This window comes from Triticum urartu, chromosome 6 (genome assembly GCF_003073215.2).
Source record: "Triticum urartu cultivar G1812 chromosome 6, Tu2.1, whole genome shotgun sequence".
Taxonomy (NCBI): domain Eukaryota; kingdom Viridiplantae; phylum Streptophyta; class Magnoliopsida; order Poales; family Poaceae; genus Triticum; species Triticum urartu.
The window spans coordinates 5,205,607-5,276,744 of NC_053027.1; the positions used below are offsets into that span (position 1 = coordinate 5,205,607).

The 71,138-nt window shown below is 45.7% G+C and overlaps 4 protein-coding genes across 8 annotated transcripts; 3 read left to right on the forward strand and 1 right to left on the reverse strand.

Moving 5' to 3' along the window:
• Positions 1-15,786: 15,786 nt before the first annotated feature.
• On the forward strand, positions 15,787-21,726 carry LOC125512101 (WAT1-related protein At3g30340-like). Of its 2 annotated transcripts, XM_048677169.1 has the most exons (9): positions 15,787-16,735; positions 17,270-17,349; positions 18,360-18,435; positions 19,193-19,379; positions 19,681-19,743; positions 19,888-20,004; positions 20,077-20,482; positions 20,859-21,010; positions 21,461-21,726. In XM_048677169.1, exons 4-9 carry the CDS (start codon positions 19,198-19,200, stop codon positions 21,591-21,593), a joined length of 1,053 nt encoding a protein of 350 aa, XP_048533126.1. In that variant the 5' UTR covers positions 15,787-16,735; positions 17,270-17,349; positions 18,360-18,435; positions 19,193-19,197; the 3' UTR covers positions 21,594-21,726. The 2 variants fall into 2 exon arrangements, with proteins under 2 accessions (XP_048533126.1, XP_048533127.1); XM_048677170.1 differs by lacking the exons at positions 15,787-16,735; positions 17,270-17,349; positions 18,360-18,435 and having other exon boundaries at positions 18,480-19,379.
• LOC125512099 (WAT1-related protein At3g30340-like) lies at positions 21,506-24,555 on the forward strand. Of its 3 annotated transcripts, none has more exons than XM_048677167.1 (5): positions 21,506-21,680; positions 22,508-22,674; positions 22,752-23,343; positions 23,630-23,781; positions 23,995-24,555. In XM_048677167.1, the coding sequence occupies exons 1-5, from the start codon at positions 21,672-21,674 to the stop codon at positions 24,125-24,127; spliced, it is 1,053 nt and encodes a 350-aa protein (XP_048533124.1). In that variant the 5' UTR covers positions 21,506-21,671; the 3' UTR covers positions 24,128-24,555. The 3 variants fall into 3 exon arrangements, with proteins under 3 accessions (XP_048533124.1, XP_048533125.1, XP_048533123.1); XM_048677168.1 differs by lacking the exon at positions 21,506-21,680 and adding an exon at positions 21,742-22,192; XM_048677166.1 differs by lacking the exon at positions 21,506-21,680 and having other exon boundaries at positions 21,742-22,674.
• A 13,455-nt stretch (positions 24,556-38,010) lies between these two features.
• LOC125516333 lies at positions 38,011-39,237 on the forward strand. Its single transcript, XM_048681809.1, has one exon. It carries the CDS (start codon positions 38,011-38,013, stop codon positions 39,235-39,237), a length of 1,227 nt encoding a protein of 408 aa, XP_048537766.1.
• Positions 39,238-48,927: 9,690 nt separating this feature from the next.
• Positions 48,928-51,115, reverse strand: LOC125515806 (bidirectional sugar transporter SWEET14-like). 2 transcript variants are annotated; one of them, XM_048681310.1, is made up of 6 exons: positions 50,863-51,115; positions 50,390-50,426; positions 50,092-50,302; positions 49,822-49,983; positions 49,616-49,735; positions 48,928-49,535 (listed from the first exon to the last, which is right to left on the reverse strand). In XM_048681310.1, exons 1-6 carry the CDS (start codon positions 50,912-50,914, stop codon positions 49,278-49,280), a joined length of 840 nt encoding a protein of 279 aa, XP_048537267.1. In that variant the 5' UTR covers positions 50,915-51,115; the 3' UTR covers positions 48,928-49,277. The 2 variants fall into 2 exon arrangements, with proteins under 2 accessions (XP_048537267.1, XP_048537266.1); XM_048681309.1 differs by having other exon boundaries at positions 50,851-51,115.
• Between the last annotated feature and the right edge of the window lie 20,023 nt (positions 51,116-71,138).

The window sequence follows — 71,138 nt, forward strand, 5'->3', positions numbered from 1 at the left end:
TGTTGTTAGATGAGAACTATGTATGCACTTTGGTTTTAATGTGATGATGAACTTCTATTAATTTGGACACTTAATTATATATAATGCACGCAGATGAACCGGCAATGGATGTACGGTGACAGACACACCCGCGAGTACATTAAGGGCGTGCATGAGTTTCTCGATGCGGCTGAGGCAAACAAGCAGAATGGTTTTATGTGTTGTCCATGCACTGAATGTGGGAATACGAGGTCTTACTCTAACCGAAAAATCCTTCACTCCCACCTGCTTTACAAGGGTTTCATGCCACACTATAATGTTTGTACGAGGTACGGAGAAATAGGGGTTATGATGGAAGACGGCGAAGAAGAGTACAATGACAACTATGTGTCCCCTGAATACGGTGATGCTGCAACGGGGGGAGTTGGTGAAGATAGAGGAACCAGACGATGTGCCCAATGATGCTGCAACGGGTGAAGCTGCTGAAGATCAAGAGGACCAGACGATGTGCCCAATGATGATGATCTCCGCCAGGTCATTGTCGATGCAAGGACGCAATGCGAAAGTCAAAAAGAGAAGCTGAAGTTCGATCGCATGTTAGAGGATCACAAAAAAGGGTTATACCCCAATTGCGAAGATGGCAACACAAGCTCGGTACCGTACTGGAATTGCTGCAGTGGAAGGCAGAGAATGCTGTGGCTGACAAGGATTTGAGAAGCTACTGAAAATATTGAAGAAGAAGCTTCCAAAGATAATGAATTGCCCGACAGTACATACGCAGCAAAGAAGGTCGTATGCCCTCTAGGATTGGAGTGGAGAAGATACATGCATGCCCTAATGACTGCATCCTCTACCGCGGTGCATACAAGGATCTGAACGCATGCCCGGTATGCGGTGCGTTGCGTATAAGATCAGCGAGATGACCCTGGTGATGTTGACGGCGAGCCCTCAGGAAGAGGGTTCCTGCGAAGGTGATGTGGTATGCTCCTATAATACCACGGTTGAAACGTTTGTTCAAAAACGGAGAGCATGCCAAGTTGATGCGATGGCAAAGTGAGGACCGTAAGAAAGACGGGAAGTTGAGAGCACCCGCTGACGGGTCGCAGTGGAGAAAAATCGAGAGAAAGTACTGGGATGAGTTTGCAAAGGACCCAAGGAATGTATGGTTTGCTTTAAGCGCGGATGGCATTAATCCTTTCGGGGAGCAGAGCAGCAATCACAGCACCTGGCCCGTGACTCTATGTATGTATAACCTTCCTCCTTGGATGTGCATGAAGCGGAAGTTCATTATGATGCCAGTTCTCATCCAAGGCCCTAAGCAACCCGGCAACGAATTGATGTGTACCTAAGGCCATTAGTTGAAGAACTTTTACAGCTGTGGAATGGAAACGGTGTACGTATGTGGGATGAGCACAAGACAGGAGGAATTTAACCTTAGGCGTTGCTGTTCGTGACATCAACGATTGGCCCGCTCTCGGTAACCTTTCAGGACAGACAAACAAGGATACCACGCATGCACGCACTGTTTAGATGAACTGAAAGTATATACCTGGACAAATGCAGGAAGAATGTGTACCTGGCCATCGTCGATTTCTTCCGACCAACCATCAATGTCGAAAGAAAGGCAAGCATTTCAAAGGCGAGGCAGATCACCGAAGAAGCCCGCCATGCGCACCGGTGATCACGTGCTTGCTATGGTCAATGATTTACACTACGTAATCTTTGGAAAGGGTCCCGGTGGACTAGCTGTTCCGAATGACGCTGAGGGACACGCACCCATGTGGAAGAAGAAATCTATATTTTGGGACCTACCCTACTGGAAAGACCTAGAGGTCCGCTCCTCAATCGACGTGATGCACGTGACGAAGAACCTTTGCGTGAACCTGCTAGGCTTCTTGGGCGTGTATGGGAAGACAAAAGATACACCTGAGGCACGAGAGGACCTGCAACGTTTGCACGAAAAAGACGGCATGCCTCCGAAGCAGTATAAAGGTCCTGCCAGCTACGCTCTTACGAAAGAAGAGAAAGAAATCTTCTTTGAATGCCTGCTCAGTATGAAGGTCACGACTGGCTTCTCGTCGAATATAAAGGGAATAATAAATATGCCAGAGAAAAAGTTTCAGAACCTAAAGTCTCATGACTGCCACGTGATTATGACAACTGCTTCCGGTTGCATTGAGGGGGCTTCTACCGGAAAACGTCGATTAGCCATTGTGAAGCTATGTGCATTCCTCAATGCAATCTCTCAGAAGGTGATCGATCCAGAAATCGTACCAAGGCTAAGGAGTGATGTGGCGCAATGTCTTGTCGTTTCGAGCTGGTGTTCCCACCATCCTTCTTCAATATCATGACGCACGTCCTAGTTCATCTAGTCGACGAGATTGTCATCCTGGGGCCCGTATTTCTACACAATATGTTCCCCTTTGAGAGGTTCATGTGAGTCCTAAAGAAATATGTCCGTAACCGCGCTAGGCCAGAAGGAAGCATCTCCATGGGCCATCAAACAGAGGATGTTATCGGGTTTTGTGTTGACTTCATTCCTGGCCTTAACAAGATAGGTCTCCCTAAATCGCGGTATGAGGGGAGACTGACTGAAGGCACTCTTGGAAGAGACTCAATAATATGCAGGGACGGATATTCTTGGTCTCAAGCACACTACACAGTTCTACAGAACTCTACCTTGGTGACCCCGTATGTCGATGAACACAAGAACAGTCTGCGCTCCAAACACCCGGAGCAGTGCGACGACTGGATTACATGTGAACACATCAGGACTTTCAGCAGTTGGTTGGAAACACGTCTCAGAGGTGACAACACTGTTTGTGATGAGTTGTACTTGTTGTCCAGGGGACCATCTTTGACTGTATTGACTTACAAAGGATACGATAAATGGGAATACATTTTACACGTTCGCCCAAGATCAAAGAGCACCACCAAACAGCGGTGTCCGGTTGATGCAGCAACGAGAGCGGAAAGGACACATATATGTTACATAGTGGACATATGGGAACTTGAACTACGGACATGTTTAGGTCCTTTGTTTAAGTGCAAATGGTCAATCTATAGGAGGCGGGGTACAGTAGACCCACAGTACGGAATGACACAGTGGATCTGAAAACCTTGGGTACACTGACGAACCAGTTCGTCCTAGCAATGATGGGGACAGGTTATTCTATGTGAGGACATGTCTACAAACGAGAAAAAGAAAAGATAAGGGAAGCGAATACATCATACGATGAGCCAAAGCGCACATAGTTCTTTCAGGAAAAAGGGACATCCTGGGAGTGGAGCGCAAGACAGACATGTCTGAAGATTATGAAAAGTTTCATGAAATCCTCCTTCAAAGTCAAGCTGACCAAGCATCCTGATAACAATGAAGATATCCATGGTTACGGCGCATAAGCAAATGACACAAGCGAAGAAAAAGTGAAGACTTTCTCCCGCAATAAGCAAATGCTATGTGGGTGAAATTATGATACCATCCCAACTTTCAACTTTTTCAGAGTTCATTTGAAATGCTTTCATGTCTTATGGTTCGAAACTTTGATACTTCGAAAGTGATTGTCCATTTTGTACACGAAGTGCATCAAGTTTTTGTCGTAACCCTCTCTACTTTTTGGAACATGCTATGTGGGTGAAATGATGATACCATGCCAACTTTCAACCTTTTCAGAGTTCATTTTGAAATGCTTTCCAATTTCAGAGTCATTTAGCTCAAAGAATGAATTAATAGCAAACAGAATGAACTACAAAACTTTTATGAAAATAAAAACAATCAATTAAAATATTATGTTATGATCAACTAAAATAAAACTATAATATTCTTCAATAGCAAAAAGAATATAATTTGTGTGACCTAAAATCAAACTATAAGTATTTAATTGTAAGTATAAATAAAAAATAAATAGCAAAGAAGAAAAAAATTCTAATTTTATAGTAAAGTTATTCATAAACTAGTGATTCACACAAATTTTTAAAAATTCAAATTTAAACTATTTAAAATTTAAAACTAATGGCACTAACAGAAAGTTTATAATTTTTGTGACCTAAAAGCAAAAAGAAATCACTAAAAAACTGTAAGTATTTAGTTGTAAGTAGAAATAAAAAATAAATAGAAAAAAAATTCTAATTTTATAGTAAAGTTATTCATAAACTAGTGATTCACACAAATTTTTAAAAATTCAAATTTAAACTATTTAAAATTTAAACTATGGCCACTAACAGAAAAGATTTTATATTTTGGTGACCTAAAAGCAAAAAAAATCACTAAAAATATTTAGGTTTTAAGTAGAAATAAAAAAAAAAAAACAAAAAAATATAGAAATAAAAAATAAAAACCAAAAAAATGCCACCTACTGGGCCTCCACGGCCTGAATACGACTAGAAACCCTACATGGGCCAGGATTCAGGCCCGCAGAAGGCCCAATAGGCCCACAGGCAAAGCAGTGTCAAATTAGGCCCATAGGCCTGCAGTTCAGAGGAGTTCGAGAGGGAGGAGGCAGCAGAGCTTATAAACTGGTGTTGGGCGCTGTCAACTAGCGATGTGGGACTAAACTTTTGGGCGCGGGGCAGCACAAGGGTATTGGTCCCGGTTGGTGGCACCAACCGGGACTAAAGGGGCAATGTCACGGCTGGTGCGGGCCTTCGCTTCCCGCCCTTTGGGCTGCCGAAAAGAGGCCTTTGGTCCCGGTTGTGGCTCGAACCGGGACTAAAGGGGGCAATGGTCACGGTTGGTGCCACCAACCGGGACCAATGCTCCGTCTATATAAGCCACACTTGTGAAAATTTTGGTACAGTTTCTTCGATCGCCGCCAGGCTGCCCCTCTGCTCGCCTCGCCGTCGCCGCCGTTGCCCCTGCCCCGCCCCCGAGCGCGCCCTGCCTCGCCGTCGTCGCCGACCCCGAGCCGCCCGCCGTCGCCCTCGCCCTCGCCCTCGAGCTCCGCCGTCCCCGAGCCCCCGAGCTCCTGCCCCGCGCGCCCGGCCCGAGCTCCGCCGTCCGCCGCCGCCGAGCGCGCCCCGTCCTGCCCTCGCCGACCCCGAGCCCGTCCTCGTCGCCGTCGCCCCCGACGCCGGCCGCCCGCGTCTCCTCCCCGATCCCTCCGGGAGAGGTAGCCCATCCTCTCCTTCCTTCCCTGCTCCAAATTTGCAAAATATTGATATGATGTAGATGTATGTGTATGTATGTATGAGTTGGGGAGAAAGTTTATAATTTTTGTTCATATATACTGTAGATGCATGTATGTATGATGAATTTTGATATTTTTTTGTTCATATATAATGTAGATGTATATGTATGTATGGAATGATATCGATGGATGTATGTATATAGAACATTCGTAGAAAATATGACCAATGTCCCCCTCCGGTTCACTCGGGAACACTATTCGTAAGAAAGGAGAAGAAGAAGGAGAAGACGAGGAGAGGAAGAAAAGGAAGAGGAGAAGAAGAAAGGAATAGAGGAGAAGAAGAGAAAATTAGAATATATATTCTATTTTCTCTTTTCTCCTCTATTCCTTTCTTCTTCTCTTCTTTTTTTTCTTCGACACATGGGGGGGGGTCGAGAACATCGGACATTCATGAGAGAGGCGAGGAAGAAGGGGAAGAAGAGGGAGAAGAAGAGGAGAGGAAGAAGAAGGAAGTCTTCTCCTCTATTCTTTCTTTTCTTCTTTTTTCTTCTTCTTCGTCCTCTTTTTTTTATCGGGAATGAGGGTCGTCGAGAGGTCGAGGAGCGGTAGAGGAGAAACCCTAAATAGAAAGTATCGTCGGTGTGAGATACATGTACCGTCGGTGTCGGACACTACACCCACATCCCACAAGTGGCGCGGGCTTCGACGCCCACGTCACTTGTGGGACGTGGATGTAGTGTCCGACACCGAAGGCCACATGTATCTCACACCCACGATACTTGCTAGCTATTTAGGGTTTCCTCTACCGAAAAGAAGAGGAGAAATAAATAAGAAGAAGAAAAAAGAAGAAAAAGAAGAGGAGAAGAAGAAAGGAATAGTGGAGAAGAAGAGAAAATAGAATATATTCTATTTTCTCTTTTCTCCACTATTCCTTTCTTCTTCTCCTATTTTTTTCTTCTTTTCTTCTTCTTCTTCTTCTTCTTCTTCTTCTTCTTCTTCTTATTCTTCTTCTTATTAGCCAGAAGTAGAGAGATGTTTCCTAGTGTCAAAGTATTGAAGAAATCCATGCCTTCATCATTAAGCCGGAAGTACCAGGGCATTTTGGTAACGAAGTTCTGCAAAGTTGTTTGGAATGGATCCCGATAGAATAATCCGCCTTTTGGTACCAATTCAGCAAAGCCTTCCAATAGCGAATATTCAGAAGGCTCTTGCTGAACTTTGTTACCAAAAAGCGGATTATCCTATCTGGGACTCCGTTCCAGAACAACTTTGAAGCTTCGTACATCATGCACATGTTACTTTCGCCTAATGATGAAGAACATGGTTTTGTTGAATCCTGAGACACTACGCAACCTCCCGACCCCTCGGCGATCCTATCGAACATGAGAGGAAGAAGCCCTCGTTCCCGATAAAAAAAGAGGAAGAAGAAGAAAAATAAGAGGAGAAGAAAGAATAGAGGAGAAGATCTCCTCTATTCTTTCTTCTCCTCTTTTTTTTCTTCTTCTTCCTCTTTTTTTATCGGGAACGAGGGTCGTCGAGGGACATAGATGTAGTGTCGTCGTTGTCGATATATACCCCCTCCCGATAGCTTACTATGATTAGTAGCTAGTTCTACGTTTGGCACCAATATATCCAATCTGTCATGTTTGAAATAATAATTGCCATGTTGTAAATATTTGTAGAAAAAACTATGGACACTGCCCTAGACGAAGCAAACAAAAGAAGTCGTTGTTTGAGGGACATAATCACAGAAGGAAGTGATGCATCTCGTTGTTTCTCAACGAAACCGATGGTCTGGAAGGAGAGGGTGAACAAGCTGGCTACGGTGACCTAATGCCGGTGCAAGAAGAAGAACATGAGGACGGCTCCGGTGACCCAATGCCGGTGCAAGAAGGAGACCGTGATGACGGCTCCGGTGACCGAACTGAGTCCGGCCAGGTATATATATTAGTTAAGCCTATGCTGACTAGCTGATTGATGCATTCATTGTTTTGGTATGTACACATATTAATTAAGTCTTTGTTCTTTTTTCTAGCCCTCCGGATCGAGCACAACTTCGGTAAAGAGACGAGGCCCGAAGAAAAAGTTGAGCTCGGATGAAAAGTTTGAGATCATAGCAATCGCGCCCGACGGCCAACCTATTGAACCCCTCCGGACAAAGAGCGCATTTGTTGCTCAGTGCGGGGTTCTGGTTAGGGACAAGATCCCGATAAGCATCCAACAATGGTTTAAGCCGGCTACAGAAGACCCTGAGGTCTCTATGTCAATGATATGCAGAAAAATGATCTTTGGACTGAGCTGAAGTCAAATTTCACCCTACCGCCTGAGGATAATCCAGAGAACCCAGTTAAAGAGAAATTAATCAAGTCTTTTGCTCTGAAGAGGATGGCAGAACTATTCAGGAGGTGGAAGAAAGAGCTGAATAAGTTTGTCGAAAATAATGAGACACCAGAATTTAAGGGCAGATATGAGAATATCAGAGATCACTGGCCCGCATTTGTGGCCCACAAGACATCGGAAAAGAGTAAGAAGATGTCGGCGACAAACAAGCAAAATGCTGCGAAGAAGAAGCTTCACCATCGCACGGGGTCAGGTGGCTACCTCGTAGCCCGGCCTAAGTGGTCCAAGACTGAGAATGATCTGGTTCATAAAGGGATCGAACCAGAGACAATTAACTGGCCAGACCGTTGCCGGACTTGGTTCTTCGGGGCTGGCGGAACACTGGACCCTGTAACAGGGAAGTGCATTTGGACGAACGATCAAATGGACATACCAGTCAGTAAGCTTAAGCAGTATATCGAAGCAGCGCAGGAAGGGACGTTCTTTCCAGACAGAGAGAACGACGAGCTCACAATGGCCCTCGGGAATCCTGAGCACCCTGGACGGACACGAGGCACGCCAGGCTCCATTCCGTGGAAGGTTGGGTTTCCGGACGCAGGCGGTTACAAATCCCATGAGAGGAGGAAAAAAGTGCAGCAGACCCAAATGCAGGCGCTGCAAGCAAGGGTAGACGCGATAGAGGAACGAGAAGCAAATCGCAGCAAACGTACTGCCGAAGCCTCCCCCGAAGCTACCCCGCCATCTCAGCGCAGAAGCAGCGTGGCTTCCACCGAGCTGCTTCAGCCGGAGCATGCCTTGATGGCTCCTGCCAGCTATCCCGTGGATGCTATCACGGAGTCTCAAAATTGCCACCTTATGACGCAATGGATGAATTTGAAGGTCAAGGCGGCTGTTGGCTCTGTTTATCGTACTGAACCCGGCGCAACTTTTCACTGCCGGCCGATTCCAGAAGGATATGCTAGGGTGATGGTGGATGAAATAACGGAGGGATTTGAGGACCTCCAGCTTGACCACCCTACCGGTGAAGGGGAGACTCGGCTGGGGTCTGCTCTGAAGACTCCATGCCTATGGCGGAAGGAGCTCATCAACCTTCCGAACTGGACGCCTCTGCCTCCTCCTCCTCCTCCAGCGAGTCAGGGCACTCCGCCTCCTCCACCGCCTCCTCCTCCGGTGAGTGATGATCAGGGCCCTCGGCCAGCTCCTTCTCTGGCGCGTGGCGGCACTCCGCCTCCTTCTCCGCCTGCGCCGACGCGCCCGAGCAGCCAGCCTCCTCCTTCTCCGCCTCGTCAGCAAGGGCGGAAGAGACCTGCCGCCGCTCCAGCTGCTCCGGCGCGTCGTAGTCCTTCTCCTCCGCCTCTTAAGCAAGTAAAGAAGACAACCGCTACGTCTGCTCGGTCGGCGTCTAGCAGTACAACCAGAGGCGGGAGGACATACAGATTCGGTCCTTCTCTGAAGACTCCAGAGAAGTTACCATACGAGAGGACCCAGGAGGAGAACGCCGAGATCGCGCGAGAAGAAGTGAAGAAATTCTTTGAAGGGGTGAAAGCAAAGAAACATCCACCTCCGGAGGAGAAGGTAGATCGGGTGAAAGTGAAGCGCACTCTGGCTGCCCTGACAAAACCACCGAAGTCTGATTCGCCGAAAGGAAACTATGACCGCATTATTGGAAAGGAATTTGCCGAAGCGGAGCGGTCGGGAAGTACTGTCAGTGATCAAAGGCTGAAAGAACGACGAGCTGGGAAACAAATTGCCCAGCTCGGCGAACAAGCGAAGCAATCGTGCCCCCCGCTCAAGGTGCCTAGCCACAACGTCGATAATGATCCGAGGATGGTGCCCGGTTATAGCAATCTTGCAGATTACCTGCCCGACGAAGTACATTATGAACCCATGGACGTGCAGATACAAAGATACGAGTACGGGAAGCCTCTCGTCAAAGATGAAAGATCTCTATCAACGATGATGCGAAGATTGCATGATTGGTACTTGAAAATCTGCAGAGACTCTGGGGGGAGGAGTACTTTGTATGCGAGAGTTAAACCGGAGCATGACCTCGTTGGAATTGATCTGTTGCCTGTTCCATTTGAGGAGTTCTTCAGTTTTTCAATCAATTGGCCCTCGATAAAGCAACGGTCACCTGCTACTGTCTGTAAGTAGTACTACTTCTGTCATTAAGTCTCTCTATATAGCTCAGCTCTTTCATTGCATGTATTTATAATTATCCTCACTATATTATGCAGATTGAAGATCGTCGAATTGAAGAAAAGACAAATCGGTGATATTGGGTTCATTAACACAAATATCATAGATGCAACTCAGGTTAAATTTCATGCCGCAGATACCGAGGCCAACTTGCTACGATCGTTGGTAATAAATGAAAACAAAGATATAATACTCTTTCCTTACAACTTCAAGTGAGTGTTACTGTCTTGTGCATATTCGGTTTCCCTTATATATTAGTCAAGGTTATAGTAATGTAATTGATGAGTTATGCATGCGTGTGCAGTTTCCACTATATTCTCCTAGAGATTAAGCTTGAGCAGGGACTAGTAACCGTCTTAGACTCAAGACGAAAAGATCCCAAGGACTATGCAGAACATGACTCAAATGCTCGAGAAGTAAGTTAAATCGATCATTATCCACCATATCAGCAACTTTGTTCATTTTCTGATATATCAAGTAATTGTTTTCTTTGTCCGGCAGGGTTTGGAGAAAATTTACCAGAAAAGCTCCGGGACTGCCGAAGGAGCTGCAATTTAGACACCCGAAAGTAAGTACTAGCTATAGTAGCATTTTAAGCGCATCTACTAGTCATTCAAGCGCTAGTTTCATCAATACCATTTGGCATTCTTGCTTATCAGTTTGATTAACCTCTATTTCTTGTAAAGTGGTTGTGGCAGGAACAAGGGAATGATTTCTGTGGATACTATGTTTGCGAGTCCATCCGCCACACGACCTGTGAGCGGGGCTACACTGACGAACAATATGAAGTACGTAAATAACAACATTCACACTTTTATTTTATTACCATCATTTGTGTTGAGTTTCATTCATTCATATATATATATATATGTGTGTGTATTGACCCCCTTCTTTAAATTAGATGTTTCGGAAGCGGGATGAACTCCTAGCACCAGCTCGCATGCGAGGAATTCAAGAGGAATTGGCGGCATTCTTTCTTGACCACGTGATCCCTGAAGACGGAGAATTCTATGTGGACCCTGAGTCCGTATGATTATATTTGTAAGAGATAATTATTGTATATATGTAGCCGGTAGTGTCAGATAGATATACGAGAACTTGTTGTTCGACCAATCTCTCGGAGAAGGAGAGGTGGTCGATATCACTTCTCTCTGTATATATGCATATATGTTCATGACGATCTTCTGTTTCCTTCGTTTGCTTACTAGCTAGCTAGCGTGTCTAGTCCTCTCTATATACGTATATATGTATAGTATGTAGCATCGACCAAGCACGGACAAAACAGAGGACACTTCTCTCTATTAATTATAACTAGCTAACATAATATATGAAACACCTAAATTAACCCCCCAAAACCCCCAACCGCCCCCCCTTTCAAAAAAAAAACAAAAACCCCAGCCACAGAAGTGCTGACGCGTGGATGCCTATTGGTCCCGGTTGGTGCCACCAACCGAGACCAAAGGGTCTCCTGACTAGGCTCTGCGCACTGCCCACGTGGAGGGCCTTTAGTCCCGGTTCTGGATTGAACTGGGACTAAAGGGGGGAGGTATTAGTACCGACACTTTAGTCCCGGTTCCCGAACCGGGACTAAAGGCCCTTACGAACCGGGACTATAGGCCCTTTTTCTACCAGTGGAAAATGTCCCCATAATTCCCATTTAACCCCTCGGGTTATCCAAGCTTTACGGTCAGCCCCTCTGGCTTACTATATTTTACATTCCATTCTGTATTCCTCTGATATTTCCCCAGATACTACACTTGGGGCAAAACCATCTTTTCAAATCTAACATGACACAGTTAGTACCAAAAATTGGCGAAAGTTTCATAGTAGAAAAAAATAGACTGAGTGCCATATATGGAATACAAATTATTTGAGGGCCAAAAAGAGAACCATATTTCTATCCACAACCAAATAAGAAATTCTCTCTTCTGTTTATTTATATGTGCCCCCATCCCCCTCTTCTTGTCGTATGAACCCTAACTTCACGGATGGATGGATCTGGGTTGATGATGGATCCAACACCACGGATACTAGCGGGTGAGTCTCAATCGAAACCATGGATCTTGAATCTTGTGTTATTAATCAAGGGAGAATTTTTAATCCGTGCGCAGATCAAAGATGGTTAGCTTGGATGAACCGCCGCCAATCCTCATCGACGATGCATCCGCTCGAAGATGAGGACCTCCTCCAAGAGATCCTCCTCCGTCTCCCTCCCCAGCCATCCTCCCTCCCCCGTGCCTCCCTTGTCTACACACGCCGACACCGCATCCTCTCTGACCCCAAGTTCCCCCACCGCTTTCGCAAGCACCACCAGAAACCTCCTCTGCTCGGCTTCTTTCCGGTTGTGCACGTAGGCAGCCGCACCTTCACTCCCATCCTGGATAGACCTGACTGCATCCCAGCAACGCGATTTGCTCTTCCACAGGGCCACGACCTCCCCCAAGACCAATGGCACTTCATGGGATGTCGCCACGGCCTCACTGTCCTAATCAACGCATGGCAGCGCCAAATCGTCATGTGGAATCCCCTCACTGGCCAACTGCGGCATGTGACTTTCCCACAATCGATCAGGTACGAACATGAGATATTTTGTCATGCTATGGTGCTCTGCGTTGACCCCGAAGATGGGCATGTGCATGGCGATTGCTTCTTGAGCCTTTTTAAATTGGTTATGGTCAGTGTCAGAGACAGGGAAACATTTGCTTGTCTTTATGACTCAACATCTGGTGTATGGGGAAATATTTTATCGATTGTGACTATGGGTACAAATATTTTCATAAGGCACAACATCCTGGTCGAAAATGCATTTTACCTTCATGGAGGTGAGATCCTTGCCTTTGATCTGGAAAGGCAGAGTCTTGGTGTGATTGACATGCCAAGTGATGTGGACCTTCGTGACTTCGGGACTTCTCAGCTCTTACGGATGGAAGATGGTGGACTTGGACTTGCTGTTTTGTCATTTTTAACCATTCAATTATGGTAGAGGAAGTCAGATTGTGATGGAGTTGCCAGATGAGTGCTGCTAAGAAAACCATTGAATTGGAGGATCATCTCGTTCCATGCAGAATTGGTCATGATTGCATAATTGTAATGGTACTGATAGCGGGGTATGATGAGGAGAAAAATTTGATTGCACTATCTATGACGGGTGGCAACTTCATGCTCCAGGTTGGGTCAATGAAGATCAGAAATATTTGTAAAGGAGATCTCATAAGTGATGAGACCTTTTATCCCTACACAAATTTCTATACTACAGGTAATATCTGCATTGCACAAGCAACAAATATCCTATCGGGTTTCTTTGTCTGAGTATTGTATCAATTTCTTTAGGGTCATAAAGGGGCACATGATTGTTGTATTATTTTTCCCGTAGTTAAAAAATCAAATAGGCATATAAGTACAAAATTTAGTTGTTTTTTTTTGTCGGTCCAGTGATCTTACAATGATGGAATTAATTAGTTTACTACTAGGATGTGTTCATTATTTCAACTAAAAATTATCAATTTTAGCATATTTGTTTGCTACAAAAACTATATCAACACCACCCAGAGATAGAATGTACTAATACTACCAGTCCTACACCATAATTTTCGGGTGTTCACATACGTAGTATGAATTAATTGACACAACCACCTAAGGCTTATGTGCCACCAACATTAGAACCTTTAGTTAAACGAATAGAAGATAGTGTGACACATGTATCAAAAGTTTCCCTTTTCTCACATTTAACCCATGGACATTTCAGTTCAACTGATACCTTACAACATTTAATTTACAGTTTGAGGAATGGTATGCTGACGCTAGTTTCCTATCTACAGAATACGCCATCTCAGCTGGCTTCAGAGTCACAAAATGCACCATCAGGCAGGCAGACAACAAGGTGTTGGCAAATAAGCATGTAGGTACCTACCAAGAGTAAAAGACCTTGGAGAAGGATTCGGCTTGCAAAAGAATTTTTGGGAAGTTTACCATTGGTGCACAACTATGATAATGCTTTCTCACATCTCCTATCAGATTCATATAGAATTAATGCAGTGGAATGAGCTTTTAAAAGTGTCCTGATACTTCTTTTTTGTTTTGGGTGTGTATACATTGTGCCATATTATAGATGCGAGTATTTAATTCAAGAATTGATTTATACATTTTCAAGTCAGTCTAATTCTAGATCTACCATCGCAATTTTCTTGTTCTGAATTGCATTAAAATGTGCCCCTTGAGTTTACGATTACCATTTCCGACACTTGTGTTCAGTAAGTTTTTCAAGAAAGATCACCTTGCAGATATTATAGAAAAAACACCTTGCAAGTAAGATCTTCTCATGCATACCATTTTAACATCTTCCAGAAGAACACTTCAATTACAGGTGCATAACTTTCTTATTTAAGTTCAAAACTCCTTGACCTGGACATAAGCCAACACCGTCTGGTAGCGCTGGATAAGTTGGTGGGCAATGCATGACTAGTGTTTGTTTGCATGGGTTATGTGCAAAAGGTCATAACGATGTCTCCTCCAAGCTCGGTCACCTTGCCATGTGCAAAAGGCCTTATGCACCCTTCTTGATGGACATGGAATATTAAATAAAAATACAAATATATCGAGGCTTGTTGTTTCGGTTCAGGTGATCATTGGCTTCAATCCGATCAAAGCGAGAACCTCGTTACTACTGCAACGAAAGGAATGGCATTACGTAACCCACTTTGTTACTATTGAGGGTTCGGTTGCTTATCCCGATTTGTAGTGCATCAAAACTATTTATTTTGGAATCAAACACTGCTATAATAGGCACACAAGAATTGTAGTGTTCTTGAAAAGTATTGAGCTAGTCTGTATGTTCATCAAGTTCCTGTACTTGTGTAACTGTGCACAATTTGAATTATTCTAGGTACTACCCTTGATGTGCACCTCAAAGAGTTTTCTGGGTCGATAATAATATATAGAAAGACACTTACTGTCGAAAGATCTTACCTTGCCGTATGTATATATCTACAATTTATCTTTCCTTAAGAAAAACAATGGTTGAATCATTTGGTGCATTTCAACTTTCTCATGCATGGGCTAAAATCAAAGACCACACTTGACAAACCGTGGTTAGTATAAGTTCCAGAAAACAGTCCAATGTGTCAGAGTTGGAGTTTTGTGGTAATCATGCATGAGAAAGACACACTATTTGGAGATCTCACTGCTCAAGCCCGCTCTACCGGGGCTATTCAGCTAGCAAATGATTTGATATGCTTTATGAAAACACGCATCTTAATGATATTCTATGAAACTTTGTCTTGTGCCTTTAATTTGGAAATTATTTTTGTGTCTTCAAACCACCGAGTCAGAAAAAAAAACATTTTCAACCAGGCAAAATGCATTTGTAGTCTTGGACACACATGACGGGTTTCTGTCCTTTCAAAACTTTTGCTCATGCTGTAATATGTTTTGTAATGTCCACCAGCATGCCAAACATGGTTTTTGCGGTGCGGGGCATATAGGTGAAGGGAGAGCAGCTATGTTTCATTTATGATCTTTTCGTATCGATTGCAACTGCTATTGCGGAGGGCATGCTTGCGGGCACTGTCAAGAAGGATACTACAACTCGTACAATTTGATTTTTGTTTGTTCTTGCAATTGATTGATGTGAGTACTACTACTCATGCTGAGTTATAATTTGATAAGTGCGCTGATGGAGCTTTAGGTTTGAAAGAATTTCAGAAATACTTGATTTTTTTTTCGAGGACGCAAAGAGGGAGTGGATAGGAAACCTCATCTTATCTTTATCATTTCATTTTAGTCCTTTCATTCCTTTTTATCCCCAAAAATGTCTCCATAATTTCCATTTCAGCCCTTCGGTTATCTAAACTTTATTGTTCAACCCTCTAGCTCACTGCATTTTATATTTCTATGACGTTTTGGTCACACAAATGCACCAAGGGCAAAAATGTATTTCCAAGTCTCACTTAACACGGTTAGTATCCAAAATCGATGGAAGTGCCATAGTAGGAAACAAATAGCTGAGTGCCATGCATATGAAAGAAGAATAATTTGAGAAACACATTGGGAAACCTGAAAAAAAAGTGACACTCAAATCGCAAACAGAAAAGACCATTCTACCCCTGTGTGGCATTAGTATTCTTTACATTGGAAACGAAAAAAAAAGAAAAAGATAACCCCTCCCCGTCCCCCGCTGCCCGTAGGCGCCGGCGGCGGTCGCCCTCCTCGCCCCTGCCGGCGCCCGGCCGTCGTTCGCTCCGACCTCCGACCGCCCCACGCGCCTGCTCCCTCTGCCCCTCCCCCCGGCCTGCCTCGCGTCCGCCCTCTGCCCCAACTCCCGCGCGGGGCCGATCCCGCCGCCCGCAGGAGCGCTTCGGCGCTGCCCGCGCCGGTGGCCGCGCCGGGGAGGCCGCGTCCAGGAGCTGGTGTTGGGAGCAGTTCCGCGCCTGGATTCCCGCGGCCTTAGCTACTGTCAGACAGAGAAAAAGCTCCAGATTTTGCTCAGATGTGCCGCCGCCGCCGCCATTCCTCAGCCGGGCCGGCGCTCCCGCTGGAGGAGGAGGACCTCCGAAGCCTTCCGCCTTCCCCCGCGCATCCCTCGTCTGCAAGCGCTGGCGCGGCATTCCTTGGCCGCTACCGCAGGCACCACCGGAGGCGCCCGCTCCTCGGCTTCATGACAAGGTGGGAGTATGGCATGAGGCACGAATTCGTCCCTCTCCCGCACAAGAAGCCCGACCGCATCCCCCCGGTGCGCTTCGCCGTGCCCAGGAGCTGCACCATTCATGGGCGCTGGCAATTCCTCGGCTACCGCCACGGCCTTGCCGGCATGCTCAATGTGTGTGGGCGTGAGGTCGTCGTCTGGGATCCCCTCACGGGCTGGCAGCACCGCGTGCCTTTTCCACCGGGGATCCGCAACTCCGAGGGGGAGGGTTTGTGGATATGGCACACGCCGCGGTGCTGTGTGCTGATGCTGATGTCAAATGTGGTTGTTCTGGCTACGTTTTTTGGCGACTTCGTGCTCCTACTTGAGTCAATGCGGTTCAGAAGAATTTCTGAAAGAAATGGCTGGGATAATGCCATCCATTATGCCTACAGAATTTTCTATACTGCAGGTAGTACATCTGTACCTTGTGCGTAACAAGATTCATCCAAACACTATCAGCATGTGCTTCTCTATTAATGTCTATGCGATTAAGGGCCTACTAGATATTTAAGAATAACTTGAGTTGTTTGGGTTTTCATCAGTCTGGTGATCTTCTGGAAAACTGCCAATGTAAATCTTTATGTTATTACCAGGCTAAATTATGTCTAGAACAGAAATATAACTATATTTATTGCTGCCTGGTCATTGCTAAACTATGTTTCCGTGCTTGTTTTTACTTTTATATCATAAGTTCATTAAATTTGAATAGCACTAAGTAATGCTATTTTTGTGACAATGTTTTTGTTGGACCTATTGGACATAGCTGGTACGAATTATCTTCTGAATAATTATGGATGGATGCATTTTCTATGAACTATGTTAAAGGATTATTGCCATTCTTTCTTCCACTTGGCAATAGATTTGGCTTCATTTAGTGGCCTTGTCACAAAAACTGCAACGTTCCTTAATTTTCATTGGTTTATTTGCCTTATTTTGCTTGTAGGCAGGGGAGTTGGTTGGACGTGGTTGGATCTGAAACTCTGAGCACGTGAGATCCGCTAATGTGCTATGTTGGTTGACCAGGTGAGGTGAAAATTTATGTTTTTACCGTGTGTATTTTTTGTTGCTTGGTTACTTAATTTATAAAATGATGTAGTGCATGAATATGATTAATTTCTGAACTGTTTATTTCTTTACATTTCCAAAAAGCATACCTTTGAGTAACATACCAGATGTTTCTTTGTTGTATTCCTTGAGCCTCTCATGTGCACATGATACACCAAGTGAATCTCAAATAATTGGAAAATCTAGGAGGTTTAGTTTTTTGCCTCTGATCGCAGACATTTGAGTCACTGACTGCGATCATGTGTAGCCAAAAAAAAACTTGACAGAATGTCAGTGTTACATTGTGAAGGTGTGCCTGTAGAACTAATTGTTCTTCGATCGCTAGGATGATGTTTGTTTTGTGTTGTTTCAATAGAATTTTTTTATTTGACGAGAAACATTCATAATAGGGGTGTCCCCTGTGCATGAGTGTATGATCGGCAAGCTGTGGAGCATGGTGGGGGAATCGGCCTTTGAACTGGGCCCCTTAAGCTAATATACCTTAGAGTGTCAATCATTTGTATTTTCAGAATGCTGTTGTATAACGGAATCAATGTTTCATGGCAGTATGCTGAAGCACGCCGCCTATCGCATGAATCGTATGCTCATGGTTATGCATCCTTTTCAGCATACTGCCTCTCACATGATTCGTATGCTCGTGGTTATGAATGCTTTCTCATTCAGATATGTGTGAGTGAAGATTTTCCTCTTATATGACAAGTAGTGTATAACAAATCCAATCTGACAAAAAGTAAGGTACCTGGGTGAGGGACCCTCTAAGACGAGTTTGTATGTTTGGAGGGATATCAAGGCATTTATTATATATATATGTTCTGCATGAACTGTTCTATTATTTTTGCTTTTGGGTGCTGCATAGTGTTGCCTGCGTTGGACTTCCGTTTGTAAAACCACTTTTTAAAATCTATCCAGACCCTTGTTCGTGCTCAATTACGCCCATCCTGATCCTTGTTCTCTTTTGCTTGAAACAGGGACGCCATGTGAGGAACAGGGGATATTGGGAAGGTCTTTAGATCAGAGAACTTTCCTCGCACAGCCTATCTTAGAGTATGTGCGAACTTTTGTTTTGAGCCAGTCATAAGTTTGTTGGGTACTACTGGATTAGGATGTTAGGTGCTCCTCTGCCCTGCTTTTGAGAACCCTTGTATGCTTATGTTCGAAAAGGCCTATCTGTATGTTCAGAGTCTAATCTACCTGCGTTGCGACACGTCTTCTCCTTTTGGTAGTTGTGTTCTAGTTAGCAATCTGCAGCTCTTCGACTTGATGCCATGTATTTTGGAACATACAAACTGGTAGTGACGTTCTTCCTCAACACGCCAACTCTGCTCACCGTTCCTCATCCACAGACCACAGTGATTCCTCTGCCACACACATAAAGCTAGTAGGTGATCTGACTGCAGTGCAGTGACCCTGTATGTAGGCACCCAGCATCTAGTGCCCTCAACTATTCCTTGTTTATTCCAGGCACCATCTAAACCAGTAATCATGCATGCACTTTGTACCATTCCTCCACTCACCTTGCCTTTATGTATCCCCCCTGCCTGCTCCAGTTACCAATGCTTGGCATTAACATTAGTAGTAGAATTAGCATTGCTCTCTCACATATAAAGCTAGTGACAAGGCACCTGATAATGCTCTCTCACATCACTACATGCATAGGAATTGTCCCACATGCACCTGATAATGCTCTCACATGTAGTATATATTATGTATACTACAGGACAGATAGGATCAAGTCTGCTGCCTGGATAGTTAGAGCCCACCACCTAAGACCAGTGACAAGATACCTCTCTGGTTTGTGCAGAATCAATGGGGTGGATTGAGCTGCTGAAGCCGGTGGCGGCCATGATCGCCTTCGACACGCTCTTTGCGGTGATGACAGTGCTGGTGAAGAAAGCGCTCGATGACGGCCTGAACCCTGTCGTTCTTATCGCCCTTCGGCAGCTTGTCGGCGCAGCTTTCCTGGCGCCGATTGCCTACTTCAAAGAAAGGTTTGTGGAGAAGATCTTAGCCTTCAGAGTTCAGTTGCTGAATTGTTTTTGTATGATGTTTAGCACCTGGAAACTCATGCTGATGATATGCTGCTACTGCTACATGCATGATCCTGTCCTCTGCATGTTTATCTGAAAAGCTCCTGCTAAGCTGATGTTGCACTGTATGATGTTTTCAGAACCTTGAGAAGTATCTCTTCCTTGGTTTTCTAAATGTTTTGTTGTTGTATACTACTGTATATTTCCGTATCTAGAAAATTGCCGCTGAAAATTTCTCCTAATTATTTGTAGTTGATTTCAGGAATGCAAGACCAAGATTCACAAAGGAGATCTTTGCCTACTTGTTCATGAGTGCTCTACTTGGGTAATGTTTTTGTTCTTTTGGAGAATCCTAATTGGGTAATGGTACTTCTGTCTAGGTTCAATGGAGGAGACAATTCAAAAGAGTGCTGTAAATTAATAGTGTTTTCCTTTTTTTTTGTCTGAATGTGTGTATAACTGTATACAGGGCACTATTCGCTCAGTATCTGTTCTTCTTGGGCTTGAGCTACACCACTGCAACACTGGCTGCAACTGTCTCCAATATGACCCCAATCTTCACCTTCCTGATCGCCGTCCCTCTTCGGTCAGTTTCTTAATAATTGACATATTGCTTCAAGTCACAAACTGTTCATCCAGACTGAAACTAGTTACACAGGTCGGAAACAGTAGATGTGAGGAGCAAGGCGGGTCTGGCGAAGATCGCAGGAACACTAGCGTCTGTCAGTGGTGCGATACTGCTGAGCCTGTACAAGGGTGCTGCCCTGACTCACACAGCATCTTCGACCCAAGAACACGGTGAAAATAGCACAACGGGCAACAGTGGCAGCAAGGGAAGATGGTTGCTGGGCTCGGCGTTGCTGCTGCTGAACTGCATCACGTTCTCATTATGGATGCTGCTGCAAGGGAAGCTCACCAAGAAGTACCCTGCAGTCATCTCCAGCACTGCATTCATGGCCTTGATCAGCTCACTGCAAGCAGGGGCACTGGCAGTCACCACCCAAAGGCACCTCTCAGTTTGGCTGCTCCGAGGAAGTATACAGATTGCAACCGTTCTTTTCGCGGTACGTAAGATATGGCTCAAATACCACCAACCTGTAAAGAATCAATAAAATCTTCTGTTATCTATAAAAAGACCACCAAGTAATCTTTTCTTTTTCGAGTATAGCTATTTGATCCCACTTGTCTGGACAAAATGGTTTAACAGTCTAGCAGTCTTGCTTATATTATCCTATATGTTTGGGGTTGGATTTGGTAATGTAAGGAGACTTCACAATTCTTCATGGCTCTGATAGTTATGAACACATGGCCCCACGAGTTAGACACATGCCATGATCTGGGGCAAAAAATTGTAAATTCAGTTAGAACAGGAATTTTCGACACAAAGAATGGTTCAGGTTCAGCGTAAGTACACTGAAACTTTGCATTTTTGCTTTACAGGGAGTGGGAGTATCGGGGATAGGATATGTGCTGATGACCTGGTGCATCGAGAAGAGAGGGCCGGTGTTCACTGCAGGCTTCTTGCCTCTCATTCAGATCATTGCTGGAGTCCTTGATCTCCTCGTCCTTCATGAACAGCTTTACGTGGGAAGGTATTGGCCTTTACTAAAGTTTAGGAGAGAAACTGCATGACAGAGAAATGTGCAAAATAAGTATAAACTCTATTTAGTTGTTCAGTAGCACATCATGTGAAATATCATGCTTGTTAAGTTAGCTATTTACTTTCTCAAAGTCTAGTAGACTAGTACAGATCATGCGTCCTAATTAGATAGAAAAAATCTCTGAAATAAAATTCTGATCCAGATATCGTTGTACACTTGTACTATGACTTATCACCTACAAGGACTAAGAATTGACATGTTTCATAAATGTTGCAAGTGTAAAAATACCTATCAACATCGACTCTCAGCAACGGACTAACAATTGACATATTGCAAAGTTGCGTACAGAACTATCGGCCAAACAACAACTTTGCTTTAAGACATAGAACTTCGGCAAAACAACAGAAAGTCACACTTTTGTTTCTCTTTTTGTCCTTGAAGTGTGGTAGGTGCTGCTCTTGTCATTGGAGGCCTCTATCTTCTGCTCTGGGGGAAGAGCAAGGAAGCATTGTCAGCTGCCATTTTATCAGAGAAAGGACTGGAAGAAGATAAGGAGACACAGGAAAATTTGTGAAGTATTGAAAGGGCATTCCTAGTAGTTAGTGGGGATGTCAAGAATGACCATAAATGTTCCATCTATCTGCCCTGGCCCATGCTCTATGTACGTTGCTACAACTTTGAATAAGTCAGTGTCATATTTGTGCTCATTGTGCACTTTACTTTCTGGTAGTGTGGTGCCTGGTGAGGTTGCCTTCCTTGCCTGGTATTCAACAGTGTACCAAATGATTACAGAAAACACTCGTTGGTGGGTTTTACCGCCTTCATTGGAATGCAAAAACTAGCCCTAATTTGTCATTGAAAATGACAGTTGCGCAGGAGTAAAATCACACTAACAAGCACAAAGGTGAATGGTCAGTAGTGGTGTTTGAGTTGAGCAATTCACTGCATCTTGTCATAGTATTGCTGACTCAAGGATAGCATTGCTGGTTGACATATACCAGGTCACCTTTTTTACTAATGGCAAGTATTAGGTTCTTTTGGAAGTTTTCTTTATGTTAGGAAGTGAGGCGACTAGTCCACATACATAAAAAGGAGTTTCTGCAGTCTCAGTGCTTCCGTCCTTTCTCCACTTTCTTGGCATCTTATGTAATTTTGGTCGGGGCACCAGAAAAGGTAAGGGGCTGAATCAGGACATATATTTTACTTTCACGTTTGCACTACCAATTTGATTCCTACTGTCTACTGATATGCCATTTTATAGATTATTATTAAAAATCTTCAGTAGTACGAGTAAGTTGTCACAAGAGAGGCAAAGGAAATAATTTATTATGTTGATAGCATATTAACATTTACTTTTTTGCCCCCCTTGCATGAATGACGGCCGCCACTTTTGGTCAGTGAGTAGCATTGCAGGGCTATATATAATCATCAGACAGTTAATGAGCGTATCAGTCATCTTGTAGCGGCAATCTTACAATGTGGGTGCAGGAGTGGAAGCCGGTGATGGGAATGCTGGCCTTCGACCTCATCTCTGCTGTGATGACGGCGCTGGTGAAGAAGGCTCTGGAGCAAGGGCTGAACCGCCTGGTCCTCGTCACCCTCCGGCAGCTGGTCGCCACCATCTTCCTTGCTCCAATAGCCTTTTTCAAAGAACGGTATGCATCCTTGTACATACAATCTGCATTAATTCCCTGGGTGACTGAAACTGCATAGCGCCACGGCATTCCTGCAGGAACACGAGGCCCAAGCTCACATTGGAGATCCTGGCGTACCTCTTCTTCAGCGCCGTGTTTGGCGCGGCGCTCTCGCAGTACACCTTCTTCTATGGCCTGCAGTACACCACCGCCACCTTCGCCATAACCTTCATCAACCTCTCTCCTGTGCTCACCTTCCTCATCGCCGTCGTGATGAGGATGGAGCCGCTCAAGTTGAAGAGCATGGCGGGAGCCGCAAAGATCACCGGAACGCTCACGTCGCTGGCCGGCTTGCTGCTGCTGAGTCTCTACAAGGGTGTGCCGCTGACGCACCAGGCCGCCACTTCTGCACCTAGCCCAGCTGCTCACCATGCAGCACCCTCTGACAGCAGTGGCAACAGGAGCTGGATGCTGGGCACCATCGCGTTGCTGTTCAACTGCCTGTGCTTCTCCTTCTGGCTGCTACTGCAGACAAAGCTGACCAAGAAGTACCCGGCCATCTACTCCAATACTGCCATCATGTTCTTCATCAGCACTCTGCAGGGCGGGGCGGTCACCTTGGCGATGGAGAGACACGTGTCGCTCTGGATGCTGACCAGCAAGCTGGAGATCGTTACCGTCTTGTATGCAGTAAGTTAAACATCACCATCATCTTCTTCATCTCCTTGACTTGTACGTACCACCTTCACAAAGAGAAGAAAACAGGAGCCACTTATCCAAAAGGGGCAACTACTTATAAAAGCCATTGCTTTAATTATCTTGCAGCTAACACTAGTCTATATATGCAATCAATACACGCCAGCTACTTTGACCAACTTGAACAACTGAAACCCAAAGTACGTGGTGGTGAAAATAATAATAGATATTAAGTACTTAACATATTGTTAATCATACAATGAAATTATTACATGTGCAGGGGATAGTCGGATCTGGAGCCGGGTACCTGATAATGACGTGGTGCGTGGAGAAGAAGGGCCCGGTCTTCACCGCAGCCTTCATCCCCATGATGCAGATTATGGTAGCCATCATTGATTTCTTCTTCCTCCATGAACAAATCTACCTTGGAAGGTAATACATATATACTTCTTCTCAGTTTCATGCCTCCCTGTCCTTTTGTGATGATCATTGTCATTGCCGAAGTTTCATGTATACATTGTTGCCAACTGAATTGCTGTTGCTGCTGGAGATAAACAAAGTTAATTGTTTCCGCAATCGAGTTGTAATGAAAATTTATACATATTTATGCGTGTTGATTATCGTTACATCGGCGTGCATGTACAGCGTGCTAGGATCTGTACTGATGATACTGGGGCTCTATCTTTTGCTGTGGGGAAAGAAGAGGGATGAAGCATCTGTATCTTGTACCACTACCACTGACAAGCAAGTCGACGAACCAGCTGACGACAAGCCGTGAGACTGGAGATTACACCCTTGGATTTTATTACTGCAATGCAACACATATATGTAGTTTTTCTTCCCATTTTACTTAACTGCTGGATGCAGCTACCTATATATATGTTATATATAAGGTTGTTCCTAGCTGGTACTGTTGACATATGTCCAAGCTACTGAAATAGTGGGATTTAGTAAATGAGCAGAGATCTCATTTAGCATACAGCTGCCAATGCTCTTTGGTAGCTGCATATGGGAAAATTATATGCGATCACGGGTCGAATGGCACTTCTTCCTTCTCAAGAACTTTGTAATTTTGGACATTTTCTTTTCCTAGTACCGATGCCTTGCAATTTCGTTTGCATTTCATCGAAAAATTCTCGGCGATCTTGTTTTGCCTATGATTTCTTGGCAAAGACAGCAAAGTAATAACTACTTTATGTACCGTTATATTTCTTCTACAAGAGCAATAAGAATATATTCTTTCTTATAAATAAAAAATGAATAAGAAACATATTCTACCGTAGGTAAATAGCATATTGTGCTTGTGCTGGCGGGTTGAGGCTGAGCTATGCAATTCTGGTGCGGCTGACGTAGCTAACTAGCCATCACAGTCAAAGTACACTTTTTCCTCTTATGTATATGGACATATTGTGTCCTTGGATTGTAGTAGTGGAACATATAATAATATTTAGGGTTTGTCTAAGGCACATCTAGATGTGTCCTAGTTATTGCACATCTAAGTGGCTCATATTAGATTTGATTGAAGCGTTCCTATTCTCCTGGAGGAGAGCCGCGGCTGTTTATTTATATGTTGGCAAAACACGGGAGGTACAAGAGAAGGATTAGGAATCATGTTTGATTACAAGAAGGAAAAGAATCGGGAGAGGAAGAAAGAGATAGTTGAGATTACAACTACTACTCAAACTCTAACACCCTCCCTTAATCTAAACTATCCTATGTTGAGATTTCTCTTGAACTCTTCAAAGAGCTTAACCGGCAAGGCTTTAGTGAACCCATCTGCCACTTGATCCTTGGATGGAATGAACCTTATGTCCAACTTCTTCTCTGCCACTCTTTCTCACACAAAATCAAAATCAATTTCAATATGTTTAGTCCTTCCATGAAAAACTGGATTAGCAGAGAGATAGGTGGCTCCCAAATTATCACACCATAAACATGAAACACGACATTGCTTAATTCCCAATTCATCAAGCAATGATTCCACCCAAATGATTTCAACAATGGCATTTGCTAATGATTTGTACTCATCCTCTGTACTTGACCTTGACACTGTAGCTTGTTTTCTAGCACTCCAAGAAACAAGGTTTGAACCAAAAAATACCGCATATCCTCCAGTTGACTTTCTGTCATCGATACATCCTGCCCAGTCAGCATCAGAGAAAGCACTAACAAGTGAATAACTGGAACGTCTGAATTGAAGTCCCAAGCTCACAGTGTGCTTAATGTATCGTACAATCCTCTTGACAGCTGACCAATGAGTAGAAGTAGGAGTATGCAGGTATTGACAAACCTTGTTTACAGCAAATGATATGTCTGGTCTTGTTAAAGTCAAGTATTGTAGATCTCCAACAATGCTTCTATATTTTGTGCTTTCCTCTTCCTTAAGTGGTTCTCCTTCATGTGCTGAAAGTTGTTCTGAAGAAGACAATGGAGTGGGTGAAGGCTTGCAATCCTTCATTCCCATACGATTTAGAAGTTCAGTAGCATATTTTTCTTGACTCAACATTATGCCATCTTGAACTTTCTTAAGTTCAATGCCCAGTAAGAAGTGTAAATCACCGAGATCCTTCAAGGCAAATTCTGAACTCAAATCATGCAAGAAAGCATTAGTGGCATTTTGTGAGGAGCTTGCAACTATGATATCATCAACATAAATTAGCACAAACATGACAGTATTTGCTTTGCTATAAATGAAGAGAGACGTGTCAGCCTTGGATGCAACAAAACCAAGATGCTTCAATTGTAAGCTCAGCCTTGAGAACCATGCTCTAGGAGATTGTTTCAGACCATAAAGAGCTTTGTCAAGTTTGCAAACATAGTGTGGTGCTTGCTGATTTTCATACCCTGGTGGTTGCCTCATATAGACCTTCTCTTCCAGAACACCATGCAAAAACGCATTCTGAACGTCTAGCTGTCTAAGACTCCATCCTCTGGAAACAGCAATGGCTAGCACAAGTCTTATGGTAGCAGCTTTCACAACAGGACTAAAAGTATCCTCATAATCAATACCATAACGTTGCTTAAATCCTTTTGCAACTAGACGTGCCTTGTACCTATCAACGGAGCCATCTGCTTTTCTCTTAATTCTATAAACCCACTTGCAATCAATGATATTTTTACCTCTTTGGCTGGGCACCAAATGCCATGTTTTATTCTTCATGAGAGCACCATATTCTTCATCCATAGCCTTTTCCCACTTAGGATCTCCAAGCACATCACTTAATTTTCCTGGTATAGTGCCATCCTTTCTTATTTTCGGATTTCTAATACATTTTTGTAAACGGGTCATAACCCTTGAAGTAGTGGCAAGTTGTTGTTGCGGTTGCACAGAAAACGGCACAATCTGACTATCCACAAAAAGATCCAGATGAGCCTTCCACATGTGCAGACCGAGTGGACGTAGAAGATCCTGTAGTCATTGGTGTGGTGGATCCTGAGATGAGGCTATCCTGGGCTGCAATATTCCTGTCCGCAGAAGATCCCGCGGTTGCTGTCGGATGCATGCGCGCAGAGGCGCCCATTGGTTGCATGCGCTCGGTTGCTGTCGGTCCCATCATTGTCTGCACGCACGTGGACCAGGTACCGCCCGCGGAATGGCCGCGCTCGATCGCTATCGGGCCCGTCGCTGTCACCTGGTCGGCCCGACCGCTGCTGCCATTGGGCGACCAATCTGAGGCGGATCCGCGCGAGCGATCCGAGGCGCTAGGCGCACGGGTGTAGCAGGTGCCGCCGAATCAACCTCGTTGACTGCGCCAGACTCTTCTTCCCTATTCACATGAAATAACGCCTGATTTTCATGATTTTGATCATGTTGAACCAAATTTTCTTCAGGTACCTGCACAGGCATAACAGCAGAAGTAGAGGCAGGAGTATTTTCATCAGTTTGGTTAGCACAATTGTTATCGCCCCCTTGATCAAAATCTGGTAGAAGCAATATTTATTTTCGAAGGAGAGCACCGGCATTTGGATGAAGTTATTCGAAGGGAAAACAGATTTATCAAAGATGACATCTCTCGAGATATAAACCCTACCAGTAGAGACATCAAGACACTTAACCCCTTTGTGCATGGGACTGTATCCTAAAAAGACACATTTTTTGAACGAAACGCAAGTTTGCATGTATTATAGGGTCTAAGATTTTGCCAACAAGCACAGTCAAAAATACGAAGAGATGTGTAATCGGGAGTGATACCAAAAAGGCGTGTGATAGGATTCTCTCATTTAATGACTTTGCTAGGACGAATATTGATAAGATATGTGGCAGTAAGAAAGGCTTCATCCCAAAATTTAAGAGGCATAGATGCATGGGCTAATAATGCAAGTCCTACTCCAACAACATGACGGTGTTTTCGTTCAGCAAAACCATTTTGTTGGTGAGCATGTGGACAGCAGACATGATGTGAAATTCCAATTTTTTTTAAAAAAAAGGAATTGAGTTTTTCATACTCACCACCCCAATCCGTTTGCATAGCAAGGATTTTGGAGTTTAACTGACGTTCAACAAGATTTTGGAAATTGGAAAAGACTTGGAATACATTAGATCTTTTCTTTAGCAAATAAATCCAAGTAAATTTACTATAATCATCAATAAAGCTTACATAGTATGAGAATCTACCAACTGATGTAGGGGCTGGTCCCCACACATCTGAAAAAATAAGTTGCAAAGGAGCAGTAGATACACTAGTAGAGATAGGATATGGTAACTGATGACTCTTAGCTTGTTGACACACATCACAAACTGACTCAACACTAGACTCATAAGGAAGATTATTTCTACTAAGAACATGCTGAACGATAGTTGAAGAGGGATGACCCAAGCGACGATGCCACTTTGCTGAAGACGGTTTGGTAACACTCCATGCTTGTTTATTGGACCATGATGACGAAACGGATGTATGAGTGGGTAGAGGCCTCCCTGGGACTTTCCTCTAAGAATGACTCTCCTCGTTGCCAAGTCCTTAACCACAAAAGAATAAGGATAGAATATTATGAGAACTTGGTTATCAAGAGTAAATCAATGAACTGGGACAAGATTTTTTGATGCATGAGGGATGTGTAAGACATTATTAAGATGCAAATTTTTCTTGGGGGTTTTAACAATTGAGTTACCAATATGAGAAATTTCCATACCCGATCCACTTGTTGTGTGAATTTGGTCACCTCTGTGGTAGCTTTCTCGCATTGTCAATTTGTCGAGTTCTCCTGTTATGTGCTCGGTAACTCCGGAATCTGCGTACCAATTTGTATCAATCCCGTATGAGTTAGTGACGAGGTTGGCCTTCTTCTTCTTCTCTTCATGGTCATCATCATACTGATGCCAGCAGGCCCTTGCACCTCCGGGATGAAACATATAGCAAATCTGGCACTCTAGATAGTCCCCTTCATGTTGTTGCTACTGTTGTTGTGGAGGTTGTTGCTGACGTTGATGATAGTTGCCGCCTCCACCGCCGCGAGCAGAAGAAGAAGGGGCACGATTTCCATGGCCGCGCCCTCTGTTCCCTCGCCCGCGACTTCCTCTATTGCGGTACTGTCCATGGCCTCTGTATATGGCGTTTGCCGATGAACGATAGCATGAAGGCCCGTCGCCCAACATCTCCATCCTCTGGTCGAAGGCTGAGATCTGTGAGAAAAGATCATCAACGGTGATTGAGTTCTTGATTGCGCCGACTGCTACAACTATGGGATCGTAGTCCCAATCAAGACCGGCAAGGATATAGTCGACCATCTCGCCATCGGTCACTGGACGACCGGCGGTTGCAAGCTCATCTCCGAGACTCTTCATCTTGGCAATGAAGGAGTTGCTTGACATATTGCCCTTCTTGGTGTTGGAGATGGCAATTCTTAGGTTTGTTATCCTAGATTGGGACTGCGCAGCAAACTATGTGGTAAGAGCAATCCATAGATCATGAGTACTCTCCTTACCAATGAACTGCACTAGGATTTCAGGGGTGAGCGAGTTCGACAGGTAGCTCAGAATCTGTTGATCTTTCGCCAGCCACGGTCCATATAGAGGATTTGGCTCAATGGCCGTGGTCTTTTCTGCCTTCGCGACCTCCACCGTTCTTGGCGGTGCGGCATCTGAGCCGTCGAGGAGGCCGGTTACTTGTGCGCCTCGCAGCGTCGGCATTACCTGCGCTTTCCAGAGAAGGAAATTTCCCTTCGTGAGTTCTCTGTTGGCGGAGCTCCGAGGTTGAGGGCGACGACGCTGGAACCGGCCATGGCGATTGGGTTTCTAACGATAGCTGGGTGTTTTTGGGTTTCTGTTTCGAGGGGATCGATAGACGTGGGAAGAGACTAGGCTCTGTATACCATATCAATTCATGCTCCAGCCAACTCATCCAAAAGTCCGAACTAATGGAGGGAGGTGGGCAATATATTTCAACACTCCCCCTCACGTCTAGGCTATTTTAGTCCTTAGACGTGTGATCAATGTAGGCCGCAGAATCGTTTTTATTTAATACTGCATTGGCAGGGTCTTAAACTCAAGACCTCTTGGCTCTGATACCATATTAGATTTGATGGAAGCGTTCCTACTCTCCTGGAGGAGAGCCGCGACTGTTTATTTATATGTTGGCAAAACACCTTGCCCTGAGGTACAAGAGAAGGATTAGGAATCCTGTTTGATTACAAGAAGGAATAGAATCGGGAGAGGAAGAAAGAGATAGTTGAGATTACAACTACTACTCAAACTCTAACAACTCAATCAAACTAGGAAGGAAAAGAAAAAAGAGAAAAGAAAATGTTTGCACAAATCTCCGTGTAAAATCAAGGACATGGGACTTAGATGTGCAATACTTAGGGCACATCTAAATGTGCTTTAGCAAAACTGTAATATTTATTTATTTCTTGTCATTTTCCTACTGGATGGAGCTAGCTATATATATATACTGAATGGAGCTAGCTATATATATGCTGGTACTTGTTCTCTCCTGTCCAAATTACCAAATATGACACAGTAAATGCGCAGAGAGAGTATGATTTGCCATTTTGCGATTTTGAAACTCTCTGTAGTCTTAGAATATATGATTTGGTTGATGGAGACAACAAAGTTATTAAGACTTTATTCGTGTTATTTTATTCTGTGAAAAGAAATTTAAAAACGTATTCTGTCATAAGAATGACAAGAAATAAATAAATGAGCAAGAAATATATTCTGATGTACATATCATACAATGACAAAGGCCGCTGAGCAAAGCAATTTGGGTGCTGCTGACGTAATTATCATAACGAAAGTGTATTTTCCTGTTTCTTTTGTTGTATGTAGAAATATCGTGACCTTAGATTGGGACAATAGTATCCCTAGCCCATGAGAGTTCAAGTTCTAGACTTGATATTGGTGCTCGCATTTTTCTGAATTTATTTCATGATTTCCGATGATGTGTGTTCAGTGGGAGGAGAAGTCGACTATGATGAAGGCGTCTATGGCTACTTCGCTAATCTCAAGATGATGTGTCGGGTCAGTTTCTTGAAGGTGCTCATAGGGGTAGGGTTGCCTTCATTCATAGGGGTGAGTATATGTGAGTGACTTCGATTGTACCGTGTTTTAAGAAAAACTGCACATTGTTGAACAGAGTATTAACATAAATAGATGCCAGGCAGTGGACCAGCTGAGTTGCAACACAGGTCTTTGCAAACATAAAACCTTTTCTAGGAAACACGTCTCATGATCTTTGCAATCGCAAGTGGAGCACCTGATCCAGTTACACACGTATAGCATTAGCATCTAAAACTGTTGCCCAATCAACTTGTCATTGACTCCAAAACCTTTTATGGGAAAAGAAACACGTCTCATGATCTTTGCGATCTTCACACGGTGTATCTGTTGCATGCAAAACAGAGCGAACGTCAGCATGGAGATAATTGAGCATGGCACGATCTATTGTGACTAGCCCACACGGATGCCGGTGTGACTATTGTGATTCATAATTGAAATCTGCAGGAGCAGCGCTCGCAAAATTCATTCTATTACGAGCATCACTATGAAACTAAATTTTCTTTTCTTCTTTTCTATTGTGCTGTTCCCCATTTATTTATGTTCTTATATGACCCCATGTCTACAAATCATGGAAGGCCTATAGCTTGAATCATATGTTCAAAATCTGCTTTCCGAGTATTGTCTGTTAAGGCCCACATAACTGGTACAAGAATATTTATCCTCTATGGTAACTCACCTAAACAACTTCTATTATGACCACACAGAAACAAATGATAGTAAAAAACATATCATCCGGAGGACAAAAGTCAAACCTTGTCGGATCATCCTTGAGCGCAGGGAATGTGGGTGGCCAGATCATTCTAAAAGGATGAATATAATGCCCAATGTCTTGCTCTTTCGTCGTCATCTCATATGCTTTGTGCAACGTCCTGGCCTTAATATCCATGTATAGTACGAATTTTCCCATCTGCAAGAACACAAACTCAGCGTTGGCTCCAACTTGGATTATCTTCACATCAGTGTTATGCGCGAACGCAAGGTTGTGATGTAGCATCCTCGAATCGGCATACATCTCATGCAAATAAATGGTGTCCACCAGCAGCCAATTATGCCCCTTGTGGAGCCAGATGTCAAGTTGAAGCTCCTCAGCATGAATGAGATATACACCAGAATCATCATCATCATCACCACCATCAGCCCATGACAACATGATCATCTCATGAAATCCCACCCCTAATGGGTACTGAATTTTTGAGAAATTTGCGGTCTTCAAATCAAAGGCAAGAACGTAGCTTCCGGAACACGTATATACTTTATTGTCGACCAACACAAGTTTCGTGTTCCGTGGTATACCATGGACCTCTGTCGTGCCCGAGGTATGCATGCACCACACACCATCTTGTAACATGTGTACGCGCACCGTGGCTTTCTCGTGGGTAGACTCCATCCATAAGTAGGAGAAGTTGTCGCTTTTTTCTCTAAAGACGAGTTCAGCAACGAAGCTGCGGCCACGCCGGAGTTGGTGGCATGGGAGTGGTGGGAAGATGGTCATGCTGCTCTGGACGCAAAATAATGGCCTATGCACTGCAAAAAAAAATTTAGAGGAAAAGGGCCGCGCCCCTGTTCCATTTCTTGAAGAAACGAAACAACAGTTACAGGATCGTCTTACAATTTAGGCAAACGGCGGACAGCAGGATGGCTGCTGCAGAGGAAGCAGAAAAAGCTACCAGACTAAAAGTTTGAACTAAAACAGAAAATAAAGAACGCTCGGACAAAACGCCATAGCCTAGACAGCGACAAGAGAAACACCGAGCGATCCCTCTAAGAGACAGCAACAGCCTTCAGAGGAAATGGCTTCAAAATGTATCTCCACGCCTCATCCAGGATCTGGCCACATTAGCAGAGGTGGGCTTCTCGCTTTCATCTCCAGTTCTTTCGCAGCCCACACCACCCTGTCCCTGGCACACCCTGAGGACAGGCACTCCCATGTAGACAGATTTGACACAGTTTTTCGCCAGATAGCCTGTAATCCAAACCAAACAACATTATTGAAAACCATGTCATTGCGAGTTTTCCAGATAGCCCAAAGTCCAGCTGCATGGACAATATTAGTTACAACAAAGCTATCTCCTCTGATCCAGTACTGGGAGATGGACATTATATTGATGTCTTCATCAATCCCAGTTAGGATACATAAGGCTTTCCAGAATTCAGTAGCAACGACACAGGTACTAAATAAATGAGAACAAGTTTCTTGTTCAGTGCAAAAAACACAGGTGAAATCGCCTACCTCCTGCCTTTTGGACAAATTATCTCTGGTTAACAACTTGTTATTAGTCAAGAGCCAGAGAAAGATCTGAATTCTAGGAGGAATTTTGATCTTCCAAATGGCAGGGGAACTACTAGGCAACACATCTCTGAAATTTATGAACTTATAAAAGGATTTAACAGAGTATACCCCTTTGGAATTCATATTCCAGACAGGGGAGTCATCCTCTATAGTGAGATGAATAGAACTGGCTATTTCCAAGAGCTCGAACCACAGAGACATAAGCTCCTGAGTGAAACATCTCCGGAAAGTAATTTTAAGGTTAGTACCATCCCAAATTTTATCAATGGTGGCATTATGCTCATTAGCAAGAACATATAGGTCCCAATACTGGGTAGCCAAGGTGGCATTTCCAAACCAATGGTCCTCCCAGAATCTGATCCTTTTGCCATTACCAATTTTCCAAGAAAAGCCAACTTTGGCAGCTTGAGCTGCCCAGAGCACCCCTTTCCAAAAAGGAGATGCTCCAGTATTTGGGCAAGCAAATAGATTACTTTGAGGTTTATATTTGGAATCAACATATTTTTCCAGATTTTACCCTCTGAGTTATAATATCTGCTGACCCAAGAGGCTAATAAAGCCAAATTCATGCCCCCAATGTCAGTAATCCCAAAACCCCCAAATTCTTTTCTCATGGTAATAGACTTCCAGGCAGTCAGGTGATATTTGTGGTGACCCTCATAATCATCCCAAAAGCAATGAGCTAGTTGGGAATTTATGAGTTTAATGGCCCACTTAGGAAATTTAATGAAACCCATGAGGTAAGAAGGAATACTAGCTAAGCAGGCTTGGACTAAAATAAGTCTTTTGCCAAAAGAAAGAAGTCTCCCCCTCCACCCAGCAGCTTTCTTGATAATCTTATCAATAGTGGGTTGGAGATCTTCCTTCCTAATTTTACTAAAATGCAAAGGGGCCCCTAAGTACTTAATAGGGAAAGCACTTAATTTGCACCCCAAGGTTTGAGCAAAAATAAGAGCCTCATCTCTATCTATATTGATAGGGACCAGGTCACACTTATGAAAATTGATTCTCATGCCAGAGATCTGCTCAAAGCAGGACAAAAGCCATTTGAGGTTTTTGGCATGGTCAAGATTATTATCTAAGAAAAGCAAAGTGTCATCAGCATATTGCATGCTAATGACACCAGCAGGATTAGAAGGGGGAAAACACCAGCAATTAAGTTTGCCTTTGTAGCTTTAATCAAAATCCTAGTAAACACATCAGCCACTAAGTTAAACAATAGAGGAGAGACAGGATCACCTTGTCTAGCTCCCTTGCCAGCTACAAAATAGTCACTGTTGGTGTCATTAATTCTGACACCCACAGATCCATTGCAGAGCAAAGATTCCAGCTTATACATCCAAATAGGACCAAAGCCTCTCTGCCTCAGCATTTTCAAGAGAAACTCTCTACTAATCATATCATAAGCTTTTTCATAATCTAATTTAAAACAGAAACCAGACATTTTATTGGAGGCCACTACATGTACCACCTCATGAGCAGCTACAATGCTTTCCAGAATAAATCTCCCTTTGAGGAAAGTAGTCTGATTAGGAGAAATAAGAACATTGCAAACAGGGCCAAACCTGTTTGTAGCACATCTAGCAAAGATTTTAAAACTGCAATTGATCATGGCTAGAGGCCTAAACCTATCTAGCTTAACTGCATTAGGTTCTTTGGGGACCAAGGTCAAAAGGGAGAAGTTGAGTCTATATAGATCTAGATTACCAGCCTCCCAATCTCTAAAAACAGCAAAAATATCATGCTTAATTAAATCCCAATATTTCTGGTAAAAAAGAAATGGAAAGCCATCAGGGCCTGGAGCTCCTTTAGCATAAGAGCCAAATAGAGCAGCCTTGATTTCCTCAGAGAAAGGCTTTTCCAGTAAATTAAAATGCTCTGTAGAAAGTAAACTATCCTGATCCCAAAAATCATCTTTGAGATCAATATCAATAGTAGGAACAAAACCAAACAACTTTTTATAATAATCAACAGCTATCTGCAAAATACCTTTAGTGTCTTCCACAGGTCCTGAGGGAGTTTCTAGTACATCAATCTGTTTCCTTCTCCTTTTTTGATTGGCTACTGCTCTGAAGTATCCAGTGTTTAGCTTTCCCTCCAGTATCTCCTTCTCCCTGGATCTCTGTCTAGCCTTGATCTCCTCTTTCCTCCATATTTCATTTAGATCACCTGCAATGGTTTTCATTCTTTTTTTAGAGTTAGGGGATAAAGGTTGAGACTTAGCTAAAACATCTAAGCAATTATACTCAGCCACCATAGCTTGCTTAGTCCTATTCTGGTTTGCTTCATAATTAGCACACCATCCTTTAGCAGCTTTCCTGGTGGTTTTGATTTTAAACTGCCAAATATCAATGGCCTTGGTGGAATTGCATTTAGTATTCCAGGCTTTGTGAATAACCTCATCAAAGCCAGGAATTTCTAGCCACCATTTTTCAAACCTAAAAAACTTAGTAGGGAAAGAGGGAGGTCCAGTGGAAGTGTTCAGCACCAGGGGTGTGTGGTCACTGCCCAATCTGGGGAGAGCTTTAATGGAAGCCCCAGGAATAAGGCCCTCCCAATCAACAGAAATAAAAACCCTATCTAGAGTGGCCATGATAAGGTTGTCTTGGTTATTAGCCCAAGTATACCTTCTACCAGCATTTTTAATTTCAATGAGGCCAAACTTGTTGATCCAATCATTGAACAGGTCAGCCCAGTGTTGATTAATGGAGCCAGTATTCTTCTCACTGGTATTCCTGACTAAATTAAAATCCCCTCCAACTAAGGTGGGACCAGACCACTCAGTAAGGACACTGTTAAGTTCATTAATGAAATCAAGTTTAAACTCATCATATGCTGAACCATACACAAAGATCAATCTCCATTTTGTGTCATTGTACTTGCACTTTAAAATACAGGAGATGCAGAAAGTGCGAATATCACAATTTAAAATGTCAAACTTATCTTCTTTAACTCCAACTAAAATACCTCCTGCAGTACCAACAGCAGGGAGCCAATTCCACACAAATCCACTTCTAGTATCAATAGCTTCTAGTTGTGGAATGGTAAAATCAGCTTTCTTGGTTTCAGATAAACAAATGAAATCTGGGCAACAAGCTTTTACAAGCTCTTGAACTCTGGTGTTTTTAGAGGGGCCATTGAGGCCTCTAATGTTCCAGAAAGCACCAATCATTAGTAAATATTTTTAGAAGATCTACTCCTACCATGACACTTTTTGGACCTTTGATGGGATACTTCCATCCAAGGAATCTCACCCTCCTCCACTTCTGAGTTATTTCCAGTGTGGGGGAAAGGGTTTGTCTCAGTGTCACTCTTAGTATTGCAGTAATTAACTCCATTGACATCAGTGTCAGGAGGGGGAAATAAGTCAGGGTTGTCTTTTTGAAAATTAGACAACCTTTCAAGCTCTTTTTGCTTAATATACTCAATATTATTGAAGCAGCTAATAGGATCATTCCCAAGTTTTAAGCCAGATAAATCAGCATTATACAGAAGAAGCTCATTATCAAGGCAAGCAAAGGAATTATTGGAACTAACAGTAGTTTTACCTCTGGTTACCTCCAGGTTCTGAACTTGCTTAATTTCTTGGGCTTTAGCTATAGTATTCTTGCCATCTCTTATAATCCTGTTGCTCATCCTAGTGGCAACAACATGGCCCCATCTTCCTTGGTCAGTCCTAGTGGGCTGAGGTCTGGGAGCAGGACAAGAGAGAGTAGTGATAACTGAGGCTGTAGTTAAGGGATTGGGGCCAATGTCATTGGAGTTGCCCTTCACTGCTTCAAACTGAGCCAGCAAACTGTTACCACAACCTTCATAGTTGGCTTTCTTGGCAGCATCTAGATAACTCTTAGTCACAGGGGCTCCCAGTGTCGTACTTGTGCAAGGTAACAAAGACGTTGCCGCCCCAGCAGTCCACGGTGGAGAGCCCTATGCTGTTGTACTTGGAGGTGTTGAACTTGAAGCTCGCTCGGTGGATGACGTCGGCGAGCTCCGACGGCTGCTGCATCGGCATCGGCACGAAGCATGGGGTCTGCTCCAAACTATTGCTTAAGTAGAAACCGAGGAGGCACGGCGGGTGGAGCTTGCGGAAGCGGCGGAGCAAGGCTGGCTCGGTGGCTTGGTGGAGCCATCGCCTGCAGACCGTGGCGGCACGGACGAGGGTGGTGAGAAAGTCGACGCGGAGGAGGATCTCGCCGAGGAGGTTGTCATCGCCGAGCACCCTGGATATGGCACCCGACACTGCCGTCACGGAATCTCGCCGCCTCTTGCTACCCCCACAAGGCGCGTCGGGAACGTAATTATCTCTCCAACAACTACACCCACGAAAAGAATCCAATAAATTGGCTGATGTTTCCAACAAATCTGGCTGGCAAAATACCCAACATAGCAAACGGCTGAAAATTAAGCTGACTGGTAGTCTGGTACGTACCCTGTGCTAATCTCATCAGGATCCATCATCTGTCGATCTCCTCTAGCTAATCTCCACTGTCGCAGAAAGTAGCAGACCTAACTAGGGTTTAATACTAGTTACGATTCCTTTCTCTCCGGCCACCGTACGTAGCGGTGGAGAGAGTAAAGTTTGTAGTCGTGTTTGACCTTGACACGAACGAAACAAAAATCGTGTCGGCGTACGTGCAGCCGGACAAAAACTGATTGGTATATAAGTAGCAGGACTTTACACAAGAAAGCCCATCTAACATTGCAAGCACAAGCAGCAGCTTCATTGGCATCGGACTGGAAAACAAATAAGACGGAGAGACGGAACGACAGGGCTATATTTACTTCTCGTCTCGTAGGCAAATTTTACAACCTCGATCGGGACGGATCGGAACTTTTTGACGCCGGACTCAACTCCCTCGTAGAGCCACCATCGACAATGGCCGCCAGATCGCGGACGCAACCTGCAACTGCAACTGCAAGAGGGCGGAGGCAGACCACAGCCTCGCTGCCGTTGGACGTGCTGGTGGACATCGCGGCACGCAGCGACCCGGCCACCCTTGTGCGCTGCGCCGCGACGTGTGTCGACATGCGTTGCCGCGTCAAGGAGTACATCCGCCTCCGTGGCCGCCTCCGCCTCCGGCATGGCGACCGCTTCGTGCTCCCCCTCCTGCGCGGCCATCTGATCCGCGGGCACCATCGGAAGAAGGAGTTGTTCCTGGTGGACACCGCCGCTGCGGACGACACCACAATGCACAGGGCCACCACCATCAGCAGCGTCCCCCTCGCGTCGCGCGATGGACTCGTCCTCCTCCTCGTTGACGGAGAGCTCCGCGTTTGCAACCAGGTCACTGCCACCAGCCAGACCCTGCCACCTGAACCTGCCTTCCCTGTGAGTGTGAGCAGCGTGCCGGCTAGGGAGATAAGTTATGTCTTGGTCGTCGGGGGCGATAACGATGATGGTGCCATCGCCGTTGGCTGGCATTTTCAAGTGGTCATGGCATATCTAGACGTGTCACAGCACCGCCGCAACCTGCAGCTCCAAACTTTCTCGTCGGAGCGCGGCACGTGGGGCCACTACACCGAGATCCGGGCTCACAACCTGCAGGGCAGCCGCTTGGAAGGAGGCCTCGGCAGGACCCTAATCGTCGGTGGTGCTATGCACTGGTTGTGCAGGACCAACACCGGGGCCTATGTCCTCAAGCTCCTTGACAAAACAACACACGTGTCAGCGACGAAGCTCCCTGAATGCTTCCCCCGGGACTGGTCACACCACCGACTCTTGGCGACGCCGGTGGCGGGCGGGAGCCCCATTGTGCTCACCACGGATGGCGACAAGATATTTGCTTGGGCGCAGTCGAAGCAAACGGCCAAGTGGCAAGAACGACCACAGGTGGTGATTGAGACGCAGGCAATGTTGCGGTTCATCGACAAGGCGGGCGGAAGCAGGCCGCCGTGGACGGGACGGGGCCTTAATGTACTGTGGTTTGGTGAGCGGAGCGGCACCGTGCTCATCAATTCATACTGGGGTTTTTTCTGGCTTGACCTGCGGTCTATGAAGATTGTGAGGTGGTTCTGGGATCGCGATATCCCGTACATTGACGAGAATATCGGCTATGAGATGAATTTGGCGGATTGGGTTCCAACATTCAGTAGTACTTTTTGATTCATTCGTTTTCATTTCCCTTTCCAATCTCGACTTTACATTGTGTTTGTTCGACAACTTTGGATGCATGTGCTAAGAAAAATGATTTTATTTAAGTACTTTTATTTGCCCCATTCGCATAATGGTTGCTCTATGGTTTTGCTAGTTTTCTTTTTTTACTAATAAAGTGCATATGCTGTCTAAAGACTGGTTTTGTGTTCTTAACTGGCTCTTGAAAGTGATATATCAACTATTAAATGTTTTTAAACGATTAATTGTTGGAGAAGTTAATCAAAAATTTATATCTGAAATAGTGGTGTGCAATGCCGGTCCTTTACTGAAGACTGCACTAACAGCGGCTGCAAGGAGATGGTGGTAGTGGAAGAAGTGTTGTCTCCACCTCAGCATAGAAAAAGGAAACTATGAACAAGAGGCAGCTCATTTCATTGATGAACTCTAGTGGATGCAACATGGTCGTGGTGCTGGCGGCGGTTCTGAGTCCTTCTTCTTTTGCTCGACGACGGTGGCGCTTGGCGTCATAAACCTCTCGAGGACGACAACATGGAGCCCCGGTTCTATTGTAGCTGACCAGCAACTTTGGGCATACCTTATCCTATCATGTAGCGCTCTCGACTCCGACGTGGGGTGATCTCGGTGATCTTCTATCTTCTACATGTGTCCCTGTGGTATCCTTTCTCATTTCTTGCTATCTCCTAGGAGGAGCAGCGATCCACGGCTCGAGGCGACGGTTAGTCTCACGGTGAGTCTTCCACCTCTAGAGATGGCTTAGTGTGTTCGATACTAGGTGTCCGGTGGTTTCTCAAGGCGGCGCGGTTCCATTGATGTTCATTAGTCTTGGGTGCCTCTTGTTAGGTGTGGCGTCTCCTGTTTTCATGGTCAGTGTTGGGTAAGCAGCACTTGTGTCTCCTGCTCAAATGTCATTTTATTTTTCTTTTGACCTGGTTGCTTGAGAATTTTCTCACCATTTTGTATTGGTTGAACATCCTTCTCCTCCGGCCCCCCTCCCCATCCTCCTCCCCTGCCATCCCCGCATCCATGGTCTGCCGAGGCCTTGCCTGCGCGATGGCAGCGGTGGCAGGTTGGTCTTTCCTCAGGCACACGGTAGGGGCGATGGGCTCCTTCTGGTGGCGGTGTGGCTCAGCCGGTGACGGTCTGGCTCAGCAGGGTGGTTCCAGTGGGCCTCGGGTGCCTTAGTTGCGGGGCGAGGCCGTTGGCTGGGAAGTGACACGGTGGTGTGGGAGCTCGGCTGGCGGTGCTCGCTAGGCCTAGATCTAGGCCCTTTTGGGCGGCAGCGGTCTCCGGGCGGCGGCGGCGTTGGGAACCGACATTTTGCAGCATGGCGGGAGGACTTCGCGGTCCCATCTAGGCCTGACCAGGCCAGTATTGGCCCAGATTGTCCGGGTTGCTGAAGGAAATATGCCCTAGAGGCAATAATAAAGTTATTATTTATTTCCTTATATCATGATAAATGTTTATTATTCATGCTAGAATTGTATTAACCGGAAACATAATACATGTGTGAATACATAGACAAACAGAGTGTCACTAGTATGCCTCTACTTGACTAGCTCGTTAATCAAAGATGGTTATGTTTCCTAACCATGAACAAAGAGTTGTTATTTGATTAACGAGGTCACATCATTAGTTGAATGATCTGATTGACATGACCCATTCCATTAGCTTAGCACCCGATCGTTTAGTATGTTGCTATTGCTTTCTTCATGACTTATACATGTTCCTATGACTATGAGTTTATGCAACTCCCGTTTGCCGGAGGAACACTTTGTGTGCTACCAAACGTCACAACGTAACTGGGTGATTATAAAGGAGCTCTACAGGTGTCTCCAATGGTAGATGTTGGGTTGGCGTATTTCGAGATTAGGATTTGTTACTCCGATTGTCGGAGAGGTATCTTTGGGCCCTCTCGGTAATGCACATCACATAAGCCTTGCAAGCATTGCAACTAATGAGTTAGTTGCAGGATGATGTATTACGGAACGAGTAAAGAGACTTGCCAGTAACGAGATTGAACTAGGTATTGGATACCGACGATCGAATCTCGGGCAAGTAACATACCGATGAAAAAGGGAACAACGTATGTTGTTATGCGGTCTGACCGATAAAGATCTTCGTAGAATATGTAGGAGCCAATATGGGCATCCAGGTCCCGCTATTGGTTATTGACTGGAGATGTGTCTCGGTCATGTCTACATTGTTCTCGAACCGTAGGGTCCGCACGCTTAACGTTACGATGATAGTTATTATGAGTTTATGCATTTTGATGTACCGAAGGTTGTTCGGAGTCCCGGATGTGATCACGGACATGACGAGGAGTCTCGAAATGGTCTAGACATAAAGATTGATATATTGGAAGCCTATGTTTGGACATCGGAAGTGTTCCGGGTGAAATCGGGATTTTACCGGAGTACCGGGAGGTTACCGGAACCCCCCGGGAACCATATGGGCCTTAGTGGGCCTTAGTGGAAAGGTGAAAGGGGCAGCCCAAGGTGGCTGCGCGCCTCCCCCCTCCCCTAGTCCTATTAGGACTAGGAGAGGTGGCCGGCCCCCCTTCTCTCTCTCCCCACTTGAGGATTCCTATTCCAACTAGGATTGGGGGGGGGGGGGGAGTCCTACTCCCGGTAGGAGTAGGACTCCTCCTGGCGCGCCCCAAGGCTGGCCGCACCTCTCCCCCTTTGCTCCTTTATATACAGGGGCAGGGGGCACCTCTAGACACACAAGTTGATCCTTGAGATCGTTCCTTAGCCGTGTGCGGTGCCCCCTGCCACCATATTCTACCTCGATCATATCGTAGCGGTGCTTAGGCGAAGCCCTGCGTCGGTAGAACATCAAGATCGTCACCACGCCGTCGTGCTGACGAAACTCTTCCCCGACGCTTTGCTGGATCGGAGCCCGGGGATCGTCATCGAGCTGTACGTGTGCTAAGAACTCGGAGGTGCCGGAGTAACGGTGCTTGGATCGGTCGGATCGGGAAGACGTACGACTACTTCCTCTACATTGTGTCAACGCTTCCGCAGTCGGTCTGCGTGGGTACGTAGACAACACTCTCCCCTCTCGTTGCTGTGCATCACCATGATCTTGCGTGTGCGTAGGAAATTTTTGAAATTACTACGTTCCCTAACAGTTGCCGTGTTCGGTCGGCTTCTGCATCGGCAGTGAGGTAGGCTCCTCCCTCTTGGCTACGTTGCTGGGGCCCCGGGTCCATTGTTCCCTCTTCCTTTCTCTAGGCTCCATATTGTTCGGTAAAACATAGACATGAACAAAACACATTTCGTTTAGTGATCGATAGCTGAACCGTGGACATTCATATCGATCCCTATGAGTGAACGAATGACATACAAGTGAACCTCTGGTTATCCTATGCTATTTCTGTTGCTTTGCCATAATTTACAAAACACGACGAGAGATATATCAGTATCCGCTTGAGTCATACACATGCTCACTATATCGGTCTCCTCATTACCGGTTATGTTCTTCTTTGTCGTTGACATGTTTCGGCATCCCAATGGCATAGTCACCTATGTTTCGCCAGACAATGATGGACGCCGTCACACCAAGAGGGGCCTAAGAATATCTGTTCATCGTTGGAGTAGCAAATTCCATTCTAGAGGTATCTAGTCCCTTGCCGAACTTCCTGATGAACCTATAAGTTATCGTTATAATCACCATGTTACAGACGACGTTTGAACATATAAGTTATCACTATGATACTCTCATGGTCTAAGAAACTAAATCACATGTTAACACTCCGTGTTATAACAATTGACTTCTGACAATATAATTTCAAAGTATAACATTTAAGTTTGGGACGATTTAATATAATAGTTCTTCTATAGTCGTACTCTCAATGTTGTTTTAGGACTATCAATACACTTAAAGATATCCTAAGATGCAGAAAAAATGATCACCAACAACATTTGAGCTAGTCTTAGAGGCGAGACTCCTTATTTTACCGTTTATCATTCCACACGTGCATATGAGTTTTCCACTGAATCGCATATTTCAGGATCATAACAGTTATAGCATAGACTATAAACTCTTAATTGTGAATATAAAAATATAATAATACAATATTATTGCCTCTAGGGCATATTTCCAACAGGAACCGACACCACCGGAGCCCTTAAAGGAAACCCCAGTGCCCTTTTTTATTCCTTGGAGGCGTTTGTGGTCCCGTGGAGTCTAACAAAAAAAATTTGACAAAATTTATTTATTTAGAGGCACATCACCAAATCGGATGAAGAGTGTATAATAATGACATATGAAATAGTTATGTGTTCTATGCAAATAAAATTAAGTTGTATCAAGGTTGTTTAACATAGTAGAATAGTAGATGCCCACATATACTCACTCTTATGAACACATGTGTGCCTACCCTACTCCTATCAGTATCTCTGATATACAGAGCCGACATCACGTCTTCAGATTCACGAAGTCAGCACAGACGGCACATAGTCAATGGGGAAGTCTTCTCCCACCAGAAGAACAACGTCGGAAAGCCTGAAATCAATCACCGGTGCTAAGTATAGGACTATCCCTAGTGGGTTGGATTCACCAAAAGGAATCTAACCATCTAAGCCACGCTCAGCTGCAGTTCGTGAAAACTGTAGGTTTGAGGCAATAGTTTCGCTGATGGAATTATCTGATTATGTGTAAGATGTGTTTTCTATTGTATTTCTTATTGAAAAAAATGTAGTAGTGTATTAAATTGAGGCAAACATTTCTTTTTTTGAGGGAACGACAAACTTTTCTTTCACTATGGAAGCAAATTTCTTTTTAATCCACGCAGACACGAAAACAATCATTACAATATTTGCATGAAAGCAAATACCGCTCACAAGAAAGTAAATTTAAATTTAAAAAATTCGAGACCATTGTTTGTAAATGACCATCTGCGATTGTACTTAGTCAGTTATTATCTTCCCTAACCCTAGGCGGCTAGGGCAAACTCTTCTCTCCAAACTACAATGGCGAGACCGTAGATTCGCCTTCCCTCTGCTTTCCGCTCCGGCGGACGGTGGTGGGGAAGGGAATCTCGGCACCTCTGCTCCAACTAGGAGTTTAGGTTAGGGATTTACGGTCCTTGCAACTACGGTGCTCGAGCAGATGGTGGTGCTACTTCTTCGAGTTTGTTTTGCGGGCTTTGATCCTCCTCGAGTACGTCTATTTGGACGTAGTCGACGGAGCTCCGGTGTAGATTCCTGCCATCTTTTTGGGGCGGTGAGGTTAGGGTTTCTAGTCTTGTGGCGAATTTTGGTGTCAGGTGCTTCAGATCTATGTAAGGGTTCAATGCGATGATTGCGGATTGAGGGCGCTCGTCCTTAGGGACACGTGCACGAAGAATTCCTCACTATCATCGACAAGGTCAAGCCGACTCCGGTATCGTAGAGGCAACATCGGCGAGTTGGCGGCTCGTTTTGACGGTAGTATTGATTGTTTGGGGGTCTTGCAATCTCAATGTAGTTTTTATTATGTTTGAGATGTTTTGTAGTTCCGCTGAATTTTTATAATAGATCTCCATCATTTTCGCAAAAAGAAAAATCTGTGATTGCATTTATATGTAAAAAAAGCAAATCAGAATAACGTTGGAAGCAATATTTTCTTATGAAAAGAATCCGTAATTATTTTCTTAGGATACCACCACGTATAGAGTCTTAATGGGGCTGGATAACAACCAATCCCATATTATTAGCGTCGGAGAGACACAACAATTAGAAAACAAATCGCAGTTTATTTCCTCTAATCCCACATTATTAGCGTAGGAGAAACGGAGCAAAGGCTGTCCCTCGCCCTAGGCTAATTGTACGACGTCGATCGGGACTGATCGGATCTTGTCCCAGACTGATTCCCCACCTAGAGTCATCCATCAACCATGGCAGGTGGCGGCGGAGATCGCGGACTCAACCTGCAACAGGACGGCGGCAGACGACAGCCTCGCTGCCGTTGGACGTGCTGGTGGACATCGCGACGCGCAGCGACCCGGCCACCCTCGTGCGCTGCGCCTCTACGTATGTCGACATGCGCTGCGCATCAAGGATGACACCGGCCTCCGCGGCCGCCTCCGCCTCCGGCACGGCGACCGCTTCGTGCCCTCCCTCCTGCACGGCCACCTGATCTTCACGTACGACGCATATGTGTTCCTGGTCGACACCACAGTGCAGGACGCCACCAGGCTGCGCAGGGTCTCCAGCGGCGGTATACCCCTCGCGTCGCGCGACAGGGCTTGTCCTCACCCGCGTGGACCAAGAGCTCCGCGTGTGCGACCCGGCCACCCGGAGCAGCCAGACCTTGCCATCTCAACCGGCCTTCCCTGTGGGTGTGGACCATGTGGACGCTGGGTGCATAAGTTATGTCTTGCTCATCGGGGTCAACGACAAGGAGGGTGTGGCCGCCGTCGGCCGGCATTTTCAAGTGATCATAGCATACCTAGAGCTCTCACAACACCACCATCGACGCCACCTTCGGCTCCTGACTTTCTCATCGGAGCACGGCGTGTGGGGCAGCTGCACCGAGGTGTGGGCTCCTAACCTGTCTGGCAGCTACTTGCAGGGAGGCCTCGGCAGGGCCTTGGTCACTGGCGGCACTGTGCACTGGTTGTGCATGAGCAACACCTCGGCCTACGTGCTCAAGCTCCACGTCAAAACGGCGCATTTGACGGTGACGATGCTACCGGAGAGCTTTGGCCGCAAAGAGTGGGTCAACCATCTCTTGGCGACATCGTCGGTGGACACGAGCCTAATTGTGCTCGTCACGGATGGTAACAAGATGTCAGCTTGGTCCAAGCAAACAGCCAAGTGGCAGCAACGACCAGAGGCAGTGATCGACAAGGATGCAATCTCGCTGTTCCTGGACAAGGAGGGCGGAAACAGGCCAGTGACGAAGCGAGGCAGGCTCATTCTAGTGTGTTTCGCTGAGAGGTCCTCATCAGTTCAGGCTGCAGTTTCTTCTGGCTCGACTTACGCTTCATGGAGATCGTGAGGTCGTTCTCGGATTCTCGGCTCCAGTACATAGACAAGAACATCCCCTATGAGATGAATTTGACGGCTTGGGTTCCAACATTCAGGAGCACTTTGTGATTCAATCGTTTCTGGCTCCAGTCCCAAGTTCAAGCAGATGTGCGTCCATTGTTGAAGAACTTTTTTTTTAGAACAATTTAATTTTAGTAGTTTTATTTTCCGGTTGATCGGCGAGCTGTTGGTCCCGGTGTAGTAGTAGGTCTATGATCATGCTAGTTCTATTCCGCTCAAAACCCTGTGCCCTGTGGTCCGGCTCAGTGGCACATTCATGAGATATTTTCCCAACTCCGGGCGCGGTCGGTGGAGGGAGGGCGCCAGATCGTGCTCGTCACAAATGGAGCCAAGATATTGGCTTGAGCGCAGTCAAAGCAAAAGGCCAACAGACCAAGTGCCAGCAAGGACCACACATGGTCATCAGAGGCATTCTTTAGGTTCCTCGACAAGGTAGGAGAGAAAAGGCCGCCCGTTAGCCCATGGCCAGTTCAGCTGGAAGCCTGGAACTACAATAGCTACCGTGGTTCGCTGAGTGGAGTAGCACCGTGCTCATCAACATGTCATACTTTGGTTTCTTCTGGCTCGACCTCCAGTCCATGGAGATCGCGAGGTGGTTCTCGGATCGTGGGTCCAGGCCACGGCAAGAGAATATCCGCAATGAGATGATTGGCAGTTTGGGTTCTAACATTCAATAGCACTTTATGATTCAACTTCATGCAGGTATGCGCATATGTGGATTATTCCACAACCATGGAAGCATGTGCGTACGACTTTGTTGAGAAAAATATAATTCCGTTTTAGTAGTTTTATTTTTTGCCTTGTTGCCACGTTTATGTCCCAGTGTAATTGTACATCTATGGTTTTGCTAGTTTTCTTTACTATTATAGACGGGGGTTTGTGCTGTTTTTTTTAATCCAAATTAGACTTTATTCCTCAAATAATGCTCATATCGTTTACAAGGAGATGAGAAATAAAGTCCGGGATTACGTCATCCCAAGAATCAGGAACTCTTATACTAAAGCAATGTTTTGCTAACTCATCTGCTACCCGGTTCGCTTCTCTGTAGCAATGTTTAAAGGAAAGTTTGTTAAAGTCGATGGACAGTTTCTTGCACTCCGCTACCACAGCACTGTCAGGCCCCATATAATCATCCATGCTCTGAAGTGTCTCCACCGCAAACAAGCAGTCTGATTCTACCTCTATTTTAGTGCATCCAATACTTGACAGAAGATAAATACCATTCCGTATTGCCATGAGCTCAGCCGAATCAACATCCCGAACATGCGGTATAAACCAAGAAGCCGCAGCAATAAACTCTCCCTTATCATCTCGACCAACAGCTCCACTTGCTCCCGAGAGTGTGTCTGCATGAAAAGCTGCATCGACGTTAACTTTCACCATGCCATAGGAAGGTTTCTTCCACATATGATCCCTCGGCCTCATTGGCAAATTTGGAGTGAGCGATCTTGTGTAGTTGTTAGATGGGGGGTTTGTGCTGTTAACCGGCTTTGGAAGGAGATATATCAGCTCCTGAGTGTTCTTTAAGCATTTAGTTGTGGCAGAATTTAATCAAAATTCCCATACTATACCTCAGTATGGGATTTGTTTTGTAGGCACCTTGTTTTGTGTCATCGGGTATTTGCAGCGCTTGGGTTATTATAATCTAGCAAACGACTTGGCACAAAACCTGCCGCTCGAAGAGAATCTGATGGATCAAGTCCAGACCATGTGCAAGAGCTCTCCACAGTGATGATTTAGCAGCAGAGCAGATTGGGATTCCAAGCGCCGTCCACTGCCACAGCAGCATGCCGGCCCCTCTTGCTTCAACCAAAAAAAAATGTAAATCTGAAAAAAAATCAATGCAAAAGAATGAAAACAGTGAAAACCAAAAAAAAATAAACAATGAAAAACAAGTAAACACGAGAAAGAAAGAAATAATACCGATGAAGAAGAAGATAAAAGCAAGAAAAGAAAAAAAAATCTAGTGAAAACCAAGAAAGAAACATAGAGAACCGAAGAAAACAAAGGAAAAAGAAAGAAAAAATAAACCTAGTGAAAAAGAGCAAAAAAGATAAACTATTAAAAACATGAAAATATCGGGAAAACCACCGAAAAAACTGTCTATTTTCACTCAAGTTGATCGCGCCATGTATTTCACCATGAACCCAACAGTCCCTCAAAGGCTACGTACCAGCGCTACCCAACAATGAGGATCTGGGTTCAGTTTCCTGCTCCCTTATTCTCGATTTCCCTTGTTTTAAGTGTGCACAAATGGGCGGCCCATTAAAGCAGACGTTCTAGGTGAAAGCTTCTTCCATCTCAGCTCTCGTGGAAAATTGCCTCGAAATAAAGAAAAGGTCTGGCGGAAAAGAAGTAAGGTGAGATGAGTCGGACGCAATAAAGACCCATCCCATTCCGGCCCATATAAAGCACGACACATCCAAAAGGAAACACATGTGCACTGCTTGCTTTCCTCTAAAAAGAAAGACACTCTATTACTCACATTGCACTCCAAGAGATGAAGTTATGCTCTTGGAAAGGCGGATTCAGTCCAAGAAATCGTAGTTGACCGGAACGTGTTCTTCCACTGACATGCATCACCGAAAATCCTATGATGGGCTGGGGATACCACCGTCCTCTTAACCATCCAACCACACGTTGGTTCACAAGAAAATGAGAATTTTTATAACAATGTTATTGCTTCGAAGTGATCGGACAGTGAATACCAATGAATACTACCAGAATAAAATAACCCTTACAACGAGCAACTAGGAACAGTAACAGCTTGCAAGAAAAGGAACATTAACGGTGGAAATCACACGCCCCCATCCTCATGCATGCGTGCATGGAACCTGGATCAGCAAAGGTCTCAGGCAAGCCCAAATAGCTACAGTAGCTATAGCAAACTACAGTATCATTTGTGCTAAGAATCTCTCCACCACACCGGCCCCAGGAGAGGCTCTGGCTGCATGGGGCCTGCCTGCCTAGGCATGCTGGACATTGGTAGCCATGTCAACCTTCTCGACGCTGGCTGATCTCTTTGGTCTGGCCGCTGGCACAAGCCACGATGTTCTCCATGGTTGGTGGCCGGACGGCAGCTGGTGTGTTGAGCTCCATGGCAGCTGCCGGGCCGAGCTTAGCGACGTTGATGACGTGCTCTGGCATGGGTGCATCCACCTCCTTTGGCGCCGGCCTGGGCGTGGCGTTGCAGTAGAGAGCGTAGAGCCCCATCTGGATCACCCCGAAGGCAAACCCGAGGATGTTGGGAAGCTGCATGTTCAACACCAACACTAAAGTCAAATAGAAATTTTGAGATTGGAATTGAGAGATAATTTGTGTTGTTCACGTACGGCAACATATTTGTCCTTGATGAGGAGGCCGTAGAGGAACCAGACGACGGCGCTGACGGTGAGAGAGAGGGAGAGTGAAAAGGGCATGAACTCCACGCTCCGGGTGCGCACCACAAGACGCTGCACAAATAGATCGATTATAATCAATCAATCATGGTGGATCACCACAAACTAATATGTGTGAGAGAGGCCAGGCAGGTGCTCACGATGACGCTGAGGGGCGCGACGAAGACGCTGACGGAGAAGCCGACGCAGACCCACCCAAGCATGATTACGCGCTTTTCGCCCCCCGCCAGCAGCAGCGTGAGAAGTAGGATGAGGCCGAACACACCCACGTTCAGGAGGAGGAGGATCTTCGCCGTGAAGAGCTGCATGTCACGCATTTTGTGTCAGCACAAACCAGTTCACTCAAAATGCCCAAACTGATGAAGAAGGGTGGACACATGCATGCATGTGTGCAGCTGAGTTGTGAGTACCTTGGCTTGCTTTGGCGCGTAAGCAAGGTACATGACGATGTAGATGGTTTCGATGACGCAGCCGGCAGAGTTTATGGTGATGAGCAGGAGCTCGTCGGACTTGAGGAGCGCGTAGTAGATCCACAGCATCGCGCTGAAGAGCGCAACCACGTACGGGACCGACTGGAACCCCTGCGTCGACTTGCTCCTGTAGATCCGGTAGAACGTCGGCCTGCATCCCATGCCCCCATGCACCATTAGTTTCTCGTGAAACTAAGCTAGAGAGAGAAACGATGTTGAGCGCGATCGAGAGGCTTACAGTGGGGCCAGGTAGGTCATGAAGGAGATGACGTTGCCTGCATGGAAGCAATACGACGACAGTTAGGCAGCGAGAACAAGGAGACACGTGTACAATTAATCCCCACTTAGCGAGCTTTCAGTAACTTGTGTGCGTGACACAACACCATGCTTATTATACATCTTGCTTTAGTTAGTTTATTATACATCTTGCTTTCCCTTTTCTCCCCTTTTGTTTGCCACCTCCAACGACTAATGAACTATTCTAGATATACTAGTTTACTCAAAAGAGGAAGGATCCCATGTATCCCATGGTGCAATCCGCACTACCTAGCTATATAGTGTAATTGTTGTCTTGGATACACAACATACTTCCCCAAGTAGGGGACGCCTAAGAGTATTAGTTTTGCCAAAACATATTGTGAAACCAGAATGAAAAGAAAATGAAAAGGAAATAATAAGAACTCTTAAAAGATACTCAACTATTCAGTATACCTAGGAGGCCAAAGGCAAAGGCCCACGGGTGCTCAAGGGAGAGACCACCCATTGCAAAATCTTAATTAGCTCGGGAGTTGGTGAGGATATCAGAATGTGATAGTTCTACCAAGCTAGCTTGGGTAACAGCTAAGCTTCAACTTCTACCTCCCTTGAGGTTGGATGGGTTTATATAGCCCTCGCAAGGAATACAAAATAGATGGTTCAATGGGAAGAGAAGAAGTGTCAGCTTACTACTCGAGATAGTTGCTTGAGAGCGTGAAGGGAGCTGGAGCTGGGATGGGTTTATATAGTGCTAACATGGAAGCCAAAAAGGTGTGCATCCTTATGGTGTGTGACTCCATTGGCACATACAAACTATTCCTCATCAATCACAACCATGGTACCGCCTTAAACAAAGGACAGGATAATCATCAACATCCATGACACAAAGTGCCTATCTTCTCGGTAGACTCTTTCTCTCCCAATTCCTGTCATGGATATATTAGGGAAAATTTTGTACACTTCAAGTTATCTGGTAACACCAGCTTAGCCACACCGGCAACGCTGGAGAGCTATAGCCACCGCTGAGCCACAAAAGGTTAACAACTCCCTCTCCCCCCATTGGTCATGCGTCCAATTAAGAGGCTCAAACCAGTGTTGAAATATAGCTCCTGTAAATTTCAGATGTTACGACCCAGAATGAAAATTCCTCTTGTAACCATATTTTCCAATGATTCATCGATCCCCCTACGCACTGATGAGTCCTCAGGTCTCATCCTCTCTCGTTTGCCGCTTCGGCGACAGAGGGGGCGGGGACCACGGATTTGCGATGTGGTGATATAGTTAGGTATCCTAATAGTAGTGCTATGATCCTCCCAACGGTGGCGCAGCGGTGGCAATTTCGGCGTTGTGCCTATTAAGAACAAGGTTTCCTCTACTCCTGGTCCACCTCATCGGTGAGTCTCTCGCCAGTAGCATTGAGAGGGATGGGGGTCGCCTAGATCGGTGGATCTGGTTTTGTCTTCCTGTCATGCATTCGGTCTTCGAAGGTGTCTTTCGGCAGAATGGACGACGTCCCTTGGTGACTTGATTCTATGACTCAGTCTCCTATTTCGCCAACTTCAGTGTCGTCTGTGATCTGGTCAGTGCATTTCCCCCAACATATGTCTGGCCAAATTTGGGGTGGTCGTCCAACCCTCTTCACTGCCTTCTTCTCGGACACTATTCTATTTGCCAGATCATCGTCACCGTCATATTCTCACCCCAATCAGCTCCCTCCCAGGCGCTGCATGAACAATATTTCTCTTGCTCAGATGGTGTTTCGGGGGTCCAAAGGTGGCATCGATCTTCGCTGCTACTGTCATCGATTGCATGATGAATTGATTTTCGATTTACCCAAGGACCAGTGTTTTTTTTTGTAAGAATGGCCTTTTAAGGGATGGTTAACTTTAATATATAGCATTTGGTCTACCACAAAACATCATCAGATGAGAACCAAAGCTTTTTTTATTTTTAGGAATTATCATGTATAACTTGCAGACATCAGTTGAATTAGTGCCAGATCATGGTAACATTCACCAACAACTACACCACAGGTTATCAGTCACACACGTGAAACATGTATGTCACGTTGGGAGTTATCAAGCGATTATTTGCACGGTTGCATACTTGAATGCCGTGCCAGTCACAATGCAGTTTTTTAGGGCAGCTGAAACAACACGTATGTCTCCACACAAAAAAACACGTATGTATGAGCTGTATACGTTTTTTTTTGCGGCTGTGAGCTGTATACATTAGTATTACCCCCTATGCTTTCTTCCATGATCGTTGTTGGAAGGTTTCGGCGACACACATAAACAAGCAGCTCAGTTACTCCTGATTTACTGATACATAGTTTCCTACCGTAATGGATAAAAGCAAATTAGGAAGATATTTAACGTAATGCAGTACATAAGGCTGAGGCTCCACGGTAGCAGAAAAACTTCGACGCTTTTTGACAATGGGTTGATTGATTGCATAGAAATCTTTGGCCTCATGATCATGAGTGAGTAAAGAAAACATCCATTGGAACTTGAGAGGAGCAAAGAACGGCTCGCTAGGTTTTGCTGTTCCTTTTGGGAAAAGGTGTCTGATCTCTGTTGTTGGTGTTCTTGTACCATCTGGTCAGAAACACGGCCATATGCACATTATTTCCCACATCTAGGGCGTACTTTCCATCGTCCATGGTTTTGCAGATTGTGTATGCAATAGAAATAGATAGCCGCCAGGCTTACGCCATTAGCGTACACTTACTCAGGGGCTTACTAGTGCACTGTGAGGTTTGCGTGCATCTACAAATTGATCCTAGTATTCATCGGTTTTGCATGCTTTGCCGGCTGAATTATAGCCCTTCGAACGTACTAGCTGATGCCATTTCACACTGCACATGGTTGCTAAAAGGTGACGTGGCAAAGCCAAACCAATTTATTTTCCACGGTTCATCAGTGGCTGACTGCAGAAGCAACGTAGAGATTTCTTGCAACTCGAAGATGCACTTTGGAGCCTTCTGAACCACTAACTAATTAGTCCTTCAATTAACCTATTCTGACTGTCAGGAAGCAACGGATGGTCGTTCGCAAAAAGGGAAAGGAATAGGAACCAGCGGATGGTCGAGCAGTAGTAGCTTTCTCATGTACAGCAACTAGATAGCTAAAAAAATGCCCATTTCAACTGAGTAACTTAGATCAATTAAACCAATGTCCCGTCTCAGCAAAGCAGAATTATTTCAGGTCAAGAAATGAAGAAGATCCTGGACGGGCGAATATTCTCGGTAGAGATATTTGCGGTAGTACACGTGGGTCTGAGATGAAAAAGGCTGTTCTACAAAGATCCTACCTATACACTTCAGCGGAAGGGATTCCAACATGTGACGTTATGAAGTCACTCTCAGAGGTTAATGCTTTAAAAAATATACAAAAACTTCAGTGGCTGCCCGCAAAGATTCACTAAAGGATCGGTGTCATGGCCTCATAATGCCAATAATTAAGATATTAACAAAAGGTAGTGCAAGATATTTCAATGTAATTAAACGGTGCTCCAAGCATACTGAATTGTCCATTGGCATGTTCAGACATATCAGAGATTGTGAGAAAGCAACGTAAATATGATCGTCATATAGGAATGTGCATAAGCTGATCTAAAACAGTATTGGAAGAAATCTCCAAAAGCATCCGCGCCACACAAGTATCTGCAAAAGCTTATCTCGGTAAATATGAGAGAGAGAGAGAGAGAGAGAGAGAGAGAGAGAGAGAGAGAGATTAACGGACGATGTGGCCGACTGAGCCGGCCATGTGACACTGTGGCCAGCCATGGCAGCTAGGACAGTGAGAATGGCCTGAACCGAAGGTGATGGTGCTGAGGCATCGAAGGAACTTGTGGTGGGTGTGTGTGGGCGGGTGGGGTAGCGGGGGACTGGAGCAGCCGGGAAACTAATTTGTTACGCGCTGCAGTATTTCTTTGGAATCACAGTACAGATATAGACGCTTACATATATTCATTTTATGAATGGTACGCGTACCCTGCTCTTATGAGCACAGTTCCGAGATACTTAGCCCGCAAATGAAGACGAAGTCATCATAGCAGCTCTATGGAGATGTCGTCTACCAGCAAGAGGTTTGCACCAAAAATCATGCAATAAATTCAATGGCATGCAAATACCGGTGCAAAGTTTAGGACTTCAACACATGTAGGTATGTTCTACCACAACGAATCTAACCAATTCATTTATGTTAAGTTTGCGGTTCAGTCTGCTGAGAACGCACATATGCTGATACTGCGGTCTAGTATAACACATGTACACATAAAACTACATTTTTTTACAACATGCACATTAAACTAGGTTTTAACAAAAGACATATATGCCCAACACCACCTTTTTCTCATAAATATTTCTAGCACTATTATTTTGGAAATAAGTAGATTAGGACAAGCCTTTCTTTTGGGTTGTTCACCAGACAGTCTTTCGCCCACTAGGAAATAATTCAAGCAAAAGCTTGTTTTTCTTTGTAGCAGACAACAAAAAAAGATGTACATGATTTAAAGCGCGCGATCTCCTATGTTGACAGAACATTAGTGACTGATTTGATGCACTTGGTGAGCAGTTTTTATGTTATTACAAGTTAAGAATGCAATGACTAAAGTGTATATGTCAACAGACTTGCATAGAAATGGTCAAATGCACTCCATAGCGTTTAGAAGAGGTCCTGCGCTAAAGGTGTTTTGGCTAAACACATGAACATGCATTTTAAATAGCATGCAATAGCGTTTAAAAGAGATCTACCGCTAAGACCCTTAGCGTGCTATTGAAAACTATGGTTTTATCTGATCATATAAGTCTGGTGGTACCAATTAATAGGGAAACAATCAGATCATATGTAGGATGCCGATCCTGAACAAAACTTGCCCATATTACTATTTTATGTTGTCATCTTCATGCATACCTGATATCCATGATTTATAAAGTTACGAAGCTTTCCGTAAATAAAAAGGAAAAACGAACAAATTGGCCTGCCCACCTTAGCAGAGCGTGTTGCAGCTGCTTGCACCCATCGGCGATTAGCATTATCACAAATCGCCTAACCAAAGTGTGTTGGTCCTGTACAACCTTTACCTTTCTTAGATAAAATGGGCAAAAGACCAAATTAGCCTGCGCACTTTAGTAGAGCGTGTTGCAGCTGCAAGCACCCATCAGCGATTAGCATTACCACAATCGCCTAACCAAAGTGTGTTGGTCCTGTACCACCTTTATCTTTCTTACTATCACACTCCAAAGTTAGTAACAGATAGCTTCTAATCACAATCAGTGATGTGCCCATGTTTGCCCAAATCGTGCACTAACATATTAATTACCCGAAACACATATCTATAATACGTAAATAGTTCATCCCGACTAACCAATTTATCTAAACATGCAGCCTGTCCACATCAGCAACCTAGCCATGTCAGCATTTTGTTACCCACTGTCATGAGGGCCCACCAACCACATCAACTTTCGGTTACCAGCAGTAGGACCCATCACACACCGACCACGGACGTCTCCCTGATTCAGCTGAAACCATCGCCCACCTTCCCCTCAGGAAAGACTGTTGTCTCGGCTTCTCTTGACGCTCCGGCGCGGCGGCGAGGATCCCATCTCATACCCCACCAGCAGAACCGCTGGAGCGGATCCCGTCTGCGTGCGGCTCGGCGGCCGAGATTTCATCTCGCACCACTCCGGCAGCAAGACCGCCGGCCCAGCTCTTCTCTCCCGTTCTCCGGGGATCACTCGGGTGACGTTCCCCTTATCAGTGTGCTCCCTAGCTATCTCGGTCATGCGCTGGTCCTCCTCCCGCTTCTTCGTGTCCCCGTGATGCCCTGTCCTCCTTCTGCTTCTCCCGCCAAGGTGCGTCCGGCGTCGATGGGGTGGTCGGATCCAGCCCGTTCCACCGGAATCGGAACACCAACTAACATCCGGAGCTGGTCCAGGGCTGGCTTCCTTTCTGGCCTGGAACGGCACTGTGGTGGCCACAGCATCATCACCCCATGCATGCGACCCCTGCCAGCAATATCCCGACTGGGTGCCGTCCTCGGCCAGAGTCCACATCCTCTAGCGGGTGCCGTCTTTGGTTATGGATTTGCTGCGAAGGACTGCGGGTGCCATCTATCGACTTCAAGGTACTACTCTGTTCTTCACAAGGACGTGCCACTACTACTGATTTTTCCTGAGTTGTGACGATGCAACGTCATCTGCTGACGTCGATTTTGTTTTTTGTTTTTCTTTTGCCAAAGAGTTCCTCCGTTGCGCCAACGCACCCCTTTCGTCTCCAGGGCAGGGCCAGTTCACCTTCTTCAATCTCAAACAAATCCCACTACTGGCTTGCAGCAGAAACGGATGCATTGATGTCAACAAAGGGAAACAGATGGATTTACTACTCCCTCATGGACGGGTAACCGAGGCAATTGCCCTCCATTATAAGCAGTGGAGCTGTTGCATTCCTGTCGTCCCCACAAATTCGAGCCCACGTGAGAGGAATTTGAAGTCTCAGTTGTTGACAGTTGACACCCATCGATAGCCGGGGCACGCGTGTTAGCCGGGACAGATCTGCAGCCCTTGGCGTCAGCTCACCTCATCTCAAGTTCTCCCTGCAGTCTCTTCCTTGCAGCGTCCGCTGATTCTGCCCCTGCCCATCCTGAAATTAAAGGTCTGCATCAGTTAACTGTCTTGGCCTATGCAAAGCTCAATTGTACAATTTAATCTGATACACTGCAGCTTGAAACAATCTCGCTGTACTGAGATTTTGCTCTTACAATTTAGCTTTCTTCCATAAATAAATATAATAGAACTGAGATTTTGTTCTTAAATTTAGAATGTCCTGATATGTAATTTAGTCCCCTGTCCTTCCTATTCTTTTTTAGAGATAGGTACGTACAACTGTCCTTCCTATTGGTTTATGCATTTTTTGATATATGTTACAAGCAGAATCCAAGCATGTCACATGTCTGTTTATTTGTGCAGATTTTTTTATCTTTGTCGAAAAGATATTTTTCTATTGGATCACTTACCGTCTCCTCTGCCTGTTTTAGAGGTCGCACATGTGCACTAGCAAATGATCCATTGAATGCTTCATGAAATCACACCAACATATGTTTTGCTCTGATAGTTGATACGCAGCATATCCAATGAATAAACATCTACCAGAATTTAGTCTATTATCTGTCTTTCTTCTCTTTTGAAGCTGTACGTTTTCACAGTGCAAATAGGAACAATCTGTGTTCTTGTTTGTGAGTATATGTCAGCATATGCTTGATGTAGTTTTCAATCAAGTTGTATGTATAATCTTTATCTGACTTATCTATATGTATACCAGTTTATGTATGTAATGATCCAATGTTGTCCTCGCTAAACCAAAGGATTTTGCTCTTCTACTCAGCTCAATTTCACCTTTCTGTAGGTTTGAGAACTGTCAAACATCACATTAAATCAATCTGTTAGCTCCCCATCAGTCAAGCATAATCCTTATAAAGTTGCGTCTGCTGATTTTTGTTTACTATACTTGAATGAGGTTTTAGTTTACAAAGATGCAAACCATGACAACAAGGAAGAGCACTTTACTGTACTAATTGTGCATGCCTCAGATTTTTGTTCTCCGTCAGTTATATAAAGGAAAAGACTCATATACAAGCAATTGACACGAAACCGGGATTAACCCCATACTATAGATCGTTATCTTAGTGACTGTCTATGATCACATCTAGGATTCTGCTTTATAATTTTACATCATCTGCTTATGATGTCCCGCAGCAATGCGCGGGATGTTATCTAGTTGCAAGAAAGAGAGGGCGCACGAGAGATACTTATATGGCTGGGGGCCATGGATTATGTTGTGTGGATCAGTACTCTTTAGGTTGCACCTTGCATCATTTGGTTATCCGTGCGCCATGCCCCTTTTAATAATGTCAAATTACTTTTTGCAATATCTTGGGACACACTGCCTCATCTCCCCCTAGTTAGTGTCTTCTGACGCATGCAAGCTTATGATATTAAACATGAACTGGTCCTGTATTTTATTTTATTTTTGCTGGTAAAACTGGTCCTGTACTTGAGGGCAATTTTTGACGAAAAAGGGTTTCCTCCCATTTTATATTATAAAGCAACCATGACCGCAAACATCCGAGCAAACTGATACAAACGCAGGACACCACCGCACCCAACACACACCCAAGAAAAGATACAAGGGTGCTGGGCACCGTCACACCACCCCAACGACTACCAAGCAAACTACAAATGAGCAAAGAAGAACCGCTTGAGTCAACGAAGACTACCACAATGAGCGATCCACCGAGGATAGGTGAGAATGAAAACGCCGGAGCGATGTCTCCAAGACGATGTCTCCAAGAAGGGCACGACCAAGATAGCCACCACTGTCTGATCCTAAACATCATGTTTTCACCTGGAGCATCGTGAAAGCGGTGGGAACACCGCGACGAAGCCTGCAGGGAGGAGAACGACGTTCGCCGCCGTCGCCGCCACCATAGGCCAATACACAAGCTGGACAAGTGATGTAGCCCGGTGGTCATATCCCTCCGCCGCACCCTGCTCTACCAACCACCCGCAGCCATGCCACCTGAGCAGCATGTCTGCCCACCCACACCCGAGTCATGCGACCTGCCCAACATCAATGTGCCTCCGATCGTCACCAGGGCCGCCGCCCGTCACCTGGTCCGCCGCGAGAACACCAAAGGAGATGACATTGAACAGATCAGGCAACCTCAACCACCGCCGGAACCAACAATGATTGTTTAGCCTCAAGAATCACTTGATTCGTAACAAAGTATGAGGAAAGTGGGCGGGGGAGGAGCGGCTCACAGCCACGACCGACAATCCCTACGCCAGCGACGGGCGGCTCGACCTCATTGTAGAGACCTTCCCTCCTACCAACCTCCCCACCAGAAGCACACCTGTTTCACTCCCCTCCTCCCCACGGCAACTGGCGCGGAATAACATGAGGCCATAGAGAGCCACCTATCCGCCGATTGGGGGGGGGGGTGGAGATCCGCCGCCATCGCAGCCAATTATGGGCCCAAGAGAAGTGCTCCCGTGTCGCTCACCGTCTGTCATCGTCCATGGCGGACCATCGACGGGGACAAGGGCCAGTGCGGCCATCTAGCCACCGCCACTCTAAGCACCGACACCTCGCTAGAAACAACACACAACACCATCGGCCCATGCCGACACAACACTTGCTGCCAGTGGCCGCCAGACGCCAGATCTAGGCAGAGCCTGCACCGCTACCGAACTCCACCACCAGCACAACCCACCGCCCTCCACGCCGCCCATCACGAAGCAGACAAACATGCAGGTTTCCTCTGCGCGTGGGCGCCACGACGCTGTGGTGCCTGGCCACCACGTTGCATCCTACCCGTTGGAGCTACCACACATCGTCCCAACATGCGAGGAGAAGAGTTCACCCTGCCGCCGTCGTCTCCAACCGACCTTTTCCTAATTGTGCACGCTGGCAGTAGCGAGGGAAGGCAAAGGAGGAGGAGGGGTGCCCGATGGCGGCGCGCTAGAGTTTTCTCACCGTCACCTAGCGTGCGACCGGGGGGGGGGGGGGGGGGGGGGGGGGGGGTGGACGACGACTGGAGAAGGATTTCCACTACCGAAGGAAGGATTGCCTTTTGAGGGCAAATTTCACTATGCTGGTTTACAGATTGTTACCAATCCTTGCTATAGGAACATATGATGATGTGATGTCGATGAAGGTGGCCTTATTCTACTCCTCTATAACGCACAAGGATTCAATAGGTCGAGTATAAATTTATGTGTGTTGCCATGGTGAATCCAACCCGGCGTGTCTAAAGTTAAGGCTCGGTTTCTCGCGTGTCTACTGCTCGGGATTCAGCTTGGGATTCTACTAGTGGATCATACTGCAAATTGAATCACTTGAAAAGGAGCTATAGGTCCCAAGTTATGCTCAAAAGAGGGTGTGAGTTCAAATCTGAATTTTACTAAATTTTGTGTCACATGAAAAGAGGGTGTAAAGTTTGAAGGTTTAATACTTTTGTGTTACATGATAGAGCATATGATAATGATTATTTGCAAAAAGTCTCGTAACAATCATAGTCGTAGGTTAAAGGATATAGGGTTTCAAATTTTTAGGGTTTATGGGGTGACATGGCTCAACCTGGATCATCTGATCTGAGATCTACGGTTATCAAGAAATAAGACAAAGAAACAGAAAGTAGAATGTAGTCAGGTGCTTCTAATCCGTTGATACTAATTCATCTACAAATATCTAATCCTGGCTATTAGAGCCAATATATGCGGTTGTTATCACGTACTTGTTTGCATGGTTATTATATCCAATCTTGAGCCTGGATGTGAGATCAGTTGCCAAATGTGGTGCTCGGAAAAGAGAGGTTGCGGCTGCCGGACATGGTAAAGGTGGTGGCACATCTTCTAGGGCATGAGAATTTGGGAAGTTGGGTTTGATGCGGAATCTACGGAGTGTCGGTGGGTATTTATTGGAAATCATCCTTGGGAAGGGGGTTACAATTTTGTTCAAATTTGTCACGCTGTTGAGGTAAAGCATTGGCCCGGGTTGATAAAGGATTCTTATTTAATGGTCGGTAGTTCATGGGCCACATGGACGGTTATATGGGCCAAAGTGGTTTCAGCCTAGCTCGCAGCGTTTTATTTATTTTAATTATTTCTTTTATACATGAAAATGAGTTTCACTTATTAACCGTTATTTCAATTCCATGGAAATCTAATTATTATTTTTGTAAAATTAGAATTTTATTATGGATCCAAGTAAAATTATTTCCACTAAAAATGCATGTTTTTTAAATAAATTTTCTTTCAATAAAGCTATTATGGCCTTAATATTAATTGCCTTAAATATCTCTAGAGTTTTAAAAGTAAAAAAATGTTTTTGAAGACCCAAATATGCAGATGAGACATTTCCAAAAGGCTCAAAAATAATTGTGCACATCAAATGATTCTGTTAAGGTCCAAAAGTGAAATTTTGGGATGTTACACGTGTGTTGTCAAGATATGGCCATCTACTATGTATATGGCTAGAAGGTCATATATGGTTTACAACTAGGACATTGGCAATGTGATTTGCTTTTAAAGCACCGTGGATCGAGGATCGATGTTTATATTCAGATGAGCGAAAAGTACATTGAAAGATTTCTTTTCCACTAAAAGTGATCCAACCCTTTAGCAAAGGTGTCATCTTTCTGTATGTACACCTGGATGTTACTGAGCCTTACAGTTATATATTATTCACAGAGAAAATGCTATCTCAACGGATGTACCAAATTTGTGCACCTTTGTTACATATAGATGTTTCTTCCACTATATTTTTGGCTTCATGGGAGCGCCTTTAGTGGAATGGGGAGTTCTCATGGTGCACAGATTTGTATTAAGAAGAGCAACATAGAAGAACCTGAGGAAGATATATCCATGTGTACTTTCTTGGAAGATGATTGGTGCTGACAAAATGAAACTCTAGCGAGAGATTGTAATCAGAATTTTAATGTTCTTTTCCTGTGGTGGGTACAGAGTGAATTGTCTGAGTTGTCCACTATGCCGCAGATCTACCTTTTTTGTAAGCTTTTGAGTTTTGAATCTTTGAACTGGGAACTCAATGGACACCTCACATGGCTTAACTATAAGATGATTGAAAGTAGCTGAGATTACGCACCCTACTACTGAAATTCTTAAAAGAATCATAGTTGATGACCGATGCTTCGCTCTGCACATTATTCCCTTACTTAAATCCGTGCCCTTCTTAAATTATTACAAACTCTACCCTTTACAAGGAAAGAGCTATTGGGTCTGAAATAACTCAGCTGGTGCTTGCCTTGTACTCTCTCCGTTCTGAATTACTTGTCGAAGAAATGGATGTATCTAGACATATTTTAGTTCTAGATACATCCATTTTCGACACAAGTAATTCCGAACGGAGGGAGTAAATACTAACCTTGATAAAAGGTTTGAAAAAGAAAGATGTACCATCATATATGGCTCGCTCCGCCACCGAACGGTTTCCCCTTGGTCCTAGATCCTTTCATCACTGGTGTCCGGCTCCCCAAGGTGCTACTGGACAAGTGGAGCAGGGCAGTCGACATCATCCACATCACCGTATCAACAAAATTAAGATCGCTTGCTCCCGAATTAGACCAATCGGCACGCTCATCCGTCAGACATCCACTGGCATCAAGCGCACATGCTCGGGAAAATTGACCTCCCGGTCACCTTCAGCATTCCCACCAACCAAAGGACTGAACTCCTACCATGTCATCCTCAAACCCACCCCCTTGTTTCGCCAAGTTCACGGCAACCCCTTCCTACGCAAGTCTCCAACCCATGATGTCGGGCCCTAGGGGAAGCATCACCACGCAAGGCCATACCTCTCGCATACCATGATGTGTGGGCAGTCTCTGCACGCCTCACCATGATGAGCCTACTCAAAACCGTTCTGCCTGGTTGGTGTCGTCCTCCTCGACTGTCACTCCAGCTAGCCACTACTCCGCTGGGGAGATCTACAAGAGGGGTGAAGGTGCGCATTGCCATCGGATTTATTGTCCTTAGTGCCCCCATCATTGGAGTGGGCATGGAACGGGAGCAACTCAAGGCGATGTGACTCCACCTCTGGGCAAGAAGGGATGAGATCGAAAGTGTCAATGAAGAGCTCACCAATGTACGGATATAGTGCATTGGGTGGTTGTGTGACCGCAGGATCTAGGCCAACTGTTGTGAACCTAGCTAGTCATGCCATCTGCAGGGGATTAGGAAGACATGGGAAAGGAGGGGATAATATTGCGAGAGAATATATTGATTCTTGCTTGCTCCCAAAGAATAAAATGCACGCTCGTATATAGAGCTAACCTAACTTTGACCCGAAAGACATGGAGATACTCGAAACTATCAAGCTCAGGCTCCACCGCATCCGCAAAAATAGGCTTCAGAATGTCATCAGTCATTATTGAGCTGCATGCATGGTATGCACTTCCGACAATGTCCTTGTACAATTTTCCAGTATTTGTCCAGAAGAGATGCGTTATATGGTTATTGAGCTGAAATGTGTATATGAATTACAATTATCCCCTCCTGCATCAATAACTTCTGCATTAATTATGCTTGGAAAATATATGTTTGTATTGCAGTGTTCTGAGTTCAATGCATGAGACTACCGTACTGTTAATCATGTCATCAGTGTAATCATGAAACTGTTTGAAGCAAAGTGTTGACCTTCTTCGGTGGAGATAGAGAAACCGAAGCCAAATCTGGCGAGCAGGTGGACGACACTATCAGAAACCCAATTAGACAATCTGCACTATAGAATGACACCCATCCTCCGGTGGCGAGGGGGAACTCGTGCTTCTTGTGGAGCACGTGGGTGACGGCGATGGCGGTTGGGTTGGCCACGCCAGCGCCGCTCCCACCGGCAGCCGCAGCCTGGTGCGCCCGTCAAGTGACGCTACCTCGGCTGGCCCCACCCCGCACCCGGTCGTGCAGACCTGCCAGAGCGGGAAGTTGAACGCCTCGGCCTCGACGTCGTCTGCGCGGGAAAAGACGAACGGCGCGGCCATGGCCATGTCTCGTAGTAGGGTACCAGCAACGGCTTGGCCGCGTCGCGCACGATGAGGTCCTCGAACATCTTCCAGAACACCGCCTCGGGCCGGGAGAAGAGTCTGCCGCGACCGTGGCGCCCGGAGAACACCTTCAGTTCTTGGCCACGACGTCGCGCGCCGCCTCCGCCAGGATCTGGCGCCCATAGGCGCGCAAACAGCACAGCCGCCAGGAACCCACCGGCGTCGGACCCTGCCGCCACGTCAAAGTAGTCCGCGACGCGGGCCTCGGATAATTAGGTTAACTAGCTAGGTAAACTAGGTTAACTAACTAGGTTAACTAGCTAGGTTAATTAGGTTTGTTACTTAACAAGCTAGGTTAACTAGGTTAGAGCAAAAATTTACTTTAGAGCATTAGGTCAGAAGGGTTAGAGAAAATGGAGTTTCGTTGCAATTTAATTGGGTTCTGTCCTAGGCAGAGAAGGATTAGAGAAAATAATTTGTGTGTGTGTGTGTGTTAGAGGAATAGTTAGAACAGAATTTGGGTTTTGTCCTAGGCAGAGAAGTGCTTAGTGAGGTCATTTTGCAAAGGTTTTTGATTTTTGAAAAAGACCACTATTTTTCAAGGAAAATAATTTAGGCAAGTTTTATTTTAAAGATGATCCCTTCCTAGACTTTTAGCTTTAAACAAAAAATAAAAGCATTTAGCTAAAAATAAAAAACAGTAGCTATGGCATTTAGCTATGAACAAAAAACAGAATTGATGTTATATGATATATGTCATTGATGTTCATTTGCATATTCCATTATTGTTGATTATATCTTTTCAATGAAGTGGTCATGTTATATCTTTTCATTGAAGTGGTTCGATTGTGCCCAAGTGGCCTTTTGTTGTTTCTAGGGAATGAAGCCGAGTGGCCTATGTTTTGCCGGAATGTTGGTTCATTAACGTTTTGGTAAATTTTAGGTGCTCGATTTGTTCACTTTTTAGCAAAGGTCATGCCGAAATTTTCTGTGAATTTCCACATGACTTGTGCTACAAACTAGGACATATCGAGTGCCCGGGATTTGCCGAAATTTTCTGTGAATTTCCACATGACTTGTGCTACAAACTAGGACATATCGAGTGCCCGGGATTTGCCGCAACTGAAAGGAATCAATGTTCCTGCAAAAACATAGGCCTTTTTATGTCATTATTTGTTTTATTAGGTCTAGAATTAATTGACTAGATTTAATCGTAGGAAACATGACCAGCAATGATGAAGGACAGGGTTCTGGTGATTGCGACGATGTCTACCTGGCGGTAGACAAATATTTGAAGCTTGTCGACGATCAACAGTTGTTTTTGCTGGGCCCAACCTATCACATCCGAGACCGGTGCCGAGACTGGCGTTGAGACCCAGACCGGCACCGAGACCAGCGTAGCCGGTATAGAACCGAAACCGAAGAGGAGACGACGATGCCCAAACTAGCTCAACACTACTAGAGTGGTGGTCACGGAGGTGGACGATGGCAATTTTGAGCCAAAAGAGCCTGTCGAAGCGTGAGAATGCTACGACAATCAAATATGACACATCGTACGGACAACCTACACCATCAATGATGAGAAACTAGGGAAGGTAGAAAATACGAGGCCCTCCCTCCTAACGAAGCTGCACCAGGTATTCTTGTTCCCGGGCCGGGATGAAAAGAAATATACTGATCCAGATAAAGACCCTCCAATGAAGAAGATAAACAAACGCACCATGAGAAAGTTTAGTGACGTGTTGGCCGCCTGGAAAGTAAGGGTGAAAGCAAGGATCATCGACAAAAAGGAATCCTACTCCGACATTGTAAAGGATAATCAGACAGTTACTGACGAGCAGTTTGAAATATTCAAGGCGGCTTGCGATGCCGAAGCTTTCAAAGAAAAGTCGAAGTACATGAAGGGGCTTCAAGAGAGGAACATGGGGTGCCACCACCTTGGAAGCCGTGGTTACGCGGGGAAGAGGTCCGTATGGGCCAAGGAGGACGCGGAACGCGAAATTCTGGGCATCCCAAACCCCTTGGCGGAGTTCACCGTCCCGCAGGAGTGTGACGTCCTCAGGGCCCGGTACTGTTGGGACCCAGTGAAGAAGGTTTTCGAGATGGACGCGGTCACGACGGAGTTCATGAGATTGCTGGTAATTTTAGTTTCTGATCAATTCGACTGCATGTTTAGTCATATTTGTAAATGATCCTTATTCCTTTTTGCAGAGAGAGCAGCATAGGATTGCGGCCGAAAGCGACTCGCCGTCTGAGGCGTTGGCGAGGCCCAATTGAGACACCCCATTCAACCGGGACTTGAACATATTGAAACGACTCCCGGTGGACACTCGGCCGTTGTATGGACGCGTGCACAGCGTCGGAGACGGCACCACGTGGAAGAAGTACTACCGTGAGACCACGAAGGAGAGAAAGGAAAGACGGAGGTTAACTGAAGAAAACATCGACAAGAAGGTTGAGATTGCGGTTGAGAAGAAATCAGGTGTGACAGTAAAAGCAGCGGTAGCTGCCGCAAAACGGGAGATGGCAACTACATGTGGTGTCTTGGTTCCGGCTATCGTCAGTGGAGCACACAAAATCCAAATAAAGATGCAGTGGACTTTCCCCTTGCCGACTTCTTCGGGTTCAGCTCGATTAGCATTGCACCAACACCTGCTCCCGCACCTGCACCAGCACCTGCTCCTGCACCGGCTCCCGCACTAGCTCCTGCACAGGCTCCCGCACCTGCTCATAGCAGTCCGTCCTCCGTCTCGGACGTGCTCGGTGGTGGTTCGTCTTTGGCTGAGCTCGATGCCCTCACGGTACCTGTCACACCGGTCCTCTTCAATAAATGTATAACCTCCTATTTCCATTGCCTTTGGGATGTTTCACGTCGCAGACATGTCTTCACAGGCGGACGTAATCCTATGCACCATATTGTACACCATCAGCGGCCAGAAGGTGGACGTGGGGAAGGAGAACAATTGTTCCACAGGCAGCCGATCCCCCCTGACGCCTTTAAGGTTTCCGTGGCTAGTGTCAAGCCGGGCCATGAGAATTTGGCTCCTCCGGTACTACTAGGGTGAGATGACAATGAGACCCCACGACGGCTTGGCGATTGCAAGAGGTGGGTCCTGTTGTGGCCAAAGAGTCTGCTTCGTTTGGAGGCAGCCGGGAGCACACCCACGACCACCTACCCAATTAGCGTCACCTATCGTGCCATGTGATAGCTGACGGGGTGAGGAAAAGGCTCCATTAGTCGCTGATGACGTCGCCACTGTCGAAGAAGCAATGCATGATATCGATGCCATAGATGAGGATGAGGATGACCATAACACTCTACAGTATCCCTATACTGGCGCCTATGACGATGTAGGATTGATGGCTCAGCAGTATAAGTACTCCGGGTTTGAGCGTCATGAGTCGGTGCGTGAATTGCCGCCTCTGGAGGCTGAACGTATTATAGATGACCTTCCAGTACCAAAGAAGGATAGGAAGAGAGGGAGAAAAGGCAACAATAAAGCTGCTTCTATGATCGAGCCGCCTTCGCAGCCTCGGGTTCAATACTGTATACCTGTCATGGGTGCGGCGAAATACCTTATGCCTGGTGAACCAATGCTACCTAATCCATCGGTAGAGGCCATATACGGCAATCTAAGGAGACTTCATGACGATCACTGGTGGACCAATCCTACCTAATCGCCTTGGAAAATACAGGATACCCACTCTACGTGGTTAACGTGACGCGGTAAAGGTTGTACATGGACACATTCCCCGCGGAGAAGTTCTTCCTTCGATTCGATTACATCTTCGACATGTTTCACTTGAAAAAGCTGAATTTTACGTTTGTCCGCCTTTTTGCCTTGTACATGAACTACATCATCTGGATTGAGCAGATACCTTATATCGGTGTCGCTGCCCCGTACTTCCTGCATGAGGGCTTCTTGGCAGTCTGCACAAAGCACCGTGAATACACGAGGGACTACATCGTCGATTTCATGGTTGCCAATAAGGACAAGGAGACGATTCTCGTGCCTTATCATCACATGTAAGTTATCCGCGCGGATATCCTTCCTTCGATTTCAATCATTCATTTGCACGATGGAGGCTAATTAATTTGAGGTGTACTTATTTTGCGTAGCCACGGGCGCGCCATCCTCATGATCCTTTACACCCGATTCTCCCACGCTCTTTACTTGGACTCGTCGAAGAACATGAACAAAAAGGATTACACCCACAACAAGTCTGTTCTCGATAATGCTATCTTTTTCTACGACGTACGGGGTGGAGAAATCAAGACTAGGAAGACAAGGAACGACAGGCCTGCCTTCGGCCATAAGACTGACTTCTGCTGCATCCAGCAACCGAGTGATACTCTTAGTTATGGATTCTATGTCCTACACCACATGCTGGAGTACAGACAGGATCAACAGAACCTTCGCATGTCACATACATCCGACGATGCCCATATGCTGCAATGGGCAAAGAACGTAGGAGATATCCCGGATCATCGACTTCGAGTCGAGTTCTTTCAAATCCAGCGTGAACTTGCCTGAATCATCATGAAGGAGGTCCTCGAAATAACAGGGATGTTCTATGAGGAAGGGCAAATGTCGCGGGAAGATGTCCGAACATGCGTAGCCGCTCAGCGTCTCGACCTGAAGCCTTTGACTAAGCTCGGGGACTATCTCCCTGACTTGGATGGATGGCACGACATGTTGGAGTGATTGTCGATATAAGACAATGAGTCTGTTTAGTCCATACTATTTGTATGACAAAACTTTGAGTTATGCATGACAAAACTTTATTTGTGATGTAATTAAACCGTCCTCCTCAACTAGCAAAGATCACTCTAGTTAGGGCATTTTGGGTATGATGAACTTTGTTATTTATGCTTATGATTTGTTGCTTCTATTTTTGCCAAGTCTGTCTCTATCTGTTGCTCAACAATATATGTTGCATATCATCGACTCATGTGACGATGCAGGTGCATAGATCATTGATGACGAAGAAGAGCTACGCCAGGAGTATACGATGAGTGGCGGAGTGTCAGGCCCAGGTGTACCGATTTCCGGTTTTGAAGCGACAACCAGTAGTTAGTTTAGGTTCACGCCAGTGCGAGAGAGGGATATGAACCGACGCCTCAAGAAGTACTACATTATGTATGACGAGACATCTCATGTAACTTGTATAGTTATATCATGATTATGATGTGACGACATGATTTGTGTTCGATGATATGATGAGACTATTATGTGTATGATATGATGAGCATATTGCATGTTTATGATATGATTAGAATACTGTATGAAACCTATACAAAAACATTACAAATATGCAGCAAAAAAAAAGATATGAGAAAATATAGTAGTAGCGCTGGCTAGGGAAACGCTACTGCTAAAGCACTTAGCAGTAGCGCTGGTATGGGAGGCGCTACTGCTAAGTAGGTATAGCACTAGCACGTGTCAACATGCACTACTGCTAACCGTTAGCTGTAGCACCTTATCAGTAGCACGGGTACCCGCGCTACTGATGCACCAAATACCCGCGCTACTACTATATCTTTCCCTAATAGTGTATGCTTGTGCTCTCCCAACCGGGTGACTATGGTCCACACTCGGGCACCCCTAGTCGGTGAGTAATAACACCTACTCGAAGCAGGATGCCCTACAGACGTGTCCGCACCTTGTTAGACAGAAGAATGTTGGGATCCCGAATCATGCGCCGTGTCACGTCTGAGTAGGCACTCGAAGGGGATACGGATTCATGAGATATATTGGAAACTAACAGTTTCGAGAGGTATGTTTCCTATATGGCCGATGCTAGGCGTAAGCCGGCTGATAGCTCAGAGTTATCAGCCGCCTTGATAACCGTTCGATGGAGCAAATCCTAGCCGTTTTTTTAATGTCCCACGGATCGCACTTCCCCTCAGTGCTATCTTCCCCTCGCGCAGCACATGCATCACCCACAGCTCCCACTGTCCCGCTCCAAACACGGCAGCAGCGGTCTCGACGCCGTCTGAGCTATGATGCAACGGCCACAGGAGCTACGATGCAGTGGACGATGACGCCGCCGCTGGAGCTACGATGCAGCGGCCGCCGGAGCTGCTACACAGCGATCATCAATGCCGCCGGAGCTGCGATGCAGCGGTCCTCGACGCCGCTGGAGTTGCATTGCAGCGGCCGTGGCACCGCCGGAGCTGCTATGCAGCGATCGTCGATGCCGCCGGAGCTGCTATGCAGCAGGCGTCGATGCCGCCGGAGCTGCGATGCAGCGGCCGCCGACATCGTTGGAGCTGCTATGCAGTGGCCGCTGGAGCTGCGATGCAGCGGTTGTCGACGCTCGCGGAGGTGCGATGCAGCGGTCGCGGCGCTGCCAGAGCTGCCATGCAGCGGGCATCGATGTCGGCTGTCGTGGACGAGTTGCATCACAGCAAGAGCAGCCATGACAAGGTTGCATCGCAACAAGACCAGCGCCGGCGAGGTGCATCGCACCACGGTGGCCATGGGCGAGTTGCTGCATCGCAGCATGGCCGCCATGGGCGAGTTGCTGTGTCACAGCACGACGGCCGCGCGCGAGCGCCGCATCCCATCGCCGGCAGCAACGACGAGCGGCCGCCTCGGCACCTCGGCCCGCATGTTGTGTCGCCCCCGCTGGGTTGCAGCACTACGACGGTGGCGCTCAGGGGTCGGGGCTTCAGCACCCACCGTTTGCAACGGGGATGTAGCATTGGGTGGGCGCCGTCGCTCCTCCCTAGTTCACTGCAGCGGGCGGGGGTGGCCGGCGTTGCCATGGCCCATGGGAGATTCTCTCCTTCGAGCGGGAGGGCCAGAGATGGGGAGGGGAAAAAGATGAGCGGCGAAAACGTACGGAGGACAAGGGATGCGAAGAGATAAGGCTGGCTCGAGCAAAGCGATGGATGGGTCCAGAGGGCACGTGGCAAGCAGTGCGGGAGGTTTAAGTTTCGTTATTATCAGCCGGTGGAAACAGAGAGTTTTCCTTCCTATATTTTCCGGGTCACCTGATCATATTGTATTCCCCAAAGAGAGTTACTAAACTACCAGCCCTCGCCTAACTATAACTGACATCCAAACCCCCGCCAAAGAGCAAGGTCATGTGGGAACCCTAAACCCGTAACCTAGCACAACTGCTAAGCGAAATATCACTATAATCCTCTCGTTGATCAATAAGAA

Coding starts and splice junctions, on each gene's coding strand:
- LOC125516333 (XM_048681809.1), top strand. CDS start 38,011: ATGGCCGCCAGATCGCGGACGCAACCTGCAACTGCAACTGCAAGAGGG.
- LOC125512099 (XM_048677166.1), top strand. CDS start 22,496: ATGTGGGTGCAGGAGTGGAAGCCGGTGATGGGAATGCTGGCCTTCGAC. Junction 22,675..22,751: donor ATAGCCTTTTTCAAAGAACG/GTATGCATCCTT, acceptor GCATTCCTGCAG/GAACACGAGGCCCAAGCTCA. Junction 23,344..23,629: donor TCGTTACCGTCTTGTATGCA/GTAAGTTAAACA, acceptor TTACATGTGCAG/GGGATAGTCGGATCTGGAGC.
- LOC125512101 (XM_048677169.1), top strand. CDS start 19,198: ATGGGGTGGATTGAGCTGCTGAAGCCGGTGGCGGCCATGATCGCCTTC. Junction 19,744..19,887: donor TTCATGAGTGCTCTACTTGG/GTAATGTTTTTG, acceptor AACTGTATACAG/GGCACTATTCGCTCAGTATC. Junction 20,483..20,858: donor TTGCAACCGTTCTTTTCGCG/GTACGTAAGATA, acceptor TTTGCTTTACAG/GGAGTGGGAGTATCGGGGAT.
- LOC125515806 (XM_048681309.1), bottom strand. CDS start 50,914: ATGGGTGGTCTCTCCCTTGAGCACCCGTGGGCCTTTGCCTTTGGCCTC. Junction 50,303..50,389: donor ATGACCTACCTGGCCCCACT/GTAAGCCTCTCG, acceptor CATGGGATGCAG/GCCGACGTTCTACCGGATCT. Junction 49,536..49,615: donor TCAAGGACAAATATGTTGCC/GTACGTGAACAA, acceptor TTGAACATGCAG/CTTCCCAACATCCTCGGGTT.